This window comes from Mesoplodon mirus (assembly GCF_964341445.2).
Source record: "Mesoplodon mirus genome assembly, chromosome: 13".
In the NCBI taxonomy this organism is placed as follows: Eukaryota; Metazoa; Chordata; class Mammalia; order Artiodactyla; family Ziphiidae; genus Mesoplodon; species Mesoplodon mirus.
The window spans coordinates 40,838,526-40,906,749 of NC_138989.1; the positions used below are offsets into that span (position 1 = coordinate 40,838,526).

The 68,224-nt window shown below is 39.5% G+C and overlaps 1 protein-coding gene across 4 annotated transcripts; it reads left to right on the forward strand.

Moving 5' to 3' along the window:
• Nucleotides 1–22,474: 22,474 nt before the first annotated feature.
• IMPACT (impact RWD domain protein) lies at nucleotides 22,475–57,364 on the forward strand. Of its 4 annotated transcripts, none has more exons than XM_082641425.1 (11): nucleotides 22,767–22,956; nucleotides 24,065–24,193; nucleotides 25,200–25,252; nucleotides 26,438–26,500; nucleotides 40,360–40,445; nucleotides 44,479–44,601; nucleotides 46,473–46,570; nucleotides 48,662–48,735; nucleotides 52,117–52,207; nucleotides 53,754–53,888; nucleotides 54,824–57,363. In XM_082641425.1, exons 1-11 carry the CDS (start codon nucleotides 22,921–22,923, stop codon nucleotides 54,890–54,892), a joined length of 957 nt encoding a protein of 318 aa, XP_082497551.1. In that variant the 5' UTR covers nucleotides 22,767–22,920; the 3' UTR covers nucleotides 54,893–57,363. The 4 variants fall into 4 exon arrangements, with proteins under 4 accessions (XP_082497553.1, XP_082497552.1, XP_082497551.1 ...); XM_082641428.1 differs by lacking the exon at nucleotides 22,767–22,956 and adding an exon at nucleotides 22,967–23,293 and having other exon boundaries at nucleotides 54,824–57,364; XM_082641427.1 differs by lacking the exons at nucleotides 53,754–53,888; nucleotides 54,824–57,363 and adding an exon at nucleotides 50,810–50,939 and having other exon boundaries at nucleotides 22,475–22,956; nucleotides 52,117–52,201.
• The last annotated feature ends 10,860 nt before the right edge of the window (nucleotides 57,365–68,224 follow it).

Sequence of the window (68,224 nt, forward strand, 5' to 3'; positions counted from 1 at the left end):
AGAAACATGTATTGAGAACCTATTACAGACCGGTTGGTGATGCACTACGTGGGATACATGATGTGGCAGATCTCTTAAAATGTCTTTGGAGAACACAAACAGCCTTGCTTATATATCCCAGCTTAGCATCATCTTTTATTAAGAAAAAAAGGGCACTTGAAGAGCACAATACTTTCGACTTTAAATTGTGTGGTAACTAAGGCAGCCATATTTGCCTCACAAAGAAGAAACCTCAGAGCTTATTTTCTAAGGATACTGAATTATCTTCACAGCCAAAATAAAAATTGACTACCAAAATAATTTTCCAAGTGATTCCACAAAAGCCTTTATTCTCACTAACATGATTTAATTGCCTAAATTCACTACTCTCATTTTTTTCAATTCACTTTACTCTCTTCTTGAGTTTGTAAATGAAAACACATCCTAGCCAATAAGAGGATGAGAGTAACAGGAGGTAATCATCATGACTACCAATAAAAGAAGTTCTGATCTTGGTAAGATCACTCACTACATATTTTTACAGAAATCTCTTTGATATTTATATAAACAATCTTTAGGAAAAGTTATCTCTTTGGCATTTTTATTTCTGACTAGTACAGATAAAAACACAATTCTTATTGTAGAACAGTGCTATCCAATGGACTTTCTGCAATGATGGAAATGTTCTATAATTCTCTTATCCAATACAGTAGCCACCGGCCACGTATGCCTACTGAGCTCTTGAAATTTGGCTAGTGTGATTAAAGATTTGAATTTTGAATTTTACTTAATTTTAATTTAAATAGCCACATGTGGTTAGCAGCGACCATAATGGATAATGCTGTTCTAGAACAAGAAAGCTATTACTATATTGCCCCCAGTTGTGTCATACTCTATTTTGAGAAACATGTGGCAGACATAGAACATTTGGAAACAATAACTATTTTCTCCAAACTCTTTTCTGAGCCTGTGAGCAGGTAGATATTTTAACTTTGCAGATGGAGCATGTTAAAGTTACTATGTCACTCTTATCTACAATGCATGTAAGTAGGAATAGAACTGGTAGGTCTGGATGAATAGAAAAGGTATTTGGGAGTAACTAACCCTTTGCCCTGCCATTCCCGGGCCTGCCTGACCCCACTGAAAGTTAACCAACTTCAGATCACAATGTGCTTCAACAGAATTACCCATTGCCTGGATCCACCTAGGATTCTTTCGTTCACTTGTTTCGGGAAACTTAGGAGGCCACAACTACTACTGCCCATCCCACATCCCAGCGATTCCCTCCAGAATAAGATTCCCTCCAGATTATAGTACCCAATGTTTGTGTCCCTGCAGTTTTGTCTTAAGCCTGAAGCACCCCAGAATGCACTTCATGCACTGCATGTTTTAAAAACACTCCCTCCGGTGCCAGTGTGACTTTGAAGTGCTGCAGGAGTGCACTAAAGGCTTATTAAAAGGAGGATTTTATGAACTGAGACTTCGGGGAGGGCTTTGGGTAAATATTGCCTAGAATGCTGAAAAGTAGGTCAGATGTCATCGGGTAAATCCAAATAATTTGAGTTGGAAATTAACCATCCCCTAAACCTACATATTAAGTGCTTTGTAGTTATTATTAACCCAAGACCATCAAGGCTATGATGTCATTGTTTTTTATCTCTTAAAAGCTGTCTAAATTTTTTTTGTCATTTGTGCCATACACAGATTTAATAACTGAAATGAGTTGGTATATTTTCAGATATTAAATTATTTTTATCTAGACTTAATTCTGTGCCTGTCCTTCTTTTCCCAGATGTGTGACACACAGATGTCTAAGCAACTGCCTTCCACTAACGATTGATTTTTCTAGGTCCCCACAAAAAAAGTTTAGGATGGTCCCCACTATCTGTAGTTCCTTGATTGCTAGCAACAAGCAGTGACACTGGCTAACTTAAGCAAACAGGGAATATATTGCACAGTATCAAAAAAACATCTGAAAATCTGGCCCAGCAAGGACAGGACTAGGGCACTTCCAGGGATCTGGGTAGGAGGAACTAGTCTACAAGTTCTCCAGGTTGCTACCACTGGCAAAGAATAATTTCCATTTATTTTTGTTTTCCTATCCTTTTGTCTTCCCCCTTCAGAAGAGGCAAAATTGAGAGAGAGACATACAGAGAAAGAGACACCTTTTGGTGTATAGGGCAGGGTGCCTTGGCTGACAATCCCACAGCACTACAATAAATCACCTAGGGCTTCTCTGGTGGCACAGTGGTTGAGAATCTGCCTGCTAATGCAGGGGACACAGGTTCGAGCCCTGGTCTGGGAGGATCCCACATGCCGCGGAGCAACTAAGCCTGTGAGCCACAACTACTGAGCCTACGCGTCTGGAGCCTGTGCTCCGCAACAAGAGAGGCCGCAATAGTGAGAGGCCCGCGCACTGCGATGAAGAGTGGCCCCCACTTGCCACAACTAGAGAAAGCCCTCGCACAGAAATGAAGACCCAACACGGCCCAAAATAAATAAATAAATAAATTTAAACACCTACTTTAAAAATAATAAATAAATAAATAAATAAATAAATCCCCTACATATGAATGAGTTCCATTCTGAGAGCGCGTTCATAAGTCCAATTTATTCCTAAGTCCAACAAAGTTAGCCTAAGTACCCAACTAACACAATCAGCTATATAGTACTGTACTGTGATGGGTTTATAATACTTTTCACACAAATAATACACAGAAAACAAACACACAAAAATAAACATTTTTAATCTTAGACTACAGTACCTTGAAAAGTATGGTAGTACAGTACAACAGCTGGCATACAGGGGCTGGCATCAAGTGAAGAGGCAAGAAGAGTTACTGAGTGGAGGAGGGAGAGGAGGTGGGAGATGGTAGAGCTGAAGGATGGTCAGCAATAGGAGACGGAGGGCAAGTTGCAGTTTCACTCACGCCTGATATTGATGGAACGCACATTCGCATCTTTGAAAGTTTGCAACTTGAAGGTTTGTATGTAGGGGACTTACCTTCCACAGGAGAGGTAGTTCCCCACTGACACACACAGGCACACACACTCTAGCCAGGTCCAGTGCTACTACCAGAAGAAAGAGCAATGGATTATGGGCAGCCACTATCACAAAAATGCCCATTGTATTTTCTTTTTTGTTTTTAAATCAAACCCTTCCCTTTATAGATTTTCTCATAAGGCACGGGCTCCTTGGGCAATATTTCCAACTCCATCTTTAGCCCTTTGCTCTATTCATCATGAATATACCCCTGCTTTTCCATGCATAACTGTCTGGTCAAGCAATGTGCCTGACAATTACACTACCCCTTCTTGGAAGCCTCAGGAAGTCTGCCTTGCCCATAGTTCCCTATTGAGAGCTTCCTTACGCAGCCTGTGATTCTTGGCTCAGCGGAAGGCGCAGGGCTGGGACCTAACCAAACGGAACGTTTTTATCAGGCTTACCAAAGGCCCATAGATATGCTCTGCCCAACAGAAAAGATCTCTCCTGGGTACTATTAAACCATCTAGATTCTGTCTGGGTCCATTTGACTGTGAAGTATACAAAGTACCGTGTTTAGCCAGGGTAGAAGCAGAAAAACAGAGAGAGGGAAGTGAAGGCAGAGAGAAAGCAGAAACCACAGGCTGGCAAATAGGAGAGTAGAAAAGAGGTGACTGGGAATAGCTGAAGCAAGAGCAGAGAGAGAATGAGACGTGGAAACACTAGTGTACGGATCAAAGGGTGAGGCTCCTGGCTGGGAAGGCGCTAACTGCCGGCTGCAGCTATATCTTCAACCATCTTTCAGAGTAGCACAGATGTTTCTGCTTCTATCTATCTACATTGTTGCAATACATTCCTACACTTTGTATTGCAAACAAAGTGATGTAACCAGATGTAACATCGCTTTGATGTTAACCTGAGTGTTTCTCTGTTCCTTGACCCAGAAAGAGACTCACACCATGACGACCCCTTTCTTGCTCTCAGCTCTCTCGTTCTTCAAACCTCTATCTAACAGACAACCCTGTCGATACCGCCTTTCTTTTCAACAGCTACCCCTCCCTTTAAGGTCTCTACAGCTCTTTGCTCTTGTGAAACTTCTAAAACACATCTCTTTTCCAGATTCCCCCTAACCTCCACTGTCCATTCCTGAGTAGCCACCAGTCAACACCTGATAGAGCCAGCTCAAGGGCCCCACTCTCTCTGTGAGTTACCATAGCATGGGACATTAGTCCACTTACTGAAGTCACAAAGATCAAAGAGAGGGGATTTGATGGGCCAGTCTGAGGCCTCCATTGGAAGTACAGATTCCAGACTCCTGGATCTTAGATCTGGAAGAGTCAGCAGAAACCATCAAGCCCAACTTCACACCTAAAGCCAGATTGTCCTCAACCACATTCTGAAGGGGTGTTTGCCCAGCCCGAGAACCTCCTGGACCAGCAGATCATTGCCTCACATGCAGCTCAAACCACTTTCCCTAACTGCATTATTACTGTTAGAAGTTCCTCTTACAGAGGCTAATGCTAGCTCCACACTGCTCTCACCTGTTAGTCGATATAAAGCTGAACAGAACAAACTGAATTAGCCTTTCACAGGCCATTCTTCTAAAAAGTTAAAGAAAACTAGTGTGAGCTGCCCTGACTTTTCTTTCCTGGGCTTACATTCCCAGATGCTCTAACCAGTGCTCATGCTCCAGCTGGTCGTGGCACTGACACACAGTTTGTACTTTTATCTCTTAAACTTTAGCACCCAGGATTAAGCAAATCACATCTGTTTCTATAAAGCTAAAGAGTGTAGAGAAATCTTAGTCCTAGTCTATCAACCTTGCTAAACTAAACTTTGTCTTTTTTTCCATCCTTATTATCTTGACCTCTCCACTGCCCTCTGGTGGTGGCTAATTTTTTCTCAAGTGATAGAGAATTGGAGAGAAAAGAGATTGGTCAAAGGAGGAAGGTAGTGCAGCAAAAAAAAAAAAAAAAAGAAGTGACTACACTTATATACAAATTCTTGGCCTCATGAAATTTATAATTTTGGAGGCAAAGTATACAGTGAAAATTAACAAGAAAGACAAGCCATAATAACACCTAAAACTGATAAATAAAATAAATTCTAAAGGATTTGGGAAGACGAGATCAGTGAGGACTAGAATAGAGAAGATGTACAGAAGTGCTGGCATTTACTCGTAGTCTCAGCTTTAGAGCGGAGACACCAGGAAATGGGAACTGAGTACCTTCAACATAGTAAGCTTGAGAGATGCAGCAAGAAACTGAAGACGTGAGCGTATTATTTGGGGCAAGAGTTCAGGGCTAGAAAGAGATTTATGAATCACCCACAAACATCCATAACATTGTAGGATTACCAACAGAAAGAAGATTGGATGACATGTAAGGACTTACCAGGGCAGAGAGAATCTGTCACCCATCCATGTCTTCATTAGTAAGTAAATGCATATTAACTTAGTAATTGACGTGATTTTGTGAGTGGATACATGTGCAAGGCACTGTTTTAGGCTGAGAGAAAAAAAGATGACTCTGGTAACAGCCTTGCCTTCAGGAATTTAAGAACTTAGTAAATGCAGATGAGGCAATGTAAGACTTGTACATCAGCAGGTATATTAAGAGATAGAAAATAGTAAGAACCATAAGTAAAATTCAGACAAAGGAGGAATAAGAGGAAGAAAGTTTTGTTTTCGAGCTGGGGCTATCAGTGAATACTTTACAGGAAAGATGGCTTTTAAAGTTAAGCCATTAAGATGGATAGGATGTGACGGTGTGGAAATGGTTGGGGAAACGACGTGTTAAGCAGATGAGACGTGAGCAAAACCGGCTAAGAGGAGGTGGGTGACATAAAGCTAGCACAGGGCCTTACACAGTGTAGACCACACTGCAAATTCATGAAACTAAACATTGACTGGATTCTCAGCACTGCCCAACAACCCTCTGTCCTGAGCGGAAGCTGGAGGGGCAGGTAGTGGAAGGAGCCTTAGAGAGAGACAAGCGGAGGCGACAAAGGGTTGAGAGCTCAGAGGTGAGGTCTGGACTAGAGAGCCACATTTGTGACCATCCGTGTGGAGGGGACGTGAAGCCATAAGCATCGCAGGAGATGGCCTAGGGAGAAAGAAGAACAGAGCAAGAAGGTGAGGGGCCAGGACTGAGCTTTGTTTCCTGTTCTTCACTGCACTTCTTTTTCTCCTTAAATTCCTCACCCCACCAGCTCCCTGGCACACCCCCGGCAGATGACTTTGCCTCCTACTTTACCAAGGACACAAAAACCATTCGTTGAGAACCCCGCAAACTTCTGACCAGCAAACCAGCAGGCTTACCTGTACCCTTCTTACTTTTCCTCTTCTGTTAAAATGGAAGAGGTACCCCTCCTGTCTAAGGGCAGAGCCCTCCCGTGCCCTGTTGCCAATCCCTCCTCCTCGGCAACCTCACTCCATCAACCCTCTTCTAGATCTCCCAGTGCTCTCATGAGGTACCCGTTCCACAAGGGTTCTCTAATCGCTGCCACCTTTTAAAAACCCTCCAGCCAGAGAGTGGTACCGTCTCCGTCCTCCTTCAGAGTTCAACTGCTTGAAATCATGGTCTCTGCTGGCTCTCCATCTCCTCTGCACTCTCTCCTCTGATCTCTGTACTCAGCTGCTGCTCCCACTACTCCACTGAGACTGCTCCCTGTGGACACCAAAGGCCTCCGTATTGCAAAATCCAATGAACCCTTACAAGTCCTAACTTTTTTTTTTTTTTTTTGCGGTACGTGAGCCTCTCACTGTTGTGGCCTCTCCCGTTGCGGAGCACAGGCTCTGGACGCGCAGGCTCAGCGGCCATGGCTCATGGGCCCAGCCGCTCCGCGGCATGTGGGATCTTCCCGGACCGGGGCACGAACCCGCATCCCCCGCATCAGCAGGCAGACTCTCAACCACTGCGCCACCAGGGAAGCCCACAAGTCCTAACTTTAATTGACCTTTGGCCATATTTGACACCAGTGACCTCCTCCCTCCTCCTGAGAATGCTCTTCCCTTGAATGTTGCAAGTTCTGCCCTAAACTCTACCTCTCTTCACACTCTCCTTGGGTGAGCTCACGTGCCCCCATGGCTTCCTAACCCTCTGTATGCTCACATCTCACAAATCTGTAACTTGGGTCCCAACATCACTCCTGAGCTCCTGACCACACCCCAGTTCATCAAACTCAGTTACAACTAAAAGGGCAGCTGCTCCTCTCCCCTCCCCCAACTGGCAGCCCTCCTTCTGTCCTCTTTCTCAGTGGCAAGCACTCATCTCTAGTCCTCACTCTCCCCATCCTACCTTTTGCCCCACACTCAACCCTAATCTAGTCTTCACTCTGTAGTCAGAGGATGTTTCCAAAATTTCAATCTGATCAACGAATTCTCTTGCTTAGAATGCTACTCTGCCTTTTCCTTGCTTCGGGACGTAGTCTAAACTCCTTCGCATCAGAGTGTCCCGATTCGGCTCTCGTCATTATCACCGTGGTATTTTACACTTCAGCAGTTGTGAACAACTTTCAGTTCCCCATACTGACACGGTCTCAGATGGTTTAGGACCTTTTGCCCATGTTGTTCTTTTGTGCCTTGAACGCTCTTCCCCCAGCTTCCTCATCTTGCCGAGGCTTATTCTATATGCAGTCTGAGCTTAGAAATCACTTCTCTCCAAAGGCCTTCCCTGACCGCCTAGGACTGGGCTATGTATCCCTCCCATAGGCTTTCCAATTTACCTTGTACTTACTCCTATGATAACATTTGTCACATTGTGCCACAAATGCGTCTTTGTCTGTATCTTTCATCAGACTAGAAGTGTACTGAAGGCAGGGAATGCCTTGTTCAGCAGTTCACCCCCTTTATCTAACACAGTGAATGGCACATATTAGAAAATCAATAAATATTTGCTGAATTAATGAACTTGGACTTTATGTCTAAAATGTTTTATCCAAGGTAGGAGGCAGCGTAGTAAAGTGGCAGGTGCATAAAATTTTGAATCAGAAACCTGAATTGAATCCCAGCTCTCTGCCTCTTAACCAGCTGTATGACCATGAACAATCTATTTAACTTCTCTGAATTGAGAGCCTACCCAATGCCAGGCACTGTACTCAGTGCTTGCAAGGTAAAGAAAAAGAAAGACATGGTAACTGCCATCAAGGAAGCTGAGTCCAAAACAACGTGTAGGAGGTGGGAGGAAAGAGCATCCCAGGTAGAGAGAGTAACGTGTGAGCACTGCAGGCGAGCAATTGATCATGTGCCTTCCCAGGGAAAGTGGATATAGGTCAGTAAAGCCAGAAGAGAAGGTGCAGATGGGATGAAGCAATGAGGCTGGAGAGATACAAGGAGCCACGTCATGAAGGGTCCTTTACAATGTGTCACAGAGTTTGAGATTCATCCTCAAAGCCATGGAGTCAAAACCCCAAAGAGTTTTAAGCAGGAGAGTCACAATATTAGCTCTCTATCAGAGAAAGAGCTACATCTAGTGGCGAGGTGGAGAATGGGCTGAAAGCCAGTGAAGTCAGAGGCAGGTTAGGAGGCTGTTGAGTAGTCCAGTCAAGGGGCCTCAGCTTTGGCAAGGACTTTGAGGATGGAGAATACTGGTAGGAGACTGATTCAAGAGACATACATGACAGAACAGAAAGAACTCGATGACTGACTGCCTGAGAGGGGTGTGACACAAGGAAGAGTACAGAAGGCACCCAAGTTTCTGGTACAGGCAATTGGTATACAGAGGTGCCACTTACTGAGATGGAGACTGTGGAAGATGGAAAGGCTTTTGAAGAGAGGACTGATATGATCAGAGTGATCCTGCAATGAGAGAGTTCTGTTGGCAGAAAGCAGGGTGGGAAAGGGACATGTCTGGAGTCGGGAAAATGAGCTAAGAAGTCACTGCAGTAGTCTAGGGGGAGCTGAGAGGGCCTGAAGGTGAGCAGTGGGAATGGAAGGGAAGGTGGAGTAACAATAGACAGGGTTGGCAGTTACAGTGGAGAGTCCTAGAGGGTAGGATTACATAGCTGCATTAGGAGGGCTGACCTGAAGGTCTCTGAAAGCCAAGCAGAACTGAGACTTGATGCAATAGGAAAAAATAAAACTTTACACTATTCCTGAACAAAGTAGCATGTGAGGAATACTAGTCTAGCGATAGTATGCAAGGAGTACACTAGAACTAGAATGAGAAAAGGATGGAACCAGAACTAGAGTGAGGGGAGAGTGGAGAGTGGAGGCTGCAAGGGGAATTGGTTACCATTCCAATACAGCACTGTGAGAAAGTGGCTATTACCAAGGAAGCACCTGAGATGCAATACGTGTGACTCATTTTGTGTGAGATGTAAAAAAGAGGTAACATTCATCAGACTATGGTCTTCTTGAAATCAGAAACTGTGTCTTATTTATATCTTTAATATATAGTCCAGATTATGGCATAGATCAAGACTCAGTAAATATTCTGAAGTGACCAACTCAATGAATAAATAAGTTGGAAGGGCAGATTATGCATGAAACCAAGGTAGTTTGGGGATGGTTTTGAATTTGGCTGTGAATTGAGTTTAAGACGACATCTAAAATGTCCACTTGTAAATGTTTTATAGATGCTCACAAAAAGAGTAAGTGCTCAGAAGCTCAGTAGAGAGAAGAAACCCAAGAGGTACGCCAGTCGATCATCAGTATTAATCACCCCCACAGCCCCCTCCCGCCATCTGCGTCTCAACAAAACACTGCAGCCTCAGTGGCTTCCCGTTACAGTACAGTGTGGTCAGGATGCAGGCTCTGCTCTGAGTACCGTTCAGACCCAGGTTCCTTCCACGTGAACACCACCATCGTCAATGCACGGTCCCCAGGGTCACTGCAGGAGAGTGTAGAGGATTATCCTGCAGGTTTTACGGAGAGGCTGGAAAGTGGTTTATATCACTCCATCCTCCTGTTTTTGTTCTCTCAGGCAGGCTTCACAGAGCGCCGTTCTCGACTATCCATTTGCCTTTTCAATCCATTCTCTGCCCTCCTCTACTGTGTTCTGTGTCCTGGGAGGCTGGCCCCTAGGAAGGCTAAGCATTCTGGCACTCTGGCTTCCAGTTGGGTTCACAGAATGAGAGGAACCAGCAGGAGAGTGTAAACAGAAAGAGAGAGAGGGGCTTCCCTGGTGGCGCAGTGGTTGAGAATCTGCCTGCTAATGCAGGGGACACGGGTTCGAGCCCTGGTCTGGGAGGATCCCACATGCCACGGAGCAACTAGGCCCGTGAGCCACAACTACTGAGCCTGCGCATCTGGAGCCTGTGCTCCGCAACAAGCGGTAGTGAGAGGCCCGTGCACCACGATGAGTGGCCCCCGCTTGCTGCAACTAGAGAAAGCCCTCACACAGAAACGAAGACCCAACACAGCAAAAATAAATTAATTAATTTAAAAAAAAAAAAAGAAAGACAGAGAGGTTGAGGTATCTATCACATCATTACCCCCACCCTTTGTCAAGAACTCCTGACAGTGGCTGCATTTTTCTATAGCCACAGCTTCTGTTGGGCAGTCCCTGTTCTATGGCTCCGGCTCTTGCTGGCCTCCAAAACTCTATTCCTTCAATTCTGGGGGTCTTAGCAGCTTCCGGCACTTAATAGTTCCTGGCTGCTTCTTGTGGGGTCCCTTAACCTTGCCCATTCTTCTGTAAACCGTCCCTTCTTAATCTCCCTTCAGTCAAATCCTTTGAGTGTGCCATTTGTATCCTACTGAAACCCTAACTGACACATTGTTGACTAGCTCACATTCATTCCATTTCAGATACCAATGTGCTCTTTTGTGGATGATTTAATTAATTTGTTCTATCAAAAAGAGTACAAGTGGACACTGTAGTCAAAATTCCACTTTAGAACCTCATCCTGAAAGCTTTAAGTCCACATACTCTATAGGAAGAGAGAATCCCTTCTTTTCATTAGACTCCAGAAATGGTTATGCAGATAACTCTTGTCTTCCTCCATAGCTACAGACACTCCATAAAGTGACATGAGTCACTCTATTCTCTTTCTCAGTAGTTTTATTCTTCCTTTTCCTGTTGGAGACCATTTCCACTTATGCACCCAAGAAACATCATAGATGTATCTTTAGTAATACTAGATACCATTTTCTGAAAGCTAAGACACATGCTAGGTGTCCCATTATTTAATTGTTTAACAACTTTCAAAATAGATATTAACATCTTTATTTCGTAAGTAAGGAAACTAACACTTGGAGAAGCTAAATAACTTGTCCAAGGTCACACAATTAGTACATGAGTCAGGATATGAATCAAATACTCTACTTTTTTTTTTTTAGTTTTTTAAAATATATAACCCATTCATTTTATTTATTTATTTTATTTTATTGATTTTTTAAAAACTTTGGCTGCATTGGGTCTTAGTTGCGGCATGAGGGCTTCTCTCTAGTTGTGGCGTGCAGGTTTTCTTCTCTAGTTGTGGTGTGTGGGCTCCAGGGCACGTGGGCTCAGCAGCTGTGGCGCACGGAATTAGTCGCCCCGCAGCACGTGGGATCCCAGTTCCCCGACCAGGGATCGAACACAAGTCCCCTGCACTGGAAGGTGGATTCTCCAGCATTGGACCACTGGGGAAGTCCCCAAATACTCTACTTTTAAAGCTCATGCCCTTAACCTCTATGCTATCTTGCTAGGACCTAAATACCCATAAACCGGGTGATGTGCTTAGAAATAAGTGGTGGGTAATTGTAAAACAGCAGTAGTGGGAAGGAGAGAGTGGGTATATAAATGAGTAGCTGACAGAGAGATTTGCTTGGCATCGTGCAAAGACCAGGGTTAACAGAGCTAGAGTGGTGGCAAGAATCACTTTAGATAATCAACGTAGGTCACGGGAGACGGGAAAGAGGAAAAACTGATTTCGTATGCACATTTAGAAAAAAATAGGTAAGAGGTCTAGAGTTTTGTTCCCACCAGCAGTTGCTGAGCTTCTTAATGGGAGGAACTGTGTCTTACTAATACTGCTATCTCCAGCAAGCATGATGAATCTTCCACACAGTGTACAGCAAAGAATATTCACTAAGTTAGATAGTGAAACTTCATACTGTTTTCTGTATGAAGTATTATAAAGATGTTTACCTTATAATGTTTATTAATTATACAGCTCTGTAAACTGTGATAAAAATAGTAGTAACATACAATAAGATGTTAAGATACAATAAGATGTAAGATACAATAGTAACATAACATACTATAACATAACCTATACTAAAATAATAATATTTACTGAATGTTTATTATATGCTAGGCAATATACTATGCCCTTTACACAGGTTAGATCATTTCATTTCCACAATAATCCTATGATATAGATACTATTATTGTCATCCTCAGTTACAGACAGGGAAACTGAGGCACAGAGCTGTTAACTCACACAGCTAATTGTTGGCAATGTCAGTATTTTTATCTAAGCATCCTGGCTCGGGAGCCCTTCCAAAGTATGTGAAGAAACTATATACCTATTGCAGCTTAAATGTATCCCATATCAAGTTCACAAGATGATGCTCAACAGTGCCTGGCTAAGGCTAATGATTCTGAATCTCTTCAGCGCAAATTAGTTAGGGTAGTTCAGCGTGCCACAAATAGTTGAAAATAGGTTTTGAAAAAGGCAATTATGTCTTCTCCTTTATACTTTCTTAGCTTTCTTGGAAATGAATTGCATAGTGTCTTGCACATAGCACAAAATAGGCACTTAATAAATATATACTTAATTTAATGAAACTGGTAACTTTTCAGTAAGAAAAAGTATAAGAAGATATTAAAAGCAAAAAGAAATGGTGGTAGTAAAATATGCAAATAGTAGATATGAACATAAATCATCACTATTGCCTCCTACATACAAATTTTGCTACCTTTCGGAAGATGTTTCAATGAATATTTTCAAGACTACTGTTTAAAATGGTCACTAAGTCTTTAAGTCTTTAACTGCAGTGGAGAGCACATTTACCTGGAATGCTTTCTTTGAAAGCATCAGAATGATTTCTAAATATACCAGAGCCTTTTAATGAGAGGAAAAAGAGTTACATTCATTAATGTTCTTTTATTATGTAGGTGAATCTTGGGCCTGGACATTAAAACAAAAGCTCTGAGAAGACACTTTATGATGACCATTGTATGAAGGTGATTGAAAGACCTTGTTTTTCAGGTTCTACTTCCTGAGGGTAATAACAATCCAAATTGACAAGGACTAGAATATCTTCTGTACCCATCTAGACAGGGAAAATCAGATTTTAACATCTCACAATCTCACAGAGCTCTTCAGTTAGAATTCAAAAGGCCATTCATTCTAGGGTTAGTAGTTTCCCAGTCTCCCAGATCAGACATCCTGACACAGGCTGACATGGCACCCAGAGGTGACTGGAAAGGGCTGCAGCATCAGGCATATGCTTCGCACTTCCTCACTTCCTTTCATGAAACTCTCTCCCACCTCCAGATGAGCCCTTCCCTCAAGCATCTAATTTATGCATCTTTTCAACTAATATTTATTGCGTATTTACCATATGTTGGGGCTGCATTTGATGTTGGAGACACAGTGATGAATGAGATGATACCATGTCCTCCTGCAGCTAATACATACAGATTGAAGAAGACAGATCACACATGTATTACAAATACATAAGTTAGATCATTGTTGGATATAGATTCATAATTTGAAGAAATTACACAGGATAATGGGACAAAGTGGGAAAGAAAAAATCACCTGCTTGCTTGGAGCTGGCCTGGCACTCACAGCTAGACCATGGTGTTCTCTGGTCAAACATAATTTTACAGCACATCAACATGAGAGAAAGTCACTCTGTGACTGTGATGGAGGCCAAAAAAAAAAAAACAAAAAAAAAACTACTACTCTATAATTGTGCCTGAGCAGGGACAAAACCAAAACACTGTGCAACCACTAAAATCACCAACAGCCCCCCTCCCAGCTGACATGAGAGAATGCTGCGTCTTCATTAACTGCAGCGTTAGCCCCACTCTGCTCCTCCTGCTTCCAAGATAAAGTTCATTAAGATACCCAGTCATACAGTTACTCCCATTTCCTGAGAGCCCCCGATCCAGAGCAAACCCCACTTCCTTCCCAAACCCTTAACAAGGCCCATGGTAAGACTTTCTTACTGAGATGTCCCATGTTTCGTCAAGGTGTGCAGTCTTGCTTCCTGCTGGGAGCATCCATCAACAAGCCCCACTTTGCTGGACTGCAGTGTGTTTCTGGTGATCTTTGATTAACGGGCATCAACAATAAGGAGGGGGAAATTCTTTAATTAGGGTGGTTGGGGAAGTCTTTGATGAAGGGGTGTCAGTGTGCTGAGAGCTGATAGGTAAGGGGATGGCATTTGAATATTGGGGATAAAAACACTCCCATCAGAGGGAAAAGCAAGTAGCATATACATATATGTATACATATACATATACATGTTTTTTGTTTTTTGTTTTGCTGTGCCGCACGGCTTGCAGGATCTCAGTTCCCCAACAAGGGATTGGACCTGGGCCACAACAGTGAAAGCCTGGAATCCTAACCACTAGGATACCAGGGAACTCCCACAAACAGCTTATATTTTTATCCAACATTTTAAAATTTCACATAATCATCTCCTTTGGACACTGATTTTGGGGTAAGGGAAGGGAGCTGATCCTATTCTCTGTTTCTACTTTTAATCCAAGGGAAGCTTTTACAGAAAAACAAAACTGAAGTAACATGTAAGAGATAAGGAGGTGGAAGGTGGAAGCGCCTTGCGCTGAGACAGGGTCACTGTGCTTGATGCTGAGGAAGGCTGAGCCCTAGGTTCATCCTTCTCCAGTTCCCATCCGCAATCCTCTTCTCTGTTGGCTGTAACTCAATCCTTCCTAAGGTTTTAACAACTAACTAACAATAGAACTGGTAACTATCCCTTCTAGAACTTCATTCATTAAAAAGAGTTTTCTTAAAAATTAAAAAAAATATATTTCAACAAGCCAGAGTTAAGGGCTTCCCTGGTGGCGCAGTGGTTGACAGTCCGCCTGCTGATGCAGGGGACACGGGTTCGTGCCCCTGTCCGGGAAGATCCCATATGCCACGGGGTGGCTGGGCCCGTGAACCATGGCCGCTGAGCCTGCTCGTCCGGAGCCTGTGCTCCGCAACGGGAGAGGCCACAACAGTGAGAGGCCTGCGTACTGCAAAAAAAAAAAAAAAAAAAAAAGCCAGAGTTAATATTTTTGGCAAGTGGGGACCCAGGTCCTTCTTAATATTGGACCAGAAATAGATATAACAGTGACCTTTAACTTCTACCCCCAGGGGAACATGAGGTATTATGATGCTAAATGGGGGTAGTGCTTATCAAAATGTGTTCTAGTAATTCTACTGCTCTAAGATTTTAGGGAGTGGAGGGAGGGGGGAGGATTCCTTAGTTAAATTCTTTCTGAAAAGCTGGATGTTACTGTCCTCTCTTGGAGATTTATACTGTACATTAGAATATTAAGGGTTCTAAGAGTTTTAACATAAAATTATCAGATGAAGTGTGTTTAGCACAGAGATGATAAACTCGATTGACCACAGAACACCTCACTTTACCACCTTCTACTCTGAGGGATGAATTTCTGTGGAATACACATTTGGACACACTGCAACTGGGAAATCAGCCACTGCCCTCGAGACCACTGAAGTGGCTGCACACCTTGTTAGGAGATAGGGGTGCCTATTTCTGAAATGGGGGTGCTAACCAGATTAGTGCTGTACCAGGATCCTTACTGCATGGTTCCACTATAGATAAGCTCTAGTATTACGCATTAGACGTCACTCTTTCACTCCCTTCAAATCTCCTGAAGTCAGGAAATGCCTGGCATCATTATTGTTTCTTACTACTGTTTGTATAATTGCCAGCTAATCTTCCCAGGCTGCAGTGTTACTTATTTATGCAGACATTAAAATATTCAAGGATTTCCTCCTGTCCCCAGTAGCTTGCTAATCTTGACTCTGTTTCCTTGACTATTTTTTTTCTTTGAGAGCTTCTCCTTAAAACTTATATTTTAGTATCCAGCATGTTAATCTTCCTTTGTACCTCTATCACATTTCTTGGCCATAATTGGTCAAACCATTGGCCAGAACACAAACAAATGGCGCAAACAGAACCTATAGCCTCGGCAGTCACTGGCCTGGGTCTGCCACATTGGCTTTCATTAGCTGGGAGCACACAACAAACACAGGGAAGTGGGGAAAGACTCATTATTAATAGTGCGCCAAGGTGTTTGTGTTTTGTTTCTTTAATATTTTAAGGACATATTTCCCTAAGAGAAATATTTTAGAAACAGATAATATGTCTACAAGTCAATACTATATGGGCAGAATTCTGCTGGTCTGGGTCCTGGAGAGACAGATGCCAACATGAGGTTATATGTGAAAGAAATTTGTTGGGGGAAATACCTGTGAGAAAAAATAGGAAGGAGCCTGAAGAGGCTCTGAGAGCCATCAAACTGATGCAAATCTGACCCTAAGCAGAGGGAGAGAGGGAAAGAAGGGACAAAGGAAGGCTATGTGGCAGTAAATCTAAGGAAAGTTCAGCAAGACTTTGGGAGCCCAGGAGCCCAAGTCCCCCATCGGAGGAGTGTCTTATCTCCCAGGAATGGGTCTGTTTGAGTAACTCTGCCATGTGCTTGCCTGAGAGCAGTCCATGGTAAGTACGGTCTCAGGACACACAGAGTAATAGATCTCAGAGCACAGTAGCTGGGGCCGTAAGTCAATGACTCTCCCTACTCTCCAAGATCTGAGAAGTGCTTTCCCATGGTCATCACACAAGATTCTCAAAATTTGATGCGCATACAAATCACCCAGGAATCTTACTAAAATGCAGATTCAATGGGTCTGGGGTGAGGCCTGAGTTTCCATACTTCTAAGAAGCTCTCAGACAACGTGATGCTGTTGTTCCAAAGACCTCACCTTAAGTATTTAACAAGGTTCTAGAGAATACTTAGAAGAGCCCCATTCAAACCATCAATGTAGGCTGAAGTAGGTTTTGTGGAGAACCGTTCACAGGCTTAATTCCTCACCGCTGATGTGACAGCCATCTCCGTTGCCATCAGAAGATGTATATACTTCCAGGTTAGGTTTTTTTCCATTCAAATAACTCATTCCCCTTCCTCTGATATCATAGCTGTCAACCACCTCTTGTCACACTGCTTGCATAACCTGTTAATGATCATACCCATGTCATCTCTCTACCTATATGCACTCATTTTGGTACCAAGAGAGACCTTTGGTCCTTTGTGATCTAAATAACATTGCTTCTTCCTCCAAGTATTTGGTTTGGACAGTTTGTGTTTCTTAATCTAAAGCAAAAAGTTTTAAGCACCTCTTTCCAACCATATTGGGTTCTAAAGTCCACCCTACAGGGACTTTCCTGGTGGTGCAGTGGTTAAGAATCTGCCTGCCAGTTCAGGGGGACATGGGTTCGATCCCTGGTCTGGGAAGATCCCACATGCCACGAAGCAACAAAGCTCGTGCACCACAACTACTGAGCCTGCGCTCTAGATCCAGTGAGCCACAACTACTGAACCCGTGTGCCACAACTACTGAAGCCCATGTGCCTAGAGCCCATGCTCCACAGCAAGAGAAGCCACCACAACGAGAAGGCCACGCACCGCAATGAAGAGTAGTCCCCACTCACCCCAACTAAAGAAAGCCCGCATGTAGCAACGAAGACCCAATGCAGCCAAAAATAAATAAATAAAATAAACAACTTTATTAAAAAAAAGATAAAGTTCACCCTACATAGAAATTCTGGTGCAGCCAGTCATCATATTTCTCTTCTACGTAAGAGTTCTGAGGGATCTGGCCACATGCATCTCCTCCACATTGCCTGAAGACTTCTGCAGTTATCATCCTAATACCACGTAGCTGTCCATCTATTTTTTTTAACATCTTTATTGGAGTATAATTGCTTTACAATGGTGTGTTAGTTTCTGCTTTATAACAAAGTGAATCAGCTATACATATACATATATTCCCACATCTCCTCCCTCTTGGGTCTCCCTCCCACCCTCCCTACCCCATCCCTCTAGGTGGTCACAAAGCACCGAGCTGATCCCCCTGTGCTATGCAGCTGCTTCCCACTAGCTATCTATTTTACATTTGTTAGTATATATAAGTCCATGCCACTCTCTCGCTTCATCCCAGCTTACCCTTCCCCCTCCCCATGTCCTCAAGTCCATTCTCTACATCTGCATCTTTATTCCTGTTCTGCCCCTAGGTTCTTCAGAACCTTTTTTTTTGTTTTTTTAGATTCCATATATATGTGTTAGCATACGGTATTAATTTTTCTCTTTCTGACTTACTTCACTCGGTATGACAGTCTCTAGGTCCATCCACCTCACTATAAAAAAACTCAATTTCGTTTCTTTTTATGGCTGAGTAATATTCCATTGTATATATGTGCCACATATTCTTTATCCATTCATCTGTCGATGGACACTTAGGTTGCTTCCATGTCCTGGCTATTGTAAATAGAGCTGCAATGAACATCGTGGTACATGACTCTCTTTGAATTGTGGTTTTCTCAGGGTATATGCCCAGTAGTGGGATTGCTGGGTCGTATGGTAGTTCTATTTTTAGTTTTTTAAGGAACCTCCATACTGTTCTCCATAGTGGCTGTATCAATTTACATTCCCACCAACAGTGCAAGAGGGTTCCCTTTTCTCCACACCCTCTCCAGCAATTATTGTTTGTAGATTTTTTGATGATGGCCATTCTGACTGGTGTGAGGTGATACCTCATTGTAGTTTTGATTTGCATTTCTCTAATGATTAGTGATGTTGAGCGTTCTTTCATGTGTTTGTTGGCAATCTGTATATCTTCTTTGGAGAAATGTCTACTCAGCTCTTCTGCCCATTTTTGGATTGGGTTGTTTGTTTTGATATTGAGCTGCACGAGCTGCTTATAATTTTTGGACATTAATCCTTTGTCAGTTGCTTCATTTACAAATATTTTCTCCTATTCTGAGGGTTGTCTTTTTGTCTTGTTTATGGTTTCCTTTGCTGTGCAGAAGCTTTGAAGTTTCATTAGGTCCCATTTGTTTATTTTTGCTTTTATTTCCATTTCTCTAGGAGGTGGGTCAAAAAGGATCTTGCTGTGATTTATGTCATAGAGTGTTCTACCTATGTTTTCCTCTAAGAGTTTTATGGTGTCTGGCCTTACATTTAGGTCTTTAATCCATTTTGAGTTTATTTTTTTGTATGGTGTTAGGGAGTGTACTAACTTCATTCTTTTACATGTAGCTGTCCAGTTTTCCCAGCACCACTTATTGAAGAGGCTGTCTTTTCTCCATTGTATATTCTTGCCTCCTTTATCAAAACTAAGGTGACCATATGTGCATGGGTTTATCTCTGGGCTTTCTATCCTGTTCCATTACCATTGCAACAAAAAGAATAAAATATCTAGGAATAAACCTACCTAAGGAGACAGAAGACCTGTATGCAGAAAACTATAAGACACTGATGAAAGAAATTAAAGATGATACAAACAGATGGAGAGATATACTATGTTCTTGGATTAGAAGTATCAACACTGTGAAAATGACTATACTACCCAAAGCAATCTACAGATTCAATTCCCTATCAAACTACCAATGGCATTTTTCACAGAACTAGAACAAAAAATTACACAATTCGTATGGAAACACAAAAGACCCCAAATAGCCAAAGCAATCTTGAAAAAGAAAAACGGAGCTGGAGGAATCAGGCTCCCAGACTTCAGACTATACAACAAAGCTACAGTAATCAAGACAGTATGGTTCTGGCACAGAGACAGAAATAGAGATCAATGTCCATCTACTGCTAAACAGATCTGTTCTCTTCCTTCACTCTAGTTACTGGCCTCTTTGTATATCTTAACTCAACCCCCTACACAGTGTCTATGGTGTAAAATAGCAGTTTTCACACTTTGTTTTCTAAAGCCATGGAATTCAAAGAAAGCTTTAAAAAAATAGATTAGGCTGGTCTGGCTAAAACAGGGGAGATAAAATTAGAGAGGTAGCCAGGAACACACCTTGTGTGTTAGGGTGTTTAAGCATTACCATGAAAGCTATGGGGAGCAAATAAAGGATTTCAAGGGAGAAAAAACACATCAGACTTGTGCATTTTGAATGATTCCTCTGGCAGATGTGAGCAGGGTAATTTTAAGAGGGTCCAGAAAGAATCAAAAAGACTAGGAAGGAGAATATGATGAATGTAAGGGATATTAAGGAATCAGAATCAACAGAACGTGCTGTCTGTGTATGAAGGCAGTGAAAGAGAGGCGTATAGTATGCCTCCCAGGTTTCAAGCTTGGACAATTATTGATGCAGGGTTCAGGGGTTGCCAATTATGGAAATGGGGAGGATAGGAGGAGGAACAGATTTAGGGAGAAAGACATTGAGCTCACTTTTGAACACAACGAGTTTGAGGAAGATACCTAGTAAACCATTTGGGTAAAGGGATGTAGAAATCAGCAGAATCTGGTTTAGATACCCTGCTTGTATCCAAGTCTATGTTACTATTTGCATACTATTCTCAGCCTCTGCTTAACTGCTCAAAGTTCATATTAAGTAAAGTCTTTTTCAACTAAATTGTCTATAAAGTCTTGCTTTCTTCCAATATGTTCTGCAAAATGTAGGTTGTCTGCCACACTCGTTACTGCAGTAATTACTTCTCTCCTTCTCTTTCCAAAGTGCTCTTTGCATAATCTGAGTTTTGAGCCTTATTCAGGGTTCTCTGCATTCAGAGAAATAGGGAAGGTTTTGCTTTGTGCACTTTGGCAGAAACAGTAATTTCCATCTAGAATCTGAGCTCAAAAGAAGATTTAAAGGCTCTAGCTATGAAGAAACAGGAATTAATAGAAAACCATGGGTGTAACCTGCAGAAGGTAAAATAGACTAGGTTGATATATGTGGTAAGAAAAGAGGTGCTATGTATAATAAACTAAATATATTATGCTTTGTTTAGAAGGTTAAATTGTGCTATGCATTGTTTTCTGTTACATTTTAACATGGTAGTTTTCAAATTTGGGTTGAAAGTCTTTGAGGGGCCACTGGGAGGCAGGGATGCTAGGTATTGATACCTGGGACTTCAGGCCCATCACCACTATTTCAGCCAGAACAACCTAATCTGTTTTACATAGGCTTTCACTGAAGAAAGGATTCTATGCTTTTTTTTTTTAAAGGGTGAAAATCACTGTTTTTTGCAACAGAGGCTGTAAGACATAAGAAGAGGTCAGTAGATGGACATCTAGATAGTATTAGGATGATAACTGCAGAAAGTTTCAGACAACCTGGAGACACACAGTGACCAAACCTCTTGGCACTTCCAAGCAAATTCCTCACCAAGAAGAGAAATATCATGATGGACTGGCTGCGCATGGACTTTGGGGCCCTACTTGGTTGGAAAGAGGGGCTTAAAACTTCTTGTATTCAAGATGAAAAGTACACTGTCCAAACCAAATAAATGGAGGGAGGGGATGTTACTGACATGACAAAGGGCTAAAGTCCTCCAAGTCCTCTCTTGGAACCAAAATGAGTGCACATGTGCAGATTTATGGAGACAATCATAAAGGGATTATGCAAGCCATGTGACAAGAGGAGGTTGACAGCTGTGATGTCAGAGGCAGTGAAATGCAGGATGTTCCTTAAATGGGCCACAAGTTTTCTGCCAATATTTTTTCTCCATTTGGAACAATTTCCTTCCTTTTTCAATTAACTAACCCTTACCTCTTCTTCAATAACTCGGTTCAAACACTGTCTGAAACAAGAAGCCCAATAAAAGTTGAATAGATGGCCTTCCTTGTGATACTAACAGGACATAATTCTGGTCCATTTAAATACTGATTTACTTTTGTTCCCTCACGTTAGCTTCTTAAAGGCAATGCACGACATCTAAATCTGCATTTCCAAAGTTTAGCACATAAGAACCTAATGTCCGTTGAATAAATCCACAAGGCTTATGTTAAGATCTCTTCAAAGTAATTCGGGTGGAATTATTTACGGAATTCTCCTGATTCAGGCAAGTGTTTTAAAGGGGAAATAAAACATGCCCGTGGTTAAGGAAGACGGGAGAAAGGAAAGATGTAGTATTTTGAGTTTGTGTGTGTGTGCGCGTGTGTGAAGAAAGTGAGGCAAGAAGTGATAAAAATGCCTCTCGAATAAGACATTAAGTGACTTGATTAAGGTATCTCAACTAAAGTTACAAATATAAGTCACAACCAATGTATTGGAATGTACGTGTTGGGGACACGGGAGAAATGACACAAACTTATTCAAGTTTTTTTGGATAGTGAAACAACGACCTTCATGCTGACTGGCAAAACTAGCGTCCTGAACAAAAGATGCTCCCAGACAAAATGTCCAAGGACACCAAAGAAAACTATCACAACACAACGGCGAGTGAGTTAAGTTTTTCCGCACGCTTTCAAAATTGCCTTCTGCTCTCTCCTGCTCTCCTGCTTTTGGTAAATCAAACCCACCCTTGCTCAAATCAGACAAAATATCTTAAAACACTTAAAACAAAAACACCGTGCCTTGAAATGCAAAGATGGGTCTTGGGCTGTGGACTGCGGTGAGTCCCTTCCTGGACGCTGCGGTGAAGCTGACTCCCCAATGTCTCCGGGGGGTTCCGATGGCACCGACTGCGCCGTGGGCGAGCAGAAGCCCCGGCGGGTTTCAGGAGCAGAGCCCAGACACTCTCCTGCCGCCGCTTGGGCGGGACGGCGTCCCCACGACCCGGCGGAAGACGAGAGGAAAGGCGGGCGCGAGGCCAGAATAGGAAGCCCTGGCGCCGGTATCCCCCTAGCCCCACCTGGCCCGCAACCCGGAAGCAGATGCGAGCCGCGCTGCGTGGCTGGCTTGCGGTTCCGGGTCAGGCCGCGCTGCGGGCAGCGCTGCTGGCCGCGCTTGGCTCACAGTCGCAGCGCCCCGCCCCCGCGCTCCGGACCTGGGCAGGCGGTGGCCGGTCGGCTGCTCCCGGGGCCACATGGCTGAGGGGGACGCAGGGAGCGACCAGAGGCAGGTGAGGCCCCGGCGGGGCGCCGACCTTTAGGCTCGGCTCGGCCTCGCCTCACCGTCCCGGGCCTCCTCGGCCGAGGGGCCTCTGTCTGGGGCCGCCCCCGGTCTCGCCCGCACCGCCCGCGCCCGAGGCCGCGCCGTTCGCTCCGCCGCGTCCCATTGCCCCGGCGCTTGATCTCAGCCGATCGCTCTCTGGCCGGCCGCTTACAGGTGTCGGCGCGCTGGGCCTGCCTTGGGCGCCGTCATCGTCAACCATCAACACGCGATTGAGCAGCTCCCGGCCGGAGGCAGAAACCCGGGTTCTGCTCCCCGCCCTGTCCCCGCCGGGTCACCTTGGACAGGTCACTTAAGAACCGTTTCTGCTTTCGCAAAACGGGCAATAGTAACACAGACCCTGGAGTCACTGAACCTTCCTCCTCTTGGCGTTGAGCTTTCCCCAGCGCGTGGCTCACGTGGGCGCTCTTAAAGCTTTTCCGAATGTGCTATGAGGACAAAATGAGACGATACAAAGTTGAATGTATACTTTGCTTCCCATTTTTACCTTTAGGTCCGGTTTTACTCTTCTTTAAGACGAAACAAAAAGAGTAATTTCTGAAATGTTTCGAGGGTTTGATGACCAAAAACCCCAACAACCGCCCAGCCTCGTGCCCAAATTCAAAACAAACACAACGAAGGAGATAGCCAGTAGTAATATAGGGAGAATATAATAAGTAACAGTGCCACCAGGGAGTGGGGGCGTGGGGTTACCTGTTAAAAAGAGAAGGTGGAGCGGAGGAGTTATGTTTATCCTTTCATTTGTAAATCTCACTGCAGGATATGGGAGTGCATGAATATTTTGGCTCAGCAGTGGTCAAAAGCACAGTGATGTAGTAGCAAGGCTGGTGCCAGTCATTGCAATCGTGTCTTGTACCCAGAGTAGAACGTGGTGACCGGCTGCTGAGAACGTTTGGTATCGTTCATTCAGGGATCCTTCATCCAAGCTGGTGATGTTAAATACAAATACCTTATAAAGCAATAAGGAAAACTCAGGTTTTTAGGGTCGGTGCATTCTTTGACTGTTTTTAGGGTCGGTGCATTCTTTGACTTTTTTTCCCCCCATCAACCTCTTTCAGAATGAGGAAATTGAAGCAATGGCAGCTATATATGGCGAGGAATGGTGTGTCATTGATGACTGTGCCAAAATATTTTGTATTAGAATTAGCGACGATATAGATGACCCCAAATGGACACTCTGCTTGCAGGTATTTTTGCCCTTCTCTACAGCCATTTTCCAGTTACAGGGTTGACTCTTGTATGATTGACTGCTGTTGTATTCCTCTAATGATTATTCTTGTGTGACTTGTTCTGAATTGTCTTTTTGTTGTTGGCTTTTGTTAACGATTGATGATCTAAACATATGGGTAATTAAATCTCAGATCACTCTCAAGTAATGCTTTCATAGATAGTCTCAATCTTTTCTCTCCCAATTATTTTATTTATTTAAGTGTTCTTAATGTACCATTGGCAGACTTGAGTTTCACTTCCTTTCACTATCCTGTACGTTTAATAGAAGAGAGTCTAAACCTGGGAAGAGGACTGACATTAAGAGGAAGAATAGGTTAGTTATTTAGATGGTTCATAGAGTAGATACTCATTTCTTTGTTAGTTGGGAATCAGTTGTGGTTAGGATAAATGAAAACATCAGCTATGGCTTTCTATTTTAATGCTTATTCTTTGATGACTACCTATACTTCCAACATAAAAGATGCCAAATTGAGTTTTTGTCAGTATTTGTTTTTATAGTAATACTGATTTGAAAAGAAACGTGCATGGTTCTCTATTAAGTGTTAGCTATTTAATGTATTTAATAGTGTCTGGTAGGATTTTTTTTTTTTAATTTCTTAAGAAAAATATCTGGAACATGTTATAATGCCGCTCTTTCATTTGGGGTTGGGGTATAAAGCCCCTATTTCAGTTTTTCTTTTCCTTTTGTCTTTGTCCTCCCCACTTATTTTCTAATTTTCATTGCTTTTATACTTTCTCTGCAAATAATGATCTCCTTCTTAAAAGATTGGCATCATCTTAACAACATATTTAAGGCAGAAGCATAAATATGAGGTGGGAATTCTCTCCTGAAGTTTAACAAAACAATGGTTTTGTTTCTTAGTTTGGCACGTTAGAAACCTGTCCAATGACTGGCTTTATGAATGTTGTTATTTTTGAGCCATGATGAAGTATAAGCAGATTTGTTTTTAAACTGCTTTGTAGGTGATGCTACCGAATGAATACCCAGGTACAGCGCCACCTATTTATCAACTGAAGTAAGCTATATTTCTACATTTATATTTTTTTATAAAAAGATTATACTTTTCAAAGATTGTTTCTCTGTATTGTACATTGTGTTCATATAGACTACCTTATCAAAATGTATGTAGAAATTAAAAACACCTTTTGGACTTGATGTAGAGCATTTAAATTTAAAAATTAAATTATGTAAAAACACTTTGAAGTTTGCCACTTAGTATAAAAGAGAATCAGAGGATCCATAGAGGGTAAAATAGCTACAGAATTATCTTTAGAGACAGGGAGGGAAATCTTCCTCTTTAGACAACCTAGCAATCTAGAAACCTTGGCCTATAGAGTTGCTCCTAACCTGGTTCTGCTGATCGCGCCAGTTCCTTGACATGCCTCTGTGTAAGACGGCCTGCCTTCCAGGAATCACCCATGGTGCTTGTGGAGCTTGTCCTGCCCTTGTTGTGGAGCAGCCATCTCAGCAGCCCAAGCGCAGTCTTAATGAGTCATGACCTGTTGATTGCAACTAACCTTTGCTCCACCTTGCCTGCTTGACCTACTAAGCTGTATAAACCTGTGCAGACAGAATTGCATTAAATCTCAATTACTAAAATTTTTACCTCCCAGTGGGATTGTCTTTTGTATGAGTGTTTTAAAACCATAGCGGTAAAGTTTGTTATTACTCATGGTTCTGTAATATTTCATTTTTATTGACAGTGAAAGGTATTATAGAATGCTTGTAAACATCTGTGCCCTTTTCAGAAATAGTTGATTGTTTTTCTTACAGTCATGTGGCAACTGACTTATTTGTTAGAGTTGTTTTTGAGATACCAGTTAGAAAAAATTGGGAAGTCCTGATAGTGTGGCAAATACTGTGAATCTGGAAATTTAGATTCTGGAACCTCTTCTGCCACTTAGGTAAACTAGGGCAGATTTATGATATCCTATGAACTCCTCTGTTTTTTAAGCCATATTTTAATTGAATAATAATGGTGTTGGCTTCCTCATGGTTTTGGGGGAGGAATAAATGAATTAATGCCAATGAAAGCATTTTGGAACTATATCGATTTATACAACATAACATAACATTTTGATGAAAATAGAAAAATTTTTAAAGTTAAATGAAACAAGTTTGTGATTAATCAGTATTTTTTCTTTGAGATATAAACACAATCTTTGAATAATCTTCTTTATTTTGTTGTATTTAATCTTAGTGCTCCTTGGCTTCAAGGGCAAGAACGTGCAGATTTATCGAATAGCCTTGAGGAAATATATATGTAAGTGATGAATAATTTTAAAAAATTCTGAGTGACTCTATTGTGGGCCTTTGTTGGAATCATGATATGTTAGGGCCTTTTCTAAACTTTTTGTTAAGCTGCTTTTCCATTAACAAAAAGAATATACTTGAAAAATCCTTGAAAGATTGGTTATATATGTAATTTTATATATACATTTGATACGAATTCTGCTTAGAAACAAAAATACACTATTATTTAGAACTAATAGCTATAAAGACAGTTAGCCAGCTTGTGAAAGTAAATTCAGAGATACTGCTCTTATTTTGCTGTTTTCATAGGCTATGTTGAATGAAACTGGTAACAGCAGAATCCTAAGCATAATTATTCATTAAACTACTATATATTTTTAATGGTAACGTTCTTGTATTAGGCCATAAGACTGAGAGTCTATTGATATACTGTATTTTTCACTCTTTCATTCATTCAACAAATGCTACATGGCAGGCATTGTACTAGATCCTGGATACGCATTATTAGCAAAAACAGAAATGGTCCCTGTTTTCATTTAGAATTTGCAGGTAGGGGAGATATTACTCATAACATTGTAAAAATGAATGTCACACTGCAGCTGTGATAAGTTCTGTAAAAGAAAGATATTAATATACAGTACTAATTGAGTTTGAAAGAAGTCCTGACCTAGTCTAGGAGGTCAGGGATGGCTTGTTTGACTTAAGAGCTAAGTTACTTAAGTGAAGATAACTCCAGTGAAGGGCCACAGCATGTGCAAAGGCTCTCTGTCAATGAGTTTGGCACATGTTAAGATACAACGTAATGGTGGTATTAAGTGGGAAAAGAGAGGGGAGGAGAGAAGGGAACATGGTGGGAAAATGACCTAGTAAGGTAGGCAGGGGAAGTTATGGAGAGTCCTGTAGGCCATGTTGAGGATTTTTGTCTTTATCCTAAGACCTTTGGGAAGCAGAGAAGAGTTTTAAGTGGTGTGATGCCATGATAAGATTTTCATTTTGAAAACACCATTCTGTTTCTGGGTGAGAACTGATTGGAAGGGAGCAAGAATAGATGTGGGATATCAGGAGGCTAGTGAAGTAGTCCAGAGAAGATATTTCTGTGATTTGGGTTAATCTTAATGAGATACATTAATTTAGTACAACAAATAATGTTCTGGAACATCAGTTTTACTGTAATCCAGGAACTGGTAAGGATCGTCTTATATGTTGTAGGTGGCTACCCCATTTGGCACAGTGAGAGAACCCCCTTTGTATCTGTGGGATCTAGACCAGGTTTCTTTTCCTCACAGAGTATTTAATTTAAAAAGTCTTCATGGAATTGATTCTATTTGTTCCTTCCTAGAGGAAGTGTGGTCTTCCTTGAGTTCCTAGGTTTACACTTGACTCTGGAAGTAACCAAGAACTGGACATATCAATGGGAGAGGCCCCCATTTAGTGATTCAGTCATCCTCATCAGAAATGTTTTCTGATACCTGTCCCTGACCTTACTGGCCACTCCAACTTTTGTGCCCCCAACAAACTTCTTTCTGTAATCTTTTATTTATGCCTATTTACCAATTTATCTCCCCCCTAAAGTAGAATAAGATAAATATACTGCAAATTTGCTCACCAATGATGTTGTAATTATACATCTTACAGTCATTTTTCAGTTCTTATCTTACTTGACCTCTGTAACTTTTGGTGGTGTCGAACACTTTCTCTTCTTGAAAAATCTTCCAACACTTGGCTTCCATCCTGTTAATCATATTCATCAATTAGATTTTTCTCCTATCTATGCACAATGTCATGCACTCTGAAATGGCTTCCCATCTGCCTTTTTTCTGCCCCAAAAGTGCCCCCCTTTATTAAGAGATACCCTCCTATAAGGACACAACTTGCTGTTCTCCTTAAGTAGTTCACTTGAGCTACTTAGAGAATTAGGAAGGATCAGAAATAACAAAGGAGTTTGTTCTAAACATAGGATATGGTTCATACTGTCTTGTTTATTAAAAACACTTGAAAATAACCCCAGTCCAACAGTAGTATTTTCACATATGTGGTCTAAATAGAAATGTACATTCTGTTTTTAAAAGTTTTATGTGACAACTTTTAATCATATTTTCCCATAAAATCCCAGCAGGGGGCAACAAGTGAAAAACACTATTAGTCATTGAAAATTAAACATTTTAAATGTATGGATATAGTTCTTAATGTTTATAGTTTCATTATGTTCTAAATATTGTAACATTATCAAGATTTTCATATTTATTTGGCATCATTTTGAATGCTAAATTTTATTTTTGCCTAGATAAGAAGATGAACTATGTTTTTTCTTATGTAAGGAGGGACGAAGTCTGAAAACTAAGTCTTTCCAGTAAACATTTTATGAGTATCTCCTATATGCTCGCACTCTGTTAGGAGTTTGGAATTTAAAAATTAATATACATTAATTGTGTACCAACACAATATAGTGACAATTACTGAGAGGTTTGGACCAAGTGCTATTGTTTTTAGAGGTCTCTGGGCATGTGGTGAGGTTGTAAAGGAGGGTTCCATTTTGAAGGTGACCTTTGGGTGTGGTGTTTGGCAGGTGATCAGAGGGGAAGAGATTTTCTGATAGAAGGAACTGCATGAGCAAAATCATGTAGGTGTGAAGCAACCTGGCATCTTCAGAGTTCAGCAGATAGTTCAACATGCCAGGGATAGAAATTGAGGTAGGTGTAAGAAAAAAGAACCTGTAAGCTGGTAAGGAGTGTGGGCATTATCTTATAGGCTGTAGGCATTTTAGGCAGGGGAGTGATGTAATGAGATTTGTGTGGCAGTGTGGAGGGTGGGCTGTGAAGAGTTTGAAGCGAGGGACACCATAGGAAAAGCAGTCAGTAACTAGGAGGGAGATAGTGGAGACCTTTATTAAGGCAACAAGAATGCAAGGGAGAAGAACGGTCAGTTAAAGAAGTACTTAGGAACATAAACTAGGATTTGATGATTGTGTAGATTTAGACTCATTTGCTTATCATACCTTATTTTTGTTTAAACATTTTACATACGGATATTTTGAATATATGAAAATAGTTTAATAAAACAAAAGGTAAATAACATTTAAAAATACTTTGAACATTATATAATTGGTGTTAAGAGAAAATGAAAAGGATTCAAATTTTTTAAAATTTGAATTTATGATAGTCCATTTCAACACTATTTAATTTAAATCCAAGAAAATGATTAATTTCCCACAGCTCTTCACATTCTTTTTTTTTTTTTATTTTTATTTTTATTTTTATTTTTTTAATTTTTTTTTTTAAATTTTTTGCCTTATAACAAATTTAATCAGTTATACATATACATATGTTTCCATATCCCCTCCCTTTTGCGTCTCCCTCCCAGCCTCCCTATCCCACCCCTCCAGGCGGTCACAAGGCACCAAGCTGATCTCCCTGTGCTATGCGGCTGCTTCCCACTAGCTATCTACCTTACGTTTGGTAGTGTATATATGTCCATGCCACTCTTTCACTTTGTCACAGCTTACCCTTCCCCCTCCCCATATCCTCAAGTCCATTCTCTAGTAGGTCTGTGTCTTTATTCCTGTCTTACCCCTATGTTCTTCATGACATTTTTTTTTTCTTAAATTCCATATATATGTGTTAGCATACAGTATTTGTCTTTCTCTTTCTGACTTACTTCACTCTGTATGACAGACTCTAGGTCTATCCACCTCATTACAAATAGCTCAATTTCATTTCTTTTTATGGCTGAGTAATATTCCATTGTATATATGTGCCACATCTTCTTTATCCATTCATCCGATGATGGACACTTAGGTTGTTTCCATCTCCGGGCTATTGTAAATAGGGCTGCTATGAACATTTTGGTACATGTCTCTTTTTGAATTATGGTTTTCTCAGGGTATATGCCCAGTAGTGGGATTGCTGGGTCATATGGTAGTTCTATTTGTAGTTTTTTAAGGAACCTCCATACCGTTCTCCATAGCGGCTGTACCAATTCACATTCCCACCAGCAGTGCAAGAGTGTTCCCTTTTTTCCACACCCTCTCCAGCATTTATTGTTTCTAGATTTTTTGATGATGGCCATTCTGACTGGTGTGAGATGATATCTCATTGTAGTTTTGATTTGCATTTCTCTAATGAGTAAAGATGTTGAGCATCCTTTCATGTGTTTGTTGGCAGTCTGTATATCTTCTGTGGAGAAATGTCTATTTAGGTCTTCTGCCCATTTTTGGATTGGGTTGTTTGTTTTTTTGTTATTGAGCTGCATGAACTGCTTATAAATTTTGGAGATTAATCCTTTGTCAGTTGCTTCATTTGCAAATATTTTCTCCCATTCTGAGGGTTGTCTTTTGGTCTTGTTTATGGTTTCCTTTGCTGTGCAAAAGCTTTTAAGTTTCATTAGGTCCCATGTGTTTATTTTTGTCTTTATTTCCATTTCTCTAGGAGGTGGGTCAAAAAGGATCTTGCTGTGATTTATGTCATAGAGTGTTCTGCCTATGTGTTCCTCTAAGAGTTTGATAGTGTCTGGCCTTACATTTAGGTCTTTAATCCATTTTGAGCTTATTTTTGTGTATGGTGTTAGGGAGTGATCTAATCTCATACTTTTACATGTCCCTATCCAGTTTTCCCAGCACCACTTATTGAAGAGACTGTCCTTTCTCCACTGTACATTCCTGCCTCCTTTATCAAAGATAAGGTGACCATATGTCCGTGGGTTTAACTCTGGGCTTTCTATCCTGTTCCATTGATCTATCTTTCTGTTTTTGTGCCAGTACCATACTGTCTTGATTACTGTAGCTTTGTAGTATAGTCTGAAGTCAGGGAGCCTGATTCCTCCAGCTCCATTTTTCGTTCTCAAGATTGCTTTGGCTATTCGGGGTCTTTTGTGTTTCCATACAAATTGTGAAATTTTTTGTTCTAGTTCTGTGAAAAATGCCAGTGGTAGTTTGATAGGGATTGCATTGAACCTGTAGATTGCTTTGGGTAGTAGAGTCATTTTCACAATGTTGATTCTTCCAATCCAAGAACATGGTACATCTCTCCATCTATTTGTATCATCTTTAATTTCTTTCATCAGTGTCTTATAATTTTCTGCATACAGGTCTTTTGTCTCCTTAGGTAGGTTTATTCCTAGATATTTTATTCTTTTTGTTGCAATGGTAAATGGGAGTGTTTCCTTGATTTCACTTTCAGATTTTTCATCATCAGTATATAGGAATGCCAGAGATTTCTGTGCATTAATTTTGTATCCTGCAACTTGACCAAATTCATTGATTAACTCTAGTAGTTTTCTGGTAGCATCTTTAGGATTCTCTATGTATAGGATCATGTCATCTGCAAACAGTGACAGCTTTACTTCTTCTTTTCCGATTTGGATTCCTTTTATTTCCTTTTCTTCTCTGATTGCTGTGGCTAAAACTTCCAAAACTAGGTTGAATAAGAGTGGTGAGAGTGGGCAGCCTTGTCTTGTTCCTGATCTTAGTGGAAATGGTTTCAGTTTTTCACCATTGAGGACGATGCTGGCTGTGGGTTTGTCATATATGGCCTTTATTATGTTGAGGAAAGTTCCCTCTATGCCTACTTTCTGCAGGGTTTTTATCATAAATGGGTGTTGAATTTTGTCGAAAGCTTTCTCTGCATCTATTGAGATGATCATATGGTTTTTCTCCTTCAATTTGTTAATATGGTGTATCACGTTGATTGATTTGCGTATATTGAAGAATCCTTGCATTCCTGGAATAAACCCCACTTGATCATGGTGTATGATCCTTTTAATGTGCTCTTGGATTCTGTTTGCTAGTATTTTGTTGAGGATTTTTGCATCTATGTTCATCAGTGATATTGGCCTGTAGTTTTCTTTCTTTGTGACATCCTTGTCTGGTTTTGGTATCAAGGTGATGGTGGCCTCGTAGAATGAGTTTGGGAGTGTTCCTCCCTCTGCTATATTTTGGAAGAGTTTCAGAAGGATAGGTGTTAGCTCTTCTCTAAATGCTTGATAGAATTCGCCTGTGAAGCCATCTGGTCCTGGGCTTTTGTTTGTTGGAAGATTTTTTATCACAGTCTCAATTTCAGTGCTTGTGATTGGTCTGTTCATATTTTCTATTTCTTCCTGGTTCAGTCTTGGCAGGTTGTGCATTTCTAAGAATTTGTCCATTTCTTCCAGGTAGTCCATTTTATTGGCATAGAGTTGCTTATAGTAATCTCTCATGATCTTTTGTATTTCTGCAGTGTCAGTTGTTACTTCTCCTTTTTCATTTCTAATTCTATTGATTTGAGTCTTCTCCCTTTTTTTCTTGATGAGTCTGGCTAATGGTTTATCAATTTTGTTTATCTTCTCAAAGAACCAGCTTTTAGTTTTATTGATCTTTGCTATCGTTTCCTTCATTTCTTTTTCATTTATTTCTGATCTGATTTTTATGATTTCTTTCCTTCTGCTAACTTTGGGATGTTTTTGTTCTTCTTTCTCTAATTGCTTTAGGTGCAAGGTTAGGTTGTTTATTCGAGATGTTTCCTGTTTCTTAAGGTGGGATTGTATTGCTATAAACTTCCCTCTTAGAACTGCTTTTGCTGCATCCCATAGGTTTTGGGTCGTCGTGTCTCCATTGTCATTTGTTTCTAGGTATTTTTTAATTTCCTCTTTGATTTCTTCAGTGATCACTTCGTTATTAAGTAGTGTATTGTTTAGCCTCCATGTGTTTGTATTTTTTACAGATCTTTTCCTGTAATTGATATCTAGTCTCATAGCATTGTGGTCGGAAAAGATACTTGATACAATTTCAATTTTCTTAAATTTACCAAGGCTTGATTTGTGACCCAAGATATGATCTATCCTGGAGAATGTTCCATGAGCACTTGAGAAAAATGTGTATTCTGTTGTTTTTGGATGGAATGTCCTATAAATATCAATTAAGTCCATCTTGTTTAATGTATCATTTAAAGCTTGTGTTTCCTTATTTATTTTCATTTTGGATGATCTGTCCATTGGTGAAAGTGGGGTGTTAAAGTCCCCTACTATGAGTGTGTTACTGTCAATTTCTCCTTTTATGGCTGTTAGTATTTGCCTTATGTATTGAGGTGCTCCTATGTTGGGTGCATAAATATTTACAATTGTTATATCTTCTTCTTGGATCGATCCCTTGATCATTAGGTAGTGTCCTTCTTTGTCTCTTCTAGTAGTCCTTATTTTAAAGTCTATTTTGTCTGATATGAGAATTGCTACTCCAGCTTTCTTTTGGTTTCCATTTGCATGGAATATCTTTTTCCATCCCCTTACTTTCAGTCTGTATGTGTCTCTAGGTCTGAAGTGGGTCTCTTGTAGACAGCATATATATGGGTCTTGTTTTTGTATCCATTCAGCCAATCTGTGTCTTTTGGTGGGAGCATTTAGTCCATTTACATTTAAGGTAATTATTGATATGTATGTTCCTGTTCCCATTTTCTTAATTGTTTTGGGTTCGTTATTGTAGGTCTTTTACTTCTGTTGTGTTTCTTGCCTAGAGAAGTTCCTTTAGCATTTGTTGTAAAGCTGGTTTGGTGGTGCTGAATTCTCTCAGCTTTTGCTTGTCTGTAAACGTTTTAATTTCTCCATCAAATCTGAATGAGATCCTTGCTGGGTAGAGTAATCTTGGTTGCAGGTTTTTCTCCTTCATCACTTTAATTATGTCCTGCCACTCCCTTCTGGCTTGTAGAGTTTCTGCTGAGAGATCAGCTGTTATCCTGATGGGGATTCCCTTGTGTGTTATTTGTTGTTTTTGCCTTGCTGCTTTTAATATGATTTCTTTGTGTTTAATTTTTGACAGTTTGATTAATATGTGTCTTGGCGTATTTCTCCTTGGATTTATTCTGTATGGGACTCTCTGTGCCTCCTGGACTTGATTAACTATTTCCTTTCCCATATTAGGGAAGTTTTCAACTATAATCTCTTCAAATATTTTCTCAGTCCCTTTCTTTTTCTCTTCTTCTTCTGGAACCCCTATAATTCGAATGTTGGTGCGTTTAATGTTGTCCCAGAGGTCTCTGAGACTGTCCTCTGTTCGTTTCATTCTTTTTTCTTTATTTTGCTCTGCAGCAGTTATTTCCACTATTTTATCTTCCACCTCACTTATCCGTTCTTCTGCCTCAGTTATTCTGCTATTGATCCCATCTAGAGTATTTTTTATTTCATGTATTGTGTTTTTAATCGATGCTTGATTCATCTTTAGTTCTTCTAGGTCCTTGTTAACTGTTTCTTGCATTTTGTCTATTCTATTTCCAAGATTTTGGATCTGGGAAATAGAATCTTGGATCATCTTTACCATCATTATTCTGAATTCTTTTTCAGGTAGACTGCCTATTACCTCTTCATTTGTTAGATCTGGTGGGTTTTTATCTTGCTCCTTCTCCTGCTGTGTGTTTTTCTGTCTTCTCATTTTGCTTATGTTACTGTGTTTGGGGTCTCCTTTTTGCAGGCTGCAGGTTCGTAGTTCCCGTTGTTTTTGGTGTCTGTCCCCAGTGGCTAAGGTTGGTTTAGTGGGTTGTGTAGGCTTCCTGGTGGAGGGGACTAGTGCCTGTGTTCTAGTGGATGAGGCTGGATCTTGTCTTTCTGGTGGGCAGGTCCACGTCTGGTGGTGTGTTTTGGGGTGTCTGCAGACTTTTTATGAGTTTAGGCCACCTCTCTGCTAATGGGTGGCGTTGTGTTCCTGTCTTGCTAGTTGTTTGGCTTAGGGTGTCCAGCACTGTAGCCTGCTGGTCGTTGAGTGAAGCTGGGTGCTGGTGTTGAGATGGAGATCTCTGGAAGATTTTCGCCGTTTGATATTATGTGGAGCTGGGAGGTCTCTTGTGGACCAGTGTCCTGAAGTTGGCTCTCCCACCTCAGAGGCACAGCACTGACTCCGGGCTCCTCAATTTGGGATGATGTGTTGTCTATTCATGTATTCCACAGATGCAGGGTACATCAAGTTGATTGTGGAGCTTTAATCCGCTGCTTCTGAGGCTGCTGGGAGAGGTTTCCCTTTCTCTTCTTTGTTCTCACAGCTCCTGGGTCTCAGCTTTGGATTTGGCCCCGCCTCTGCGTGTAGGTCGCCGGAGGGCGTCTGTTCTTCGCTCAGGCAGGACAGGGTTAAAGGAGCATTCTCTTCGGGGACTCTGGCTCACTCAGGCCGGGCGGGAGGGAGGGGCACGGAGTGTGGGGCGAGCCTGCAGCGGCAAAGGTCGGCGTGACGTTGCACCAGCCCGAGGCGCGCCGTGCGTTCTCCCAGGGAAGCCGCCCCTGGATCCCGGGACCCCGGCAGTGGCGGGCTGCACAGGCTCCCGGAAGGGCGGTGTGGGCAGTGACCTGTGCTCGCACACAGGCTTCTTGGCGGCAGCAGCAGCAGCCCCAGCGTCCCACGCCCGTCTCTGGACTCCGCGCTTTCAGTCGTGACTCGCGCCCGTCTGTGGAGCCCCTTTAAGCAGCGCTCTTAATCCCCTCTCCTCGCGCACCAGGAAACCAAGAGGGAAGAAAAAGTCTCTTGCCTCTTCAGCAGCTCCAGAGTTTTCCCGGACTCCCTCCCGGCTAGCTGTGGCACATTAGCCCCCTTCAGGCTGAGTTCTCGCCGCCAGCCCCAGTCCTCTCCCTGCGCTCTGACCGAAGCCTGAGCCTCAGCTTCCAGCGCTGCGCGCCCTGGCGGGCGAGCAGACAAGCCTCTCGGGCTGGTGAGTGCCGCTCGGCACCGATCCTCTGTGTGGGGATCTCTCCGCTTTGCCCTACCCAGGTATGTGGGGGGTTTCTTGCCTTTTGGGAGGTCTGGGGTCTTCTGCCAGCGTTCAGTAGGTGTTCTGTAGGAGTTGTTCCACGTGTAGCTGTATTTCTGGTGTATCCGTGGGGAGGAAGGTGATCTCCGCGTCTTACTCTTCCGCCATCTTACCCGGAAGTCCCACATTCTGATGTATAATGAAGTCTTAGGTTTGGAACTTGGAGAGTGAGGCTTGTCAAAGCAGAAAGTGCACCAGACCAAATTAAACAGGCAAGGAAGACTTTCTTCAGGACTATTGCAACAGGGGAGAGAGGCAGAACTCAGTCTGAACTCCACTTCCTGAAACAAAAGGCAGTACGGTTTTTAAGGGCTGGGATGAGCTGTAGAAAGTACTGGGGGATGCTGGGGGGTTGGTCAGTGAGAGTGTCCAGCACATTAAGTTTCTTCCTGAGTTTGCAAGTGTGTTTCTCTGTGATTAGGCTATCTGTGTTTGCAAATTGTGGCTCATCAGGAGTTAGGCCCCTACTAGCCAACAGAGACTGGGAGATAGGGCACTGTCTTCCTTGATGACTGCATTTCAAAAGAATGGCTCCCAGGTCCTTGAGAAAGACACTCCTAGGTTCTAACACTGACAGAACTTCTAAAAAGATGTCCATAATTCCAAAGGAGCAAAGGAAGAATTTACAGTGACAAGTTTTGTAAAGAAAATGCTCTAAGAAGAGAGAGGTCAGGACCTAGAGTCAGGAAGCTCAGCCTGTCTGAAGTTTAGTCAAGCTGATGTTAAGGCTGTCTTTGTCAGGCTTCTGGAGTCAGTTTTTGAAATAGTGTGACCTCTTTCTCATCTGTAAAATGAGGATAAAAGAATAATATCATTGTAAGGATTAAGTGACATAATCCATGTAATGTATTTCAACACTATATAATAGCAGCTCTCAATTTGGTTGTTCTTGTTAGAAGAATCATCTCATCCAGTTTTGTCATTTTGCAAATGAGATGATGGAAACTCAGATCAAGTGATTTGTCTAAGGTCACACAACTTAGTAGTACATTGTAGTGAATAGCTTTACCCTTAAGTCAACAAATATAAATATTGGAATATTAAAGATACAAAAATTAGAGCCACAAGTAAAACAAGTAACTTGACTTTTGTTTTGATCATTCTGAATTGGATAATAGTTATTTAAGTGTATTTAATCGCAGTATATCTCAACTAAAATATCAGTTTTTAATCCAAGTTGATCTTTTATTCAGTTTGAAACAAATTTTGTTCTAGACTTTTTATATTCAGCTACTTTACCATAACTTAATTTCATAAATAAAAGCTTAGCATCTCACCCTATAATGAGTAGTTCTCAGATTTTGTACCAATTTTTAGGATTCAGCTGACTTCCTCAAGGACCATTGGGTGAGGGGAAGAAGGGCATAGGAGGGAAGACTACAGCTTCTGTCTGTTTCTGTGGGAGATTTCATTACAGCGAAGGCAAAAGTTTGAAAACCACCAAATCCTAGTCTGTAGTTAAAAAATATGAACAATCAACTATACTTGAATCAAAAAAAAAAGATATGAACAAATTATTGTCATGAGAGAAAACACAAATACAGCAGTAATAACAATAACAATAAAAACACCCAAACCACCATCAGTGATAAATTTGGGGTCCAGGGGAACAAATAATTTAATTTTCATTTTCTTTGGGAAACGTTTCACATCCACTACAAGTTCCTTAAAATGGATTTCAGTAGGTCTAGTTAAATACCAGGGAAGAAGGAAGCATTTAATAAATGATTATGGGCAGAGTGCTGTTGTATATTTTTCTGCAGGAAGCCATGGGCCAGAGGAGAGGAAATTTGGAGTTAAGGTTTAGTTTCTTTATTATTAGGAAAAATTACCTATTAATTGTGAAAATCCTTCCAAGGTGTTTTCCATCGTCCCCTGCCTCCAATAGTCCCCTAACAACAATAACGACAAATCTGAATGTGAATATATATTCACAGAGGGATGATTTTCCTGTCTCAAAGGGTGGTTATGAATGAGGATTAAGTGAAGTAACAAAGCATTTTCTACATCTTATATAGTAGGTGTTCAATACATACTGGATATTAGTGCTACTACTTTTGGTGATGATGATGTGATGAATTAAATAGAATGAGATTAGGGGATGGAGAGAATTACATATAAAACCATACATTTGTAAGGATAATAACTGTAAACACTGAGACAGGGGACCCCGTTTTCTCATTCACTACCATACCCCCAGGGCTGCACGTAGTACTTGGTGTATAGGCAAGGCCCTTAAAGATCTGTTGAGTGAATTAAGATAGGTCCACTTGAAAAGAGACTACTTTTGTAAAGTAAGGCAAGATACTGTGAATCTGTTTTATAGGTGAGGAAACTGAGACTCAGAGCTCAAGTGTCTTACTTGCCTAAGGACACAGCTGCTTGATAGGAGAGCAAAACGCAGTGGGCGACCTGAGCTTTGGAGTAAGTCTACATTCACTTTCTGGCTCTGGACTTCTTACTGCTTATTGTCTTAGACAAGTTAATTGATCTTTCTAGGTCTGCTTCCTCATCTGTACAATGGGGAAATAAAACCTACTCTATTAGACAATTATGAGCATTAAATGTGTTGATACATATAATGTACTTTGGGCTTAGTATATACTCAGTACATTTTACCCTTCTCTGTCTCTATACCTCTAAATCTTTTATTGAGAAGAGAGGATGGGGGTAGGAATTGTTTAAAAGAAACTCAACCAACATTCTCAGTTTTTTAAAACCTTTCCAATTGACTTTTGCTCTCTCTAAATAAGACAGGTTGCCAAAGGACACGGAGGATTGTTTTAGTACTCAGGAGTTATGGGTGAGATGGGAGGGTTTGAGGATACAGAATTATTTGAAAACAGTGTTGTTTTCTTCTGAATGCTTGTTTTGAAATTTTCCTTTGGGTGCTGATGAGTGGTGATAAAAAGATGATGGTTTCAAGAGCAACTGTTAGAGGAAGGAGGTAAGGTGTTATGAAGTAGTATGATGATTTCTTTAAACACACTTATTAAAACTTATCTAAAATTAGTGTCATTTCCTAAGAGTAGACACTTGGGCCTTTATTTTATTGCTGTTGCCATCATTTAACATAATGCTATGGACATGAACTATGACATGTTCTTTTTCTCAATGAGCCTTTGAGATGGATTTAATTATCTGAGGCAGCGAGACAGCTATTTGGAACCAAAATGAATCAATTTGGGCAATAGAATATTTTGTCCAAAACAAAATAAGAATATAAAGTTTTCCATTGATTGTCTTTTAAGTCTTGTAAATTGGCTTTCTGAGGGAGTTTCTCAAATGCTTTGTATTCTTATTTGTTGAAATAAGTACATAAAAAAGTGGTTTGAAATTGTTCAAAAAGTTTAGAAAGGCAAGCAATGACTGGGCATCAATACTACAATTATATTCACTGACAGAAACTAAATCATACTTATATCTATCTTAATTCATCGAGTTCAAGTTCAGAAATTTTCTTTCCCCTCTTTGGTTGCAACTCTTCCACTTATTTTAAGTGAGCAATGTTAATTTTAACTTGGGAGCCAGTTGGAATTTTTAATGTTGATGTATTAAATACTCATCCACAAATGTTAGTAAATTGCATGTTTTTATAAATTCCTCTTTAAAAGGCATGGCTAGGGAATTCCCTGGTGGTCCAGTGGTTAAGACTCAGCTCTTTCACTGCAAGGGCCTGGGTTGAGTCCCTGGTCAGGGAACTAAGATCCCATAAGCTGCATGGCACGGCAACCCTGCTCCAAAAAAAGGCACGGCTAGATTGCATATAATTTCTTAGATTGTAAATATGTCTATATTTTCTTGAACTTGAGAAGGAAGTTTTTTTAACATCTTTATTGGCGTATAATTGCTTTACAATGGTGTGTTAGTTTCTGCTGTATCACAAAGTGAATCAGCTATACATATACATATATCCCCCATATCTCCTCCCTCTTGTGTCTCCCTCCCACACTCCCTATCCCACCCCTCTAGGTGGACACAAAGCACCGAGCTGGTCTCCCTCTGCTATGCAGCTGCTTCCCACTAGCTATCTATTTTACATTTGGTAGTGTATATATGTCCATGCCACTGAGAAGGAAATTTTTAATAACAGTTTTTTTCCCTGAACTTTGTTTAGACAGAATATTGGTGAAAGTATTCTTTACCTGTGGGTGGAGAAAATAAGAGATGTCCTAATACAAAAATCTCAGATGACAGAACCAGGTAGGTTTGCTCTTTTAATTTACAGTAATTAAATTTGCATGTAGATATTTTCATTGAAACTTCTAATGAAGATCTGTATGCTGTTTTATGTTTTTATATGATAAAATATGTTTCTCTGGAAAGTTCTTTACTCATGTAAATATGGTTATTTCTTTCTATAAGCTTTAGCCTCCTTGGTTTCATATTACTATAAACTCTTATAGAAATAGAATTTTATGTTTAAAGAACTTGGGTCAAAAATCTTTGCTTTCGGGCTTCCCTGGTGGCGCAGTGGTTGAGAGTCCACCTGCCGATGCAGGGGACGCAGGTTTGTGCCCCGGTCCGGGAGGATCCCGCATGCCGCGGAGCGGCTGGGCCCGTGGGCCGTGGCTGCTGGGCCTGCGCGTCTGGAGCCTGTGCTCCGCGGCAGGAGAGGCCACAGCAGTGGGAGGCCCACTTACCGCAAAAAAAAAAAAAAAAAAAAAATCTTTGCTTTCTTTGACTATTACCATGGTAATATGAACCATGTAACATTCTTCATGAATTATTGGACTATGTAAGTTAGACATTAGCTTCAAATGAGTGTAGTGTTTATAGAAAAAGAACTTTGGAAAACACACTAACCAGTATTTAAGATATAAAAATTGACTTTGAAAGTTGATTCTTTGAGATAGAATTCACATACCATGATTATTCACTCTTTAAAATGTATAATTCAGTGGGTTTTAGTTTATTCCAAAGTTACATAACCATCACCACTCTATAATTTCAGGACATTTGAAAATTGAAAATTGATATTTTGCTCTATTATTATAGTTTTATTGAATCATAATATACAACAACATAGAAATTTCTTATGTTTTCTATTTACTTTGCTAGTCTTTGTTCCAGTTACTACAAAAGCCCTTTAGAGAGGAAAATTACTAAGCCTCATTTTATTTCCAAATAGAGTTGTATTATTATCACTGATAGAATTATTTTCAATTTGGGGAGAAGAGGGATTAAAAAAAAAATAAAACCCAATAGTCTGTTTACTAATTTTTAGAAGGTTATTTACATGGAACCAATTATTAAGGATTCCCTTACCAAAATCAGTATAGATTTAAAGTTGATAGAAATATATATTTTTTCAGAGCATTTTACTATTTTTCTACAGAAGCAAATGTTTTTACTGCTTCCATTAAAATCAAAGAGATAAATGGTCTGAAGATATTCTGATCATGGGACAATATTTTTTGAAGTATTTTCCTTGACTTTTTATGATTCATGTTCTGATTTTGCAGCATTTCAGGGCATCTGAGAAGAGTTTTGAAACCTCAAAACAAAAATTGAGTTTTGCCAATCCACGATTCTAGAGTGTGGGATAATTGCAAAAATGGAATATAAGCAAAAATTTAGGACTCCAAAAAGCTCGGAATCACTGAACTATTAGGAAGTTTTTTAAAGTATTGATCTTAAAATGGTATTTTCCCTTTCCCACCTATATCTATAATTTAGTTTAGCCACACTAAAGATTTTCGAGTTACTGATTTAGGTTGTATAATTTATAATTTGAAAAAATTTTGTTTGGAATTTTTTGATTAGAAATTTTCTAGACTTCATATTGAAATGGAAGGTTTAATAATTCTAAAGAATGAATAAGGGTATAAGCTAGTGATCAGGATATCTCATGAGAATTTTCTTCTCCAGGGTACCCACTTGACAAGTAATTTATTTTTATTTTACTATTAATCTTCAGTACATATTTATTCTTTATTATTTCATTTTTTCTACTATAGAAATGTGAAATTTTAAAAAAATTTATTTATTTTATTTATTTATTTTTGGCCACATTGGGTCTTCGTTGCTGCGCATGGGCTTTCTCTAGTTGCGGCGAGTGGGGGCTACTCTTTGTTGCGGTGCACAGGCTTCTCATTGCGGTGGCTTCTCTTGTTGCGGAGCATGGGCTCTAGGCATGAGGGCTCAGTAGTTGTGGCTTGCGGGCTCTAGAGCGCAGGCTCAGTAGTTGTGGCGTACAGGCTTAGTTGCTCCACGGCATGTGGGATCTTCCCGGACCAGGGCTCGAACCCGTGTCCCCTGCATTGGCAGGTGGATTTTTAACCACTGTGCCAGCAAGGAAACCCCAGAAATGTTAAATCTTGAAGTAATTACATACCATTTACACTTTAAAAAAATTCTGAACTAATTTTAGACTTACAGAAAAGTTGCAAAAGTAGTAGAAATAGCTCTGTTATATCCCTCACCCTGCTTTCCCTAGTAACATCTTACATAACTATATTACAATTATAAAAAACAGAAAGCAAACATTGGTATAATATTAACTAAACTAAAGAGCTTATTCAGGGGCTTCCCTGATGGTGCAGTGGTTGAGAGTCTGCCTGCCGATGCAGGGGACACGGGTTCGTGCCCCGGTCCGGGAAGATCCCACATGCCGCGGAGCGGCTGGGCCCGTGAGCCATGGCCGCTGAGCCTGCGCATCCGGAGCCTGTGCTCTGCAACGGGAGAGGCCACAACAGTGAGAGGCCCGTGTACAGCAAAAAAATAAAAATTAAAAATATTAAAAAAAAAAAATAAAGAGCTTATTCAGATTTCACTGAGTTTTCCACTAATGTTCTTTCTGCTGTTCTAGAATCCTATCTAGGATTCTTTGTTGCATTTAGTTGTTATTTCTCCTTACTCCCTTTTAGTCTATAAATAGTTCCCCAGTCTTTCCTTCACTTTTTTGACCTTTCATGACCTGACACTATTTTGTGGAATGTCCCTCAATTTGAATTTGTCCATTGTTTTCTCATGATTGGAGTAAGATTAGGCATTTTGGCAAGAATATCACAGAAATGATATTGTATCCTTCAAGTGTATTATATCAAGGAGCTAATGATATCAATATGCTTTATTATTGGTGATATTTACCTTGATCCCTTGGTTAAGGTGGTATCTTCCAAATGTTTCCACTGTAAAGTTACTGTATTAATCAAGCATTCTGCAGAGAAACAGACCAATAAGGTGTGTGTGTGTGTGTGTGTGTGTGTGTGTGTGTGTGTTTTAAATAGAGAGGAGGAGGGAAGGAATGGTTGTGGGGGGGAGAAAGAGGGAAAGAGGGGGAGAGAGAGAGAGATTGATTGATTTTAAGGAATTGGCTCATGAGATTATGGATGCTAGCAAGTCCAAACTCTGCAAGGTAGGCTGACAGCCTGGAGACCTAGGGAAGGAATGATACTGCAAGTCTGAAGGCTGTATGTTGGCAGAATTCCCTCCTCCTCTGGGGAGGTCAGTCCTTTTTCTTTTAAGGTCTTAACTGGAGTCTCACTTGCATTATGGAGGGCAATCTGCTTTACCCAAAGTCAGCTGATTTGAATGTGAATTCCATCCAAGAAGTACCTTTACAGAAACATCTAGAATAGTGTTTGACCAAATATCTGTGTACCATGGCCTAGCCAGGTTGACATATAAAATTATCAGTTACTGTCTTTCCCTTTGTAGTTGATAAGTATCTTGGGGGAGATACTTTGAGGCTATGCTAATACCCTATTCCTCCTTAAACTTTAACCTACTGATTTTAGTATCCATTAGTGTATCTTATGAACAGTATTTGTAAACAATATGGTGGTGTAACAATATGGTGATTTTCATTTCCTTCTTGCTATGATTAATTGGAATTCTATTCTGAGAACAAGATGTCTCTTTTCCACATTTATTTCTTTGATTACTTATATTAGTATGAACTCATTTTATTTCGTGAGTTAAAATTCCATACTGTCATTATTTTGTTGCTCAAATTGTTCCAGGTTTGGCCTTTAGGAGAGCTCTCAGGTAGGCTCCTGTGTTCTTTTTATAAGTTTCCATTGTTTTTTGAACATTTCTTTACTCTCTGGAATCACAAGATATTCCAGGCTCATCTTGTATTTTCCTTGTCCCAACCCTGGAGTCAACCACTTCTTGTAGGAGCCCTGGTCCCTTCTGTTGAAAACTGGTGTTTAGAGACCAAGACTAATGGTTTTTTAAGTGTAATTTCTTACTGTCTTCTGATCACTCATCATGTCTCATATCCACATAGGCCCAGACGTAAAGAAGAAAACTGAAGAGGAAGATATTGAATGTGAAGATGATCTCATTTTAGCATGTCAACCAGAAAATCCAGTTAAAGCATTGGATTTTGATGTCAGTGAAAATCGAACAGGTATAATGTTATTAGTTTATTTTGAGGAAAGCGGGATGGTAGCATTATGACTGGAATTTCTATACCATTTGGAATGGTATAGAAATTTAGTAAACTCACATTTTAGGAAATTCTTATTAATTTGTAGAGAATTGGGTTATTTTTTTTCCTGTCTCCTGGCCATTTTGGTGTTTGCTAGGTATATCAGAATGGTGAGGAAAAAAATAGAATTTACTTTTTTCTTTTTTTTTTTTTGCTATTTATCTAGAGTTTTGAATTAGTGGTGAGAGAAATTGAAACTAAGAAAAGCTGTGTTAATGTTTTCAGTTCACATCCTGCTTTTATGTTTTTACTTTGAAATCCTTAGCTGTCTACTGATAGCTCAGAGTTAAATTTTAGTCTTTGCTCACAAATATAAGTACAATAATTGAAGGTACAACCACTGAATTAAAGCTAGTGAAATGCCTTTAGGATTTTAGTTTTTGCTTAAGCAAATTTCTTCCATGATAAAGTAGTATTCAGCTTATGGATAGGTTGATGTGATAAATCAGCTCTATATTTCTATCAGAAAGTATGTTCCATTTTAGTACTTTAAAATTCTGAATGATATAGTTCGTTTCCTCAAGTCTCTTACAAAAACATGATAGACAAGAGGGAATGTTCATTCTCTTTGAAGATAGGGAGTTCCCTATGCCATTATACAGTAGCTTTTAAACAGTAAATGAAAATTTAAAGTTCTTGCATAGTGTCTCAGTATTAGTGGAAGGGGACAAAGAAGCCATGAATGAGTGGGGAAGAACACCCAGGATACCTGCTGCTGTTTCACTCTAAGTAGCTCCCATTTTATTCATACACATATTTGCAGATTTGGCATATGATGTCTTTTGGGAAAGAAGATCCACTATTAAAAGAAAAAGAGTGAAAATCATAGTCATAATAAATCGTATCCAGTTCCTATTGGCCTTAGTAGTGTACTAGCGCAGAGGTCACAGTCTGTTCAAGAAGAGAACACTACTGGGGGAAGGAAGAACATCCTGCGTAAACCTGGCTTCTCGCCATGTCCTGCCACAAACCAGTGCAGTGATTTTTTGGCAAGTTATTTAAAGTGCTCCAGAAATATTTTTACACATGTTACCTGAAGTGTTTCATCACTTATAAAGCAAACTGACTTGGTAAGATTCAACAGATCAGTGAATAGAAATAGAAAAAAATTAAATTCTTTTTTTCTGAATAACTTTTCATCCTAAATGAGGCAGGTGCAGCAGCTAGGATGGTTGGTAAGTTTCTCATCTAAGTTAAGGGTAAAATTAATGGTTCTTAAGCTTGTTTAAAAGGCAGAATAACTGGAAATCACAGTACTTGATGGAATACCAACTTGGTGTACTATTGATACATTTAATTCAATCCTATGACGTAGGAACAGTTTTATTAGCAGAAGACATTATATTACAGCTATACAAAATAAAGTCATAGATTTCCCAACCCAGAGGTCCATCAGCAGTAAAATGAATAAATACTCCATATTAGCAGCTGTCAATCTTTTTGGTCTCAGGACCCCTTTGTACTCTTAAAAATTAGATGTTATACCAACTTATACAACTGAAACAAGCCCAGGATTTGAGTCCCAACCTACCATTACCACTGGGTGACCTTAGCAGGTGAAAATCATTTATAAGTCAAGTAGTTTTATGTTAATGTACAGTATATTAGGAAACTTTTTACTTAAAATTATAATTTAATTTTAATAGACAACCAGTATTTGTTATTTGAGTTGATTTGCCATATAATTTACATCTCTTTCCCAACTCCCCCCACTATACCATTGCCAATTTTTCAGTATTTGAATGTAAGAATTTAAAAAATAAAAGTAATATAATTCTTTAAATTTATAGAAATTGAAGAATTACCTCCGATTGATCATGGCATTCCTATCACAGACCGAAGAAGTACTTTTCAGGCACACTTGGCTCCAGTAGTTTGTCCCAAACAGGTAAACTTACTGTGTCCAGTTCACTTTGATGTTGTTTTACCAAAGTAATTCAAGCAAATGGTTTTGCAATAATATCTTTGTTTTTACTATTATGTTTAATTTTCATGCAAGATAAAAATTATTTGCTAATTTTCTACTCCAAATTATTGGGAATCATGGAACATTTGTTTCTGTTTATCACTGCTTTCAAAATTGTATCCAGACTCTGATTAGGGCTTAACTCTCCAATGAATTTTCAAAGAAGAAAAACCCATTGTGGTGGTGTAGAAAATTATGATGTTTAATATCAATAGCTTGTTGAAAAATTATGTCTTATCATGTGGGAGTTCTATAAAACCTAGCTTGTTCTATTGTTGCCCAAGTAAGGGGACAGTGGACAGACTGGTTGAGCCCAGTCTTCCTAACCTGAATTCCTTTTCCTTTCTGCTTCCTGATTTTAGGTGGCCTGATATCCACCAAAGGATATTATATGGGAAAATCTTCAGTCAAAAATAGTATTCCTGGGCCTTTGTCTTTCTCAGTCTCTTTTCAGCAGAATCATTTTCTTCTTCCTTGCTGCTATAATCTAGCCTAAACTTTATTAATGTAAGAGACAATTTCAGTACACCTATAAAGTTAAATTAACCAGAAAAGTCTTACTAGCTTACCACAGGTTTTAAGCATTGGTCTCTTCCCTTTGGTCTCTCCAAATTCTTCTAAAGCCCTGACCTATAGGAATACAGTTTTTTGCACCAGGCTGCCTTTTCACTCTCTTTTAGTCTCTGGAAGAGGAAGTTCTTTCCTTCATTGATTTGTGGTCAAAATAACAGATTTTGGTGCAAGCTTCTGGGCTTTTCTCTCAGGAACCCTATTTTGCCCTTGGCCATTGCTCATAATCTTGTTGCCAGGGTCCTCCTTAGACATTGCATTCTGAATCTCTCCATACTGGATCCTTTTTCCATTTCTGATTATAGTCACTTAGACTTACAGGATCATAATTTGTGAGAGCTGAAATAAATCTGAGAGGTCAGTGTCTACTTTATTGATCAGGAATCTGGGAGTCTGAGAAGCACAAGATTGCACAATTTCTGATCCAAATTGGTCTCTGTATCTCCAGCTTAGTCTTCCTTACCTCCAGTATTTCTTCTATGCCCCTTGCCAACTACCTTTCTAAAAGATCTGACCACGTGTCACTCCTCCCCCACATACCCAGTAATCTTCGCTGATTTCCATTGGCTACAAGGAAAAAATCTAAACACATTATACAAGGCCTTTTGTGATAAGACCCTACTTTAATCATTCTGATACATCTTCTGTCATCTCATTCATACTCTAAGGTAGAGCTACATAAAACTACTGGTCACTTCTTGAACCTTTCTCTTTTATGTCCCTGCTAAGGTTGACAGATAAAGTACAGAATAGCTAGCTAAAATTGGAATTTCAGATAAACATTATTGCATAGGCCATACTTATAATAAAAAAATTTGTGGTTTATATGAAGTTCCAATTTAACTAAGCATCGTTTATTTCTGCTTACTAAATCTGGTACGTTTGTACATGCTGTTTCCTCTAAGTGGACCGGCTTTTTCTTGCCCCACCCCGTTCTCCCATTTTGATGCAGAACTGTCACTTATCTTTCAAGACCTGGCTCTTGTTACCTCCTCTATGAACCTTATTTGACTCCCAGAGAGAGTTTTGGTTTTATAACATTTGGAACATACCCTTATTCTGTACCTGTCACTTTGGTAAGTTTTCAGAGCTCATTTCTAGAAATTCTTATATTTTCGTTTAAATTTCTCTATACAGTATGGGGAAAATTTCTTATATACAAGTACCTTGGACATGGTTACTGCTCAGATATTTGTTGATAACTGGTGGTCAAAAATACCAGGTCTATCATTTTTGTACCAATTAGAGAACCAGTTTTTGCCCCTAAAATGGGAGAAAACTTTGGAAATGGCTTTTTCAGAATGTAGTTGAGTCTTTAAATAACTCTTGTTAATTTCACTACAATAGTATGTATATCAATATGCTTTAAGGTTTTTTTAGCATTTATTTACAGAGCAAATAGAAAGTATACATTAGTTTATTTACATTACTGCTGTTTTTAAGGTGAAAATGGTTCTTGCCAAATTGTATGAGAATAAGAAAATTGCTAGTGCCACCCACAACATCTATGCATACCGGTAAGTGATCATCACAATTTTAGGAATGTGCAATTGGTAAAAAATTGGACTTCTCTGGTGGCGCAGTGGTTAAGACTCTGCGCTCCCAATGCAGGGGGCCTGGGTTCAATCCCTGCTCAGGGAATTAGATCCCACATACATGCCGCAACTGAGAGTTCACCTGCCACAACTAAGACCCAGTGCAACCAAATAAATAAATATTTTAAAAAAAATGGGGAAAACTGATGCATGATTTTAAAAAACAACAACTATTATGTGTTTTTTTTCCACTGTAAAAGTAATAATCATGTGTGGAATATTTGGAAATGGCAGAAAAAAGAATCAGAGGAAAAGTTAACCATTTTCTGCCATTAAGTGTAACTGATATTGTGAAATATTTTCTTTTTGATTCTTTTCAATGCTTTATTCTAGTATCAAAATTTTTCCTTAATGTAACAAAAGCATTTTTCCATGTTGTTATAATTGCTTTATAAACATTATTTTAATGGCTGTATAATATTTGTTTGAGGCTCCATACCACAATTTATTTAACCATTTCCTTTTTGTTTTAGTTTTTCATTTTTTCTTTTTTTTTTTGTTGTTTTTTTTTTTTTTGCGGTACGCAGGCCTCTCACTGTTGTGGCCTCTCCCGTTGCGGAGCACAGGCTCCGGACGCGCAGGCTCAGCGGCCGTGGCTCACAGGCCCAGCCGCTCCGTGGCATGCGGGATCCTCCTGGACCGGGGCACGAACCCGCGTCCCCTGCATCGGCAGGCAGACTCTCAACCACTGCGCCACCAGGGAAGCCCAAGTTTTTCATTTTTTCTAAGTATTATAAAGAATAGTCCCGTGAACATCTTTGTGTACTTTTTGCATTATTTCCTCAGGATAGGTTCTGGTTGTTTCATATTGTTTTTTGAAATGAAACAGAAGTATAATTAAAAAGGAAAAAAGAATAGATTCCTAGAAGTAGAATTATCAAAAAGTATGAACATTTTTGAAACTCTTGATACATACTGCCAAATTTTTTCTAACGTTTTTCTTTAAACCAGTTTATGCAGTGAATTAAGACTGCTTCTTTCACTACATGTCTTTTAGTTTTGAGTATGAAGGTTTTATAGAAATCTGCTGATTTGTTAGTAAAGAAATGAAGGGTATATTTTTTAAATATGCAAATTAGTACAGACTTACAGAACATAGTTTAGGACTAAAATCAGAATATAGACATAGGAATTTCGTGCAAATTTAAAATGTGATTCAGACTATTTGTAAAATCTAGGCTATCTAAAACTCAAAAATCTCAAAAAAATTTATCACTTTGGATAGGTGAGTTTTTAATATTAGTAAGTTACATCCCTTTAAGTGTTCAGTCTTACCAAAAAAACTATTTATTATATAATTCCCTACTTATTAGAGTATCACTACACAGAATTTTGGTTTTTTTCTTGGTGAGTTAGGGTCATCAGTATAAAAATGAGCGATTAGACTGTGCTTGGTCTCAGTGATTAGAATGTGCTGTATAAGTATTAATAGGTACTATTCATTTGTCCCACGTGTTTGTTGAGGGCCTACTCTGTGTTATGTGCTTTACATAAGTTAAATCTAATTATTTCAGCAACTGTGCCACTGTAAAAAGGTTAACTTTTTCAAGATCATGTAGTCATTAAGTGGTAGAGCTGAATTTGGGAATCTAATTTCATTTATCTCTATCTTATTCCTACATGGCCATGTTGGCTGCACCTTCAACAATTGCTGGACATGATACTGATCTTAAGTTATCAAAAGTTAAATAATGGGCTGGATACTCTATTTCAGGCCCCATATTTTTGTTTTTTTAAGTACTTGAGTATTTTTGCTTATTAATGGGTGATCACCTGTCACTTCTTACAGATGTCAGCATGACTGCATGTAGCAGCCCCTCCAACTCACCCCCTTATATAATTGATGCTTGGGAATGAAGGAGCTTAGCTTGTCAGAATTGTGTGTCAGATAACAATAAAAAGGCATAAAGTGGAGGCTTGAAGGACTCCACTGGGAGTTAAAGAAATAACCTTTATTTGGTACATGGACTTTGTGTTGTGTATTTTGAATGCTTAGGGTCCTTTTAAGGTTACTTCCTGGTTCTGGGGCTGTGTTCCTGCTTTGGAGTTATGGGGCACTCTTCAGGCTACTGGTACACACAGCTATCAGATGCTGCATCATTATCTTCCTGGCATGTGAGGAAAGGGTTAGTGAAAATGTCCATGGTATTTCCTTTTTTTTTTTAAACCTAACAGTACTGATTTATATAGTCAGATTTCTTCATTTGTTCTATAAATTCAACCCCGGAATCCTTTTTGCCTTAAATTTGCCATATAAAATTTTGTTTAATAGTACTAACTTTCTTTTCTTCAAATGGGGCCAACTCTAAATAATAGTAGAGCTTGGTCATAGTAGGTGGGCAGTAAATATATACTGAGTGAATGAATGAATAGATGGTTTGGTGGATGGAAAGATGAATGAATGAATAGGATTGCTATAATACAATTAATATAATTGACTTAGGTGTATAGATAAGGTAGTATTTGGCTTTTTATCACCATAACTGGAAAGATATCTTTGCTATATTTGCCTAGTCCTAGATGGTACCATTTGTAGGGGCCTAAAAAATGCACTAGATGGCATACCTTAACTGGCACTGTTTTCTTTTTATAACTCACACTTATTTGCCAAGCTTATTCATCTACAATGTAGCCCATGCTAACTTTCTAGATAATTTAAATGGGTAAAAATACCATGATTTATCTCTGATATTGATAACTATCCACGGGGAATTACAGAGAAAAATAAATCTTATAATTCTTAGAATGGGGAAGATAGATAAATGCTTGGCGGCTAGAATAAGATGTTAGGAAAGTATAAAATTTAATGTTGGTTTTATCACCTCCATCTTTTTTATATACTTTTTTTCTCTTTCACTGGAGTTTAGGCTCTTTGATGACAGGAGTACACCACTTATTTCTTTTATACCATTTCATAGCACCTATTATGTGCCTATAATGCTTATATACAGTTTATTCTCAGTAAACGTTTTTTAGTGACTATTCTCTATAATCTCAGCTTCAAGATTAAATGAAGTGGAGAAAGTGTCAGATGTGTAAACTCACCTTCCCATAATTGTAGCATTTCTGATTTAAAGGAGGTACCCTTGATTCCTAGCTTTCCAAAATATAAAAAGTGAAGCATACTGGATAGGAAATCGTCAGTGAAAATATAGCTAATTTATAGTTCAAGAAGGATTTTTTTAAAACAAGTATGCTGATTTTGGAAGTAAATTGATGGCAACAAATATGAAGGAGTAACTTTTATTATTGAATACAATATTTCAAGGTTTTAAAGTGTAACACTGTCATGTGTATTTCTAGAATATATTGTGAGGATAAACAGACCTTCTTACAGGACTGTGAGGATGACGGGGAAACAGCAGCTGGGGGGCGTCTTCTCCACCTCATGGAGGTAAGTGTGAGTTAAACCCTGTTAATCCTGTTCTGTGAACCATAAAATTTCTCAACAAAATTCATTCCTAAATTCCATTTAGGAATAAGTATATCAGTTAGCCTATATAACATGAGATGATTTGGTTTTATTAGTAGTTAGTTTTTAAACATCGATAGATAATCTTAACCGCTGGATGTGGGGCAGAAAGCAAAAGGTTAGTAACGAGTGCTGTGCTTTCAAGCTCTTTCAGTTGTAGACAATAGAAGATTATCTTCAGCTCTGGAAAAACTTACCCTTTTTGTTTCATGACAACTTCCTCTCCTCTATTTTCTCTGTTCTGTCTTTGCAGAACTCCTGTTAGTTGGGATATTGGACTTCTGGGTAGATCCAGAATGTTTCTTTTTTTATTAAGTTGTCCATCTCATTGCCTTATGTTCTAAGACATTTTCTTGACTGTCTTCCAAAATTTCTATCAAATTAAAATTTTTTTTTAGCAACCATGTATTTAATTTTCAAGAGTTCTTTCTTGTTCTCTTTTTCCCTTTTTTTTTTTTTTTTTGCGGTACACGGGCCTCTCACTGATGTGGCCTCTCCCGTTCCGGAGCACACGCTCCGGATGCGCAGGCCTTAGCGGCCACGGCTCACGGACCTATCCGCTCCGCGGCATGTGGGATCTTCCCAGACCAGGGCACGAACCCGTGTGCCCTGCATCGGCAGGCAGACTCTCAACCACTGCGCCACCAGGGAAGCCCTCTTTTTCCCTTTTCATAGTGTGCTGTTCTGCTTTTATGGATACAATATCTTCTAAAATTTTTCTGAGTATACTAATTAGAGTTTCTTTTTTTAGATGTTTTCTTCCTTAAATTTTTCCTGGTCCATTTTAGTTTGTTTATCTTGTCCTTCCTCTTTCATGATGCTGGATTTTCTTCATCTGTCTGGTGATCATTGATTGTTCATTAATTTTAAGAATGGATTGTTTTTTTCCTAAGGTAGTTGCTGTAGTTTCTTCTGCTATTGTATGTGGAGGTTTGTTTTCTAACCAGGCCCTTTCCTTGATAGGAACTCTGTGGGGGTCAGGCCTGTAGACTGGTGGGCTTCACGTTAAGGGCAGCATGTGACAAATGTCAAACTGAGGAAGACCTTACTGGTAGGCGCTAGTGATTACCCATGCAGCCCCAGTTATCTCTAGCTGTTTTGTTCAGAAGCAGGTTTTGTGTTGCTGTTTGACCTAGGGGTAAAAAACTGCCTAAGCTAAGCTATTCTGGTTGAAGTCACCAAGAACTGGAACCCCACTGCATGATCTCCCCTTCACTCTGCCTGGTGGTCCCCAAGTTTGCAATTCAAGGACACTGTGGAGCACAGTGTTTGTTTTCCAAATTCCCTTCTCATTCTAACATTCTGTCCCCTGAATTGTTATAAATCGCACTCTGCTTACTCATGGTTCTGCCATTAAAGTCGGGGAAATTTTATGTGCAATTTTATGTATGGGTTTTTTCATTTTCCTTTAAAACTCATATCTGTACCTGTCTATATTTGTATGTAATTATGCTTCTGAAAATAACAGATTTTGAATGTGAGAAATGTCATGGTGGTCGTATCACGCTGGTATGGAGGGATTTTGCTAGGACCAGATCGCTTCAAACATATCAACAACTGTGCCAGAAACATTCTAGTGGAGAAGAACTACACAAGTTCACCGGTAAGTGGTTACTGATATTATATCTAGAGAGTTTCTCACCACTGCCTGTGAAATTTAAAAAGAAAAAAGAGAAAGAAAATTAAGAGTGAAGCAGAACGAGTGAGGTGCATTAGAAAAACCTTTGGACTAGGAAACTGGAAGCTTAGGTTTTAGTCAGATCAGTTGTGTGACCTTGGGAGGATCACTTCATCTCTTCAAACCTTAATTTTGTAGATTCATGGAGTTTTATAAAAACCTTAAAGACCAGTTCATTTCCACTCCCTAAAACTGAGACCCATAGAAGTTTATAGCTAATGCTACAGTGAACTGGATAGTCTTTAAACATCTATAAAATTCTAACATTCTCTGTTGGTGTCAAAGTGTATCCCCTTTCCCCTGGCATGCCTTTAGATGCTTCTTCCTTTATACTTCGAGTTTTTTTGTCTTGTATTTCAGATATGTTCATATCTATTTTATTTAAACTTTGCTGCCTTACTTTGGTAAATGAACAATGGATTAAATAGTATCGAGAGGAACTCCCTGGCTGTCCAGTGGTTAGGACTTTGCACTTCCACTGCAGGAGGCATGGGTTCAGTCCCTGGTGAGGGAAGTAAGATCCCACAGGCTGCACGGTGTGGCCAAAAAAAAAAAAAAAAAAATACACACACACAAAAAAATAATTAAAAAAATAAACATAAATAATATTGAAATTACTCAAACATCAATCTGTTAGATAACTGAGATAAATGAGTATTTTCTTTGATTATCCTTGATTGTTTCGGAAATATTAAAATAGACTATAAATGAAAGAGCCCTGTAAAACAGAAAGATGGTACATATGGAAGTAATTATACTTTCACTATCATACATATTCTATATGACTAGATTTAAGAGTCCTAAGCTAGTACCTTCATATAAATGTAGGAAGATACTACATTGATTTATATCTTTTTCAGGAGGAATCATCTAAGACTTTGGGAAAGAACAAAAAAGTAAGAAAAGACAAGAAGAGGAGTGAACATTAATACCTGAAACTGTATGAAAGGTTAATTTGCCTATAATCATATACAAATTCCACAGTCATCAAGGAATATGTTGTGCAGAGAGAGAATCCTGGACTGTTCAAGTCAGCCAATTCATTGGGGACACCAATATTATCTTTTCTTCTTTGGCTATATCATCTGCCAAAAATAGAGAACTTGTGATATTTTCATGAGTGTTTCAGGCTGATTCAGAAGGATTAATTTGAACTTAATCACCACTTCATACAATTTTAGGAAGGTAACAGTTGCCCAGGGCAGTACCTGAATTAACTGTGCATTTCATTACATGTCAAGTGCCTTTGTTAGGTGGGGAAGAAGTGTCTCTAGAGGAATATAAATACCTGATTTCTTGTCATTGGGATTCTCGTTCTGTTAAATGAATATTACCTTTTACTGCTCTTTATTGCTCCGTATGGCTTACTGAAATAGGGGCTCACTGAAGATTGATCTTAGGGAGTTTCTTCTTGTGATTTTAGTTCATAAGTATGTCACCTTTCATATTATAGTGCTCATGGAGTGATGGATTAAGTGAAAATCCAGGAGTATCCATCTGCAGTTATGTGCTGAAGTGATAATTCATCTAACAGATTCGTTAGCATAAGTGTTATGCCTCAGTTTCTGTCGCGAATTGGTGATTGTGAAATTTCAAAAAGTGATTTTCTAGTCTCTACTTTTTTTGTTTAATTCTTGTACTGTTAAGCAATAAATATGGTGTGCCAGTAGTCTCCTCCCACCGCCAAAATGTGTTAGTGTAATATTCTGGTTTCTTTTAACAACCTGGAAGTACTTTCTTGTGATCTTCATTGAGAAATCAGAACTATGCCAGAAGCTGTGCTATGGTTAATGGAACATTTATGGAATGGGGTAGAGGTGGCAGAACACCACTGGTGTAAGGTGAGAGTGTGTTGTGTAGTTCTGTAAATGGGATGCACATTTCCCATCCACACTCCTCCAGCTATCTTTCTCAACTCCATGACTTTGTGGGGAGAAGGAGCAAATCTTTGATTGGAAAAACAGAGAAAATCCCTCTTTTTTTCCATCGTGCTTTCATCAGTGCTTTATAAAAGTTCCTTCTTTCATCTGCAAGTTGTGCAGTTTACCTCTAGGCATCTAGACAATAAATTTATCCATGAGATATAAGTCATTAACTGTTCCCTTTTACATAATGATTGCAAACAATTATTAAAAATTATTGATTGGTCACAGATTTACTTGAGATTCCCTTCCAGAGAGAGGAAACAGAAATAAGGAAGCAATTTGGGATGGTGCTGGAGCATGGAAAACATCAGAGAAGAGTGGACACAGATTTTTTTTCTATTCTCTGATGCTTTACCTTTAAGAGATCTAACATCCTAACTTGGTATTTTTAATAAGAATCTAGTAAACAGCTTTACACTAGGATGGATTCTGAGAAGTAAAATCTATATTTGTTGTAAGTGTGTTTAATTGTTGTAACCTATATTTATTTAAAACACTTACCTCAGAGTCCATGAAAAAATTAAGTATGTTTTATGTATTAACTGTTAAAATAATTAAAGAACTTAAAGACCATTAATTAACATTGAAATAATTTCACAATTTTGGCATGTCAAAACCTGTGAAAGAAGATATAAAACAGTAAGAATTGCTGCTACAGAAAAATGAATGTGAGTTAATTTTTCTGCAACACCAAATTTGGATTCCCTTTTAGCTGTTTTATCTAACATATGTTTAGGTCTTTATAGAAAACCTTTTTATCTCTGATTTTCCCTTATTAAAAAAAATATTTTTGCTTCTTCCTTTTATTAACCACATTTTCCAGCCTAAAAAAACCTAATATCCTTTGCCCAAAGTCAGATAGTAAAAAGGAGAGACCCAAAAGTCTCCAATTCTGGAACGTGAGTTATTTTACACTCTTCATTATGGACCCCTAACTAGTTATAGTATCTTTTTGTCTATTTAAAATTTCTCTTGATTAGAAGGTTTTCAAATTCTCCAAATAATAATTTTCCATAGCCAGATCTATGCTGTGGCATATTTGATAGTATATTGTGTTAGTTAGAAATATTCTCCATATGCCAGTTTGTAAGAGCAAGTAGCATCTTGCTACTTGCTCTTAAAAAGTAGCAAGTAATGGGAATAGCAGTATGATTTGGAGGTATATATCATGAAACATTTGATATATACCTATTTGAAGAGACATTATATCAAACTAATCACAACCAAGAAAGAATAGCATGAAGCAGATACTGCCTGAAGGCAGGTAAAATTTATTGCAGAAATTGTATAGTCACCTGTAATTCCACTGTCTAGAGATAACCATTACTAACATTTGGTATGTACGTCCTTCTATTTTTTTTCTATGCATGATTTTGTATATATGGCTATTTTTCTTTCCATAAAAATGGTACTAAACTGTATATACTGTTTTCTATCCTGCATATTTCATATAGAAGTATATTGTTAACATTTTCCCATGTCAATAAATATTCTTCTATGGCTTAATTTCTTATGGCTACACTGTATTCTATATTCTAGGTATATCAAAATATACTAACTATGTAGTATAAACTATACTTGTTTCCAATATTTAGGTTTTTTCTAATTTTTCACTATTATAAGCAACTATGAAAAATGAAATCATTGTCTGCAGATTTTTGTATATATCTCTGATTACTTTCTTAGGAAAAATTCCAGAAATGGAATTCCTTAGTCAAATGTTTGTACATTCTAAGAGCTCGACTGGTTCAGCCAAGTTGCCCGGTAGAAAAGTTTCATCAGTTACACCCTGATTAGCATTGTATTAGAATATGCTTAGAATATCAGTCAAAGATGTGGAAAAATAGGCAGTCTGGTAGGTAAAACTACCGATGTCTTTTTTTATTCTTTTTCTTTTTTTTGGCCACGCCACATGGCATGCGGGATCTTAGTTCCCTGACCAGGGATCAAACCCGTGCCCCCTGCAGTGGAAGCACAGAGTCCTAACCTCTGGACTGCCAGGGAATTCCCTTAATTGATCTTTTTTGTTTTGAACTAATGATAGACTCACAAGAAGTTGTAAAAATACTCAACTTTGCCTAGTAGTAACATCTTACATAACTAAAGTATATTTATCAAAACCAAAATATATATTCTTTGTTAGGTATATGATTTGCAAATATCTTTTCCCAGTTTGTAGCTTGTCTTTTCATCCTCTTAACAGTTTTTTTTTGCAGAGTGAAAGTATTTAACTTTGATGAGATGTAATTTTACCTTTTTTTTTCTTTTCCATTTTTTGGGGGTTATGTTTTTGGTGTCATGTCTAAGGATTCTGTCTAACCCTGGGTCATAAAGACTTTCTTCTCTTTTTAGAGTTTCATGTTTTTCATTTAGATCTAATATCTATTTTTAGTTAATTTTTGTATAAGGTATGAGATTTAATTTGAAGTTCCTTTTTTTTTGCCTTTGCTTGTCCAATTATGGAAGTGACTAATTTTTAAAATCAAACCTTTTATTGATGAATTTTCACAAAATAAACACAGTTAAATAACCAGCACTTAGATGGAAAAAAGGTCAATACCAGCACTCCACAATCCCCCCTTTGTTCAGTCATTGCTGCTCTCCTCCCCGCCAAGTAACCACCTCCCTGATTTATCATCAGAGATTAATCTGGTCTTTTTTGACTTTTATGTAGAGGAATCACACAGTATGTACCCTTGTTCAGGCTCCTTTTGTTCCATCATTTTGTGAGATTCATCTGGGTTATTGCATATAGCAGTTCTTTCATTCTTATTACTGCATAGTATTCCATTGAATGGACATGAATTTATCAATTCTATTTATGGATATTTGGGTTTCAAGCCATTACAAATAATGCTGCTATGAACATTCTTGTACATGGCTTTTGGGCCATATCTGCACACATTCCTAAAGTGTGGATACCTAGAAATGGATTTGCTGAGTCACAGGATATATATATGTGTAGCTTTATTGCCTAGTGGTTTGCTGGTAAATGTTTGACAACTGGCTCTAGGGTGGGTGCTCATTTATGTTAGCCAGTTCCTGTGGTGTAAATACTCCAGCTGCCCAATTTCAAGCTACCAATGTGAAATCAGCTGATTCACAAAATTCCTGGAAATTTAACCATCACTTCTTGTGAGCTCCAGCACCCACCACTCATACTGCCAAGCAGTTTTCCAAAGTAGTTGCACCAATTTACACTCCTACCAGTAGTGAATGAGAGTTCTAGTTGCTGCTTGTCCACATTTGGTATTACCTGACTCTCATTTCACTCATGCTGCGTGGTGGATAGGGGCATCACTTTGTGGTTTTAATTTCCATTTCTCTGATGACTAAAGAAACTGAACACCTTTGGCTACTACATTTTATACCTGCGGTGGCTGAATAATCTTATACTGTCACATTTCTCTCCCTTCCAGGAATAGAAATATGGGGCTTGATATCTAGTTTGGTTCAGGTACAGAGAAATCCAGTTATAGTTTTGCATATCTGAGCATCTAGTCTATAAATTTCAACATGCCACCACCACCTCACTGGTATACTAAATCTGTGAATTTATCAGGAAATAATCTTTTTTTGTTCTTAGTTTCCTAATTTATAAAAATGTGGATTATGATTCCTCCCTGTCTGGGCTATTCTGAGGGTTAAGTGAGATGCTTTTTATGTGATACACATCCAATAAAACCATTAAATAATTATCTTTTCCTCCCTACTTAGGGAAGAACTGTCCTACAGCAATACCTCTTATTTAAGACAGACTATGTCTGAGGATTTTAACAGTACCTAGAATTTTATGTTGCCATTGAGGTTACCAGGTTCTTAGTAACCTAGGTTACCTAGGTTCCCCTAGGGAGGCAATACAGCATCGCAGCTTAGAGCTGGGTCTCTGGAGACTGCCAGGTTCAAATCCTGTGTCTGCTTTTTGCTTGCCTTGCTAGCTTGGGCAGGTTATCTAATTTCTCTGTATTCAGTTATGAAAAAGTTATAAAGAGCTAAGGAGGCCATGGGCTGATATTGAAAGACTGTTTAGTTAGGAAGATACAATGGGAACTCTGAATCTGGTCAAAGACCATAGACCAAGGTTTGACAAACATTTTCTGTAAACAGCCAAATACTACATATTTTTTGCTTTGTGAGCCATCTCTTTCACAGCTATCAGTTTTGTCATAGTGTGAAAGCAATCATAAACAGTACGGACACTAATAACAGCATGGCTGTGTTCCAACAAAACTATTTATGGATGCAGAAATCTGAATTTAATGTAATTTTCATGTGTCAAGAACTATTATTCTTTTGATTTTTTTCAGTTGCATAAATATGTAAAGGAAAACACTCCTCCTGTGTGTCTACTCTCAAAAGCTCTACTCACAGAAGACTTCACTTCTGACACTAGTAGCCTTCCTACAAATCAAGTAATTCTGTGACACCAGCTTGGTGTCCTACAATTCAGTTCAGTTCTGACACTATCTACCTGGAGATAACGTCAGATCCCACAAGTTAAGGGCTCAGTCCTACAAGACTGCCTCTTCCCCCACTCCATATGCCAATCTCAAGTTCAGGTTGCTTCTAACCAACCTGGTGTAACCCGGAGGTTCTCATGACCCCCTCCTCTGGTTGGATTAATTCACTAGAGCGGCACACAGAACCCAGGAAAATGTTTTACTTACTAGATTATCAGTTTATCATAAAAGGATATAACTCAGAAATAGCCTGATGGAAGAGATGCATAGGGCAAAGTATGTGGGAAGGAGTATGGAGCTTCCAGGCTGTCTCTGAGCGTGTCCCCCTTCCTACTTCATGTATTCACCAACGGAGAAGCTTCCTGAACTCTGTCCTTTTGGATTTTTATGGAGGCTTCACTACGTAGGTATGACTGATTAAATCATTGGCCATTGGTGATTGATTCAACCTCCAGCTCTCCTCTCCTGGGAGGTTGGGGGTGGGACTGAAAGTTTCAACCTTCTAATCATGCGCTGGGTTCCCCTGCAACCAGCCCCCATCCTTAGGGGCTTTCCAAAAGTCACCCCATTAACTTAAACTCAGGTATTGGTTAAAAGGGGCTTGTTATGAATAACAAGACATTCCTTTTATTCTTATGGCTCTGGAGCTATTTCAGGAACCAAGCACAAAAGACCAAATATTTTAACGAAAGATTCTCCCAGTGCTCTTGTCACTTAGGAAATTCCTAGGGTTTTTGGAGTTCTGTGCCAGAAATGGGGATGAGGACCAGATATATATTTCTAATTATAAATCACAATACCACAACATGTAAAAAACATTCCTAACTCAGGAGCCACACTATGGTTTGTGATCCATTGTTTGCCAACTCCTGGTGTAGACCAGGTTGAAAGAGAAAGAGGCAAGTCCAAAGTATAATGCTAACAGATAGGATTTGGGTTTCTGAGCCTAGAGAGTATTTTGTTTGTTTGTTTGTTTTTTCCATTTAGCTCAGGTTTTGAGTTGTATACTGTTTAGGGGCATGATACAGTTAATTTGTATATCAGGACCCACAAAATGGAGGTTGCCACAGTGGCCTGTCCCATGTCACAAATCTAAATCTAAGTCAGCCTGCACTGTCAAGGAAACCTAATTTACACCAACACAATCCTCCAATGCAGTTTAGCTAGTTTACCTTACCCTAGAAAATAGGACCTGCTCACCTTAAAAGATAATCCCTGACCTCCTAGCCAATAATGCCATTCCTGCCTTGCCTCTTCTAACGTGCTATAAAACTTGCTCTTGCCCAAAATCTCTCAGGAAGAGTGCTCAGCTGCTTGCAAGGCACTGTGCTCCACCAATCCAGGGACTGTTTTCCTTTGAATAAAGGCCATCAAACTCGTTACCAAATTGTATTATTTTGTCATTTGACAGCAAGAGATAAATCACAAGTATGTGTTTGTAATCAAGGAGAAGCAGATTTGGAAGTCAGAGCTGAATTTAAATTTTGGTTCCATGCCTTGGGCATGGAAACCATCTTACACAAGTTACTCAACTTCTCTGAGCCTCATTTTCCTCATCTGTAAAATGGGGCTAATAATCCTTCCTCATAGGATATTTGGAGGGTTGAATAAAATGAGATAATGTGCGAACTGTCACTAGCCTAAAGCTTCACACACAGTGGGAGCTCAGTAGGTGATGGTTAGTATATTTCTCATTGTAAAAGAAGTGAAATCACATTGGTCTATAATCAATAAGATCTTGGTGCTGACAGACAGCTGAATATGCCACCCTAATGTATCTCTCTTTGGCATATGAGTTATTTTGAGTTGATTTTTTTCCCAGAAACTGCAAACACAGCAGAAGCTCTGAAAGCAGAGTAGAAATTACCCTTTTGTAAGGGAAATCTACGTTGATAAAGAAAATTTACATTAGAAAGGGGGCCTCTACCAGGAAGAGAGCTTTACCAGATATAACATTTTTACCTGAGAGTTTTATCTGCAAGCAGAGCAATTTTTGCTTACCAAATATTTCCTTCTCTCACCTTCTTGTAAATTGCCTCTCCCCAACGCCACCCCACCCCCCAAAAAATCTTTCTTTTGTATTTAGCTGAAGATGGTATTTAAGGTAGTGACTTGGGCCATCTCAGAAGACTTACTCTTTTTTCCCTAGGTATCTCCAATGTATACAGGAGGCATACGTGTTAATAAACTTCTCTTTGTTTTTTCTCTTGTTAATCTGTTTTTAGCCAAGAACTCAGAATGGTAGAGGGAAAATTATTTTTCCTCCCCTACAATGCAAAAGAGCGTCAAAAGAAAAGCCAGTGAGAGATGATGGTGGCCTGAATTGAGCTATTGATGGTGGGAATGGATGGAAGTAGATGGATTTAAGGTGTATTTAGGAGGTAAAATTGAGAGAACTTGGCATTGGATTTGAGGGCTGCGGGAAAGAAAGGAGTTAAGATGGCATTCAGGTCCTGGGCTGGGCAATCGGGTAGATGCCATTTAAGTCTAACCTGTTTTTCTAATTGGGAAGCCATTTCACTGCCACTTAGATACCCCTTCATTGCTGTTGCTCTGCTGTCTTACTCATTTACCCTTCAGGTAGCTGCCTGCTGAATGCTGCCAGCCTGGGTGTAATGCTTTGGTTCTGGCTGGCCCAGATGCATTATATTGGATGAAGGAGAAGCCAGACATCAGAGAAATTGGATTTCCTGAGGAGAGAACCCACAGAAACTTCCTTGAAAAGAAAAAGGGAATGACCAAATAAGTATTATGGGATGATCTCCAGTCAAAGTCGGAGATGCTCTTCGGAGCCCAGACAGGAAAGTGAGTCATGAAACTAGCAGTGAAATGCAGGAAGAAAGGCTGTTGGCTCGCATACAGCTGTGATTCTCTACTGGTGGGCTGTGCAGGAAGGTGTGCATGAGAAATCCCAGAGGAGCCTTTTCTCCTTTCAAAATACCACTATGGAGTCAGTACAGCAGCACAGCTTGAAGCCAAGGGGTAATTTACATTTAAAATTGGCAGAGATATTGTCAAAGAAGGAATGTTGGCAGGATTGAATAATTTGTCAGAGTTAAGACTAGAATATATAGAAGTAAAATGTCTATAGGTTTGAACTAGATGTTTAAATTGCATGATGGAGAAGAAAACAGAGTATAGAGCTCCAATAAAAATAAGACCACATAGTATGGATAAAGTAGGCATCAATGTTGACTCTTTGGGGAAACTTTTATTCTTTTAAACTCAATATTTCTTTTCCATTTTTTTGTTTTATCTATATCTGATTCTAGTATTAAAATGCTTACAAACTAATAGGACTCATTGGAAATGACACCAAAAACACAGGCAAGGAAAGTAAAAGTAGATAAATTGGATTACTTCAAAATAAAAACTTCTTTGCGCCAAAGGACACAATCAACAGAGTGAAAAGGCAATCTATGGAATGTGAGAAAATATTTGTGAATCATGCTTTTGATAAGATATTCAGACTAATATCCAAAATATATGAAGAACTCGTAAAACTTAATAACAAAAAGCCCCCAGTTTGAAAATAGGCAAAGGACTTGCATAGATATTTATTCATAGAAGATAAACAAGTGGCCAATAAGCACATAAACAGATGCTCAACATCATGAATCATTAGGGAAATGCAAATCAAAACCACAGTGAGATATCACCTTGAACCCATTAAGATGGTTACTATCAAAAGAACAGAAAATAGCAAGTGTTGGCAAGAGTGTGGAGAAATTGGAACTCTTGTGCCCTGTTGGTGGGAATGTAAAATGGTGAAGCCACTATGGAAGATGGTATGGTGATTCCTCAAAAAGTTAAACATAAAATTACCATATGGGGCTTCCCTGGTGGCGCACTGGTTGAGAGTCTGCCTGCCGATGCGGGGGACACGGGTTCGTGCCCCCGTCCAGGAAGATCCCACATGCCGCGGAGCGCGTCTGGAGCCTGTGCTCCTCAACGGGAGAGGCCACAACAGTGAGAGGCCCGTGTACGGCAAAAAAAAAAAAAAAAAAAAAAATTACCATATGATCCAGCAATTCCATTTCTGGGTATAAACTCAAAAGAATTGAAAGCAGGGTCTTGAAGAGATATTTGTATGTCTATGTTCATAGCATTATTCACAAAAGCCAAAAGGTAGAAGCCACCCAAGGGTCCATCAACAGATGAATATGTACAGAAAATGTGTTATATACACAATGGTATATTTTTCAGCTGTAAAAAGGAAGGGAATTCTGACATATGCTACAACATGGATAAATCTTAAGGACATTATGATAAGTGAATAAGCTAGTCACAAAAGGACAGATACTGTATAATTCTACTTATATGAGATATCTAGAGTAGTCAAATTCATAGAGACAGTAAGTGAAATAATAGTTGAGAGGACTGGAAAATGAGAAGTTGTTGGGAGTAGATAGAGATTTTGGGTTTGCAAGTTGAAAGAGTTCTGGAGATTGGTTGTAGAACGATGTGAATATATTTGACACTACTGAATGGTACACTTAAAAATGGTTAAGATACTAAATTTCATTATATGTATATTTTGCCACAATTTAAAAAATAGTAATAGGACCCTAAATGGTCTAGGGTAGCAGTGGTTTTGTTGTAACTGGTGACACAACAAGGCAGGAAGAAAGCTGAAAGAAAACTCCAGTGAAAGTAGCTGACAGAAGCTGTCCAAAGGCATGGGGCTGATGAGTGTGAGAAAAAAATCCCAACTGAAATAAAGGATCTGGGGAATTGCACTGGTGGAAGGACCTACCTAACAGTTCATTTTTTTGTCATAAAAATTTATAGAGGACTTCTGCTTAGAGGAAGTGAAGGGTCAGTGTGGCTGGAGTGCATGGGGCTAGAGAACCTTGTGAGATGAAGAAGAAGAGGTAGGCAATGAATCAGTCAAGCAGAATCTTGTAGACCCTGATAAGATCTTTAAAAGGGTAATACGAAACTGGATGATTTTAAGCAGAAGAGTGGAACAATCAGATTTGTCTTTTAGAAACACAATTCTGCTTGCTTGGCAAAAAATACATTGAAAAGTAACAAAAGTGCATAATGGGAAGCATTTAAGAGGCTGTTTCAGTAATAAAGAGATTGTGATAGTTTGGACTAGGATAATGGCAGTGGAGATGAAACTATGTAGACAGATTTCAAAGATATTTAGGAGCAAAGATAGAATCCGGTGATGCATTAGAGAAGAGGATGAGCCATTTGAATAGATCCATATTCTGATACTCTCATAGATATACTTGTTGAACTTTATTTTCTGGGGGTTTCTTTCGTACTCCTATCCCTAGGATTTTGTGAGTTGCCTGTGACACACGTTTGCCATCCCTCAACATAGGAATAACAAATGTGTGCCATTGTTTTCAAAACTGGAATATTACAGAATATATATCTCACATTTTCTTTATTCATTCATCTGTTGATGGACCCTTAGGTTGTTTACATGTCTTGGCTAATGTAAATAATGCTGCAGTGAACATGGGGCTGCATCTATCTTTTCGAGTTAGCATTTGCCCATTTGTTCTTGCATGCTGCCTACTTTATCGATTAGAGCTCTTAGCATATTCATCATAGTTGTTTTAAATTCCTGGCCTGATAATTCCAACATGCCTGTCACTTTTGGTTCTGATGATTGCTCAGTGTCTTCATATTGTTTTCTGCCTTTTAGTATGCCTTGTGATTTTATTTTCCTTTATAGCCAGACATGATATTCTGGGTAAAAGAAACTGCTGTAAGTAGGCCTTTAGTAATGTGCTGAAAATAGGAAATGCCACAGGAACTAGCACCAGGGTAGGAAACCTGAACTATAATTGATGATTTGCTGGAGGATCAGTGCCGACAACTCTGAGAGTTAAAAACTCCACAGGGATCCAGTCCATGGGGGTCAGGGGAAGTGTTCTATGTTCTATGATTAGATCCCTGTCTCTCAGTGAGTCTATGGGTCTGGACTGTGAACTTTGCAAGTGTCTCTCAGGGTTTTTTGTCTCCCCACTTAGGTAGGCCAGGATAGCTAGAGTGGGCTAGAGTTGGGTATTTCCCTTTCCCCATATCTGTTAGGGTTTGATAAAACCCCAAGCAGGTCAGGTTCCAGTTAACTAGTTTACGCTGGGCAGGCTGAGTTAAGAACAGAGTGCTCGGGTATATTTCAAAGTGGTTCCTTTTCCCCTTCCCCTGCTGGAAGCATAAAGGGATTTTTCTGATATTTACTGTGAGAACCTGGTCAAGCTCCTGGAGGTAAATCTCACAGTATTGTGGGTATCTCCCTGTGACTGGATCCCCGTGGAGTTTTTAACTCTCAGAGTTGTCGGCACTGATCCTCCAGCAAATCATTAATTATAGTTCAGGGTTCCTACCCTGGTGCTAGTTCCTGTGGCATTTCCTGTTTTCAGACTCTCTGCTCTGCTCTGGTAACTCAGGACTCTGTGTCTGTCTCTCCAGTCTTGGAGACAGTGGTTTGCTCTATGTACTTTCCTCTTTTATGCATCCAAAAAGAGTTTATTTTTTAGTCCATTCACCTTTTTACTTGGTAGAGGGAGCGGCAGCTTCTAAGCTCCTTACATGCAAAACCAGAAGTCTAAGACTTTATATGTTTGTATGTTACCTAACTTGTTTAAATATAGTCATAATGACTAGATTTGGAAATAAATTCTATACTTAAGACTGTGGAAAATCACACTGTTCATTTCTGTTGTCTGTCCACTATACTGTTGTGCTATTTTGTTTTTGTTTTTATAAGGGCTTGGAAGAAGCTACATTGTTTGAATGCTAAAATGTGATCTCATATTGATCTTAAATGTTAGTGAGGTTTCTCTTTAACATTGGCTTTTCTAATGATTTCATGTCATCTTAAATTTCTGTTTCACAAGTTTTAAATATATTTTATTTGGTGTTTAAACTATAAGGATATTGGGACTTCCCTGGTGATACAGTGGTTAAGAATCTGCCTGCCAATGCAGGGTACACAGGTTCAAGCCCTGGTCTGGGAAGATCCCACATGCCATGGAGCAACAAAGCCTGTGAGCCACAACTACTGAGCCTGCGCTTTTGAGCCCATGTGCCACAACTACTGAAGCCCGCGTGCCTAAAGCCCATGCTCTGCAACAAGAGAAGCCACCACAATGAGAAGCCCAAGCACCACAACAAAGAGTAGCCCCCGCTCGCCACAACTAGAGAAAGCCCATGCCCAGGAACGAAGACCCAATGCAGCCAAAAATAAATAAATAAATAAATAAATTTAATTTAAAAAACCTTACCATTTAAAATATAAGGATATTGTTAAACTGATAAAAAATGAAGAGTATTGGTACTGGCATAAAGATAGACATATAGATCAATGGACTAGAACTGAGAGTCAAGAAATAAACCCGTACATTTGTTGTCAGTTGATTTTCTACAAGGGTGCCAAGACAATTCAATGGGCAAAAAAACAGTCTTGGGCCTCCCTGGTGGCGCAGTGGTTGAGAGTCCGCCTGCCGATGCAGGGGATACGGGTTCGTGCCCTGGTCTGGGAGGATCCCATATGCCGCGGAGCGGCTGGGCCCGTGAGCCGTGGCTGCTGAGCCTGCGCATCCAGAGCCTGTGCTCCGCAACGGGAGAGGCCACAACAGTGAGAGGCCCGCATACCGCAAAAAAAAAAAAAAAAAAAAACAGTCTTTCTGACAAATAGTGTCAACTTCATATCCATGTGCAAAACAATGAAGCTGCACTCCTACCTCACACCATATATAAAAAATAAGCTCAAAATGTCTCAAAGACCTAAATGTAAGATCTAAAACTATAAAAGTCATAGAAGAAAACATAATAGGAAATCTTCATGACCTTGGATTAGATAATGGTTTCTTAGATATGACACCAAAAGCACAAGCAACTAACACAAAAT

Excerpts from the sequence above, each read along its gene's own strand:
- IMPACT (XM_082641425.1), top strand. The coding sequence starts at position 22,921 with ATGGCTGAGGGGGACGCAGGGAGCGACCAGAGGCAG. Across the intron at positions 25,253-26,437 it reads CCACCTATTTATCAACTGAA|TGCTCCTTGGCTTCAAGGGC; the intron begins GTAAGCTATATT and ends ATTTAATCTTAG. Across the intron at positions 53,889-54,823 it reads AGAACTACACAAGTTCACCG|GAGGAATCATCTAAGACTTT; the intron begins GTAAGTGGTTAC and ends TATCTTTTTCAG.